Consider the following 72,089-nt stretch of genomic DNA (forward strand, 5'->3'; position numbering starts at 1 on the left):
TGGGAAAATAAAAAAATGGGGGCAAAAAGATCATTTTTGTGAAAAAATATGATTTTTTATTTTTACAGCTCTGCATTATAAACTTCTGTGAAGCACTTGTTGGGTCAAAGTGCTCACCACACATCTACATAAGTTCCTTAAGGGGTCTACTTTCCAAAATGGTGTCAGTTGTGGGGGGTTTCAATGTTTAGGCACATCAGGGGCTCTCCAAACGCAACATGGCGTCCCATGTCAATTCCAGTCAATTTTGCATTGAAAAGTCAAATGGCGCTCCTTTCCTTCCGAGCTCTGCCATGCGCCCAAACAGTGGTTTACCCCCACATATGGGGTATTACCGTACTCAGGACAAATTGTACAATAACTTTTGGGGTCCATTTTTTCCTGTTACCCTTGGTAAAATAAAACAAATTGGAGCTGAAATAAATTTTGTGTAAATAAAAATGAACATTTAACTTTTTTTCAAACATTCCAAAAATTCCTGTGAAACACCTGAAGGGTTAATACATTTCTTGAATGTGGTTTTGAGCACCTTGAGGGGTGCAGTTTTTAGAATGGTGTCACACTTGGGTATTTTCTGTCATATAGACCCCTCAAAATGACTTCAAATGAGATGTGGTCCCTGAAAAAAAATGGTGTTGTAAAAATGAGAAATTGCTGGTCAATTTTTAACCCTTATAACTCAATAACAAAAAAAAAATGTGGTTCCAAAATTGTGCTGATGTAAAGTAGACATGTGGGAAATGTTACTTATTAAGTATTTTGCGTGACATATGTCTGTGATTTAAGGGCATAAAAATTCAAAGTTGGAAAATTGCGAAATTTTCAAAATTTTCGCCAAATATCTGTTTTTTTAACAAATAAACGCAAGTTATATCGAAGAAATTTTACCACTATCATGAAGTACATTATGTCACGAGAAAACAATGTCAGAATCGCCAAGATCCGTTGAAGCGTTCCAGAGTTATAACCTCATAAAGGGACAGTGGTCAGAATTGTAAAAATTGGCCTGGTCATTAACGTGCAAACCACCCTTGGGGGTGAAGGGGTTAAAGTCCGGGAAAAAAAATCTCTCTCTCTCTCCCCGGAATACCAAGTCCCATATCTACACCGGAAAAGCTCGGCCGACGCATACGTCATAACACTGGATGTGTTGCCTCCGTTGTATCACTATTTTCTCGACATCCGTCGCCACATCTTCCCGACGAATTAGGACGGGACACTGCCAATGGAAGTGTGAAAGAGGCCTAATAGTTGCAAGTCTCCACAGTGCAAGACTTCTTAGGAGGAGCCTGTGGTCAGAACATTTTAAAAGCAAACTCATTTTTATTTTTTTAATAGAGATCAGCTTTATGGTAATTTCTTCATGGTTCCCCTTCAAGTCACATAAAGCTGAGCAAGCCCAGGTTGGCAAAGTATAAAGATTAAAGATGTTGAAAGGGCACAGGGTGCCCCTGGCATTGGCACCGAGTCATTCATAAGGTAAAGTCAGTTAATCAGTCTCTTGGCTCTCACTGTCACTGAGCAGGAACTCCCGGGTACATAGAAGTGTTTAGTGCAATATACAACTGTTACATCCTATGACAGCGGTCTCGCTTTACAAATGACTACAAGTTGTGTGCTGCTCCAAGCTTCCTGTGGACAATCTGTGTTATCTGGGGTGATGAGATGCGGAATCATGATGATCTCCATCTTTATGAAATGTAATAACTCTACACTCTCTTATCACTAGAAACAAGAACAGATGCAGTCTTACTATCCGAAAAAACACTCTTTATTACCGGTAATAACAAATTTGACAATAAAAACAAAGAACCAAACCAACAGTGTGCAGTAGGGCTAGCAGATGTTATAAAATGCCAAAAGCAACATGAGACATGGCATTTTATAACATCTGCTAGCCCTACTGCACACTGTTGGTTTGGTTCTTTGTTTTTATTGTCAAATTTGTTATTAATAAAGAGTGTTTTTTCGGATAGTAAGACTGCATCTGTTCTTGTTTCTAGTTGTACTATATGTTGGCAGTTTTCCGTATTGTCCATGCAGGGGTGGTGCATGTAATTTGATAAATGTTATTAGTTACTGAGTGACTTGCCTGCACCACCAATAATGCTCATTGGAATTTTACTCTCTATCACGGCCATCACTTCCAGATCTGTTTGTCCTGAGCTGCCTTAAACAATGATGCATGAGATTGCCATGTAGATGTAAATGCTGTTCAGGGTTCATAGAAAGTTGGGAGAAAATGGCCTCAATTCATCAAATATTGCATTTTGAACGTCATTCTTGATGAAGAGTGAACTGGAGTAAAATGCAACATAAACGCTTCTTAAATAATTTTTTGGAAACCTATAGAGAACTGGAGTATTATGCCCCTAAATAATGAAAGATTACAACAACTAATATTATCAAAGAATTACTTTATTAAATCTAAAATACATACAAAAAAGACATATAACTGGTATAAAATGACCGGAGATGGTGATGACACAAAGAGACGGAGCCAGTGACACCCCAAAATTGCCAAATGGCAGCACTACATAACACCTAAGGGATACCTGGTGTGTATGAACCCCCTAAAAATATATACTGCAGACAACTGTATGTTATCTATGTAACCAAAATCTCAAAAGAGTAAGAGGTGCAGCAGCGCCTATTCAGAGCCCAAAGTCCTAATGTTCAAAGGGCATAATAAAGTGCAAGAAAAGTACATGACATAGATGCTGCTACAAGTGCTTACCCATGTGGGTGCGGTGTCAGCTGGATCCGTGTAGCCCCGACGTACGTTTCGCTGTATCTAGCTTCCTCGGGAGGCCTGTGTCACACAGGCCTCCCGAGGAAGCTAGATACAGCGAAACGTACGTCGGGGCTACACGGATCCAGCTGACACCGCACCCACATGGGTAAGCACTTGTAGCAGCATCTATGTCATGTACTTTTCTTGCACTTTATTATGCCCTTTGAACATTAGGACTTTGGGCTCTGAATAGGCGCTGCTGCACCTCTTACTCTTTTGAGATTTTGGTTACATAGATAACATACAGTTGTCTGCAGTATATATTTTTAGGGGGTTCATACACACCAGGTATCCCTTAGGTGTTATGTAGTGCTGCCATTTGGCAATTTTGGGGTGTCACTGGCTCCGTCTCTTTGTGTCATCACCATCTCCGGTCATTTTATACCAGTTATATGTATTTTTTGTATGTATTTTAGATTTAATAAAGTAATTCTTTGATAATATTAGTTGTTGTAATCTTTCATTATTTAGGGGCATAATACTCCAGTTCTCTATAGGTTTCCAGTTAGTATGGGAGTTGCTCTATTGTCCACATTTATATTCGGCACCTCCACCCTGGGTGGGTGGCAGTAGGTGTTACCAAGTATGTCGGTATCTGTTCAATTAAATAATTTTTTGCATCTTTCAGCTGCAACACCGCCAAAAATGTTTCTCCAATGCATTTTTGTGGTGTCGAAAACGATGAATTTGCTCTGCTGTGTCTCCTCGCGGAAAAGTTCTTCCCAATTTTCAAAAAGTTGCCTATACTGGCCAAGACTGGAGTAAAAACTCCAAAAGTTCATATAATTTTAATTTAGAATTTCGGTGAAAACTGTTTGATGAATCAGGCTAATGTCTAATGGTACTGTATTGATGATTATTGACAGTTAAATAACCAAAGGTCTAGGCTGAAATTAAAGAGCCGACCAAACGAAGAGAACCAATATAAGGATTAAAATATCAAATTTATTAATAAATATTAAAATTGATAAAAGACATAATTCATTCTTATACGGAAAATACCCAGTAAGGGGACCAAAAGTGACCAACTCTAAAATAGATATCAATAAGTGAATAAATGATACTCCCAGCAAAATGGAATCTGTAAAAACTTAGTGCACAATTAATATTAACATCATGGCTAGGCGTGATTAGAGTTATAAATAGGCAACCAGGGCACTAATGGTTAATGTAGTAAATTAGTGCCTATGGCATCTTTAAATGATTATCAAAAACCCTACATGGTAGGTCACAGATTATGGCAGTATTGCACACATAGTAAAATTATATTACCTCAGCTCAGGAGCCACAGTTACACCAAATGGTAAAGAACAAAGATATGGGTGGTCAGGCGGTCCCCCTGCCTGCCCCGACGCGCGTTTCGCCCTTAGCTTCTTCCGGGGGCGCCCCAGACAGGACAAGTGTCTTTTATACTGATAAGAAGTTCAAACAGGTGCCATTACTACAGGTAATGAGTGGAGGACAGAGGAGCCTTTTAAAGAAGAAGTTACAGGTCTGTGAGAGCCAGAAATCTTGCATGTTTTTAGGTGACCAAATACTTATTTTCCACCCTAATTCGCAAAATAAATCTTGCCAAATCAGACAAGGTGATTTTCTGGATTTGTTTTCTCATTATGACTCTCATAGTTGTGTTCTACCTATGATGTCAATTACAGGCCTCTCTCATCTTTTTAAGTGGGAGAACTTGCAGAATTGGTGACTGACTAAATACTTTTTTCCCCACTGTATATGTGGCCGCTGCAGGAGCTGCAAACATCTGATCCACGGTGACGCCGGGTGTCAGAACCCCAACCATCTGATAGACCTGGACAACCCATTTAAAAGAATTATATGTACTTATTGAGGGGGGGGGTTATAATTACTGGGAGAAATCCTCTAATACTATACAGGAATTCACAACTAAGAGCCGAGGAAACTGGTAATCTCCCTAGTTGGCACAGGGCAACTAAGGGCAGCCATTGTTCCTTTGTGTTTCCTCTGAGTTATTTGCAATCCTGTTCACTAAACAATGAAATAAAATATGGAGATTGTACAGGACAGTGAGCACAATGCCGAGCTCACACTTCTGTACAATTCACTTTCTGACCTCCCATGAAGGAAGCCCGTACTGAGCCAATTAATGATTAATGGCGATTCTTTTCATCCTCAGAGGCCTGTTTATATATCTCACCAGATTTTGGACAGATAATATAGGGCTGCTGATGATTGCACAATTCTTTCTGGGTACTAGGAGCAGAGAGTGAGAATTATGAAATAATTGCTTAGGTAGCAAATCCCTCATGTGCATACAGGTATCGCTCTCTTTAGCTGCAAGAACCATCATGCAACATGCAAACCTAGATTTATAACTAACACAAAAAAACATTTTATGGGGTCAGGGGGATACTCTTTGTACTGGCGCTCTGGTTAACTGAGGAGGACCCCATTTAGGTTGCCACCTCTGTCACCTCCAGGAATTGCAACCCACATGGTAACCATCAACTGACACCCCCACTATTCATATATATTTAGACTAGATGGCAGCCCGATTCTAAAGAATCGGGAGTCTAGAATCCATATATACTTTATTTATTCAAATGTAAGAATAATACAATTAATAAATAATAGTAAGAAAGAACAAAAAAATGGCTGCACTCACCAGCTCTTGACAATTCTTGACAGTACGGCACATTTCTGATTGGTCGCTCGCGGCAGGCGGCAAGCCTGTAGGACGCTGGTGACGTCACTTATCTCCGGACATTATCTCCGGACAAAGCCACGGAAGTTGGCACAAATTGCCGGAAGTAGTATTCTAGGCAATTATATATTAGATTTTAATGTTATCAGTGTTTACCTTTGAACGTTTATATTGTATTGTCCTGTCACCAGCCATGTGTACGATTATCGGCCGAAAGCCTCTCTGGAACCAATAATCACCCCATGTAAAGGTATCTTTATAAGTTAAAGATTCAGAATACTATGACTTTTATCATATCCTGAACAGTCAAGTTTTTTATGAACCGTTAAGGTTTTCTGGTTGAAGTAAAAAAAAACTCTTGAGTGTTTACAGTTTGAAACCATAAAATGTTGAAAAATTATGTCATTCTTGAGTATATCACTCAATGGTGCTCATAAACGTGTCAAATTTGATCTATAATATACTTTAATATACGTTACTTTAATCTTTAATATACTTAAGAACAGGGCCCCAGACATCACACAGGGGGTCTGAAACACCGCATAGTGGTCCAAAATATCGCTGTGCTCTGCCTGGGGCCCCATATGCTGCCTGGGGCCCCTGTGCTCTGCCTGGGGCCCCATATGCTGCCTGGGGCCCCTGTGCTCTGCCTGGGGCCCCTGTGCTCTGCCTGGGGCCCCATGTTCTGCCTGGGGCCCCTGTGCTCTGCCTGGGGCCACTGTGCTCTGCCTGGGGCCCCATATGCTGCCTGGGGCCCCTGGGCTCTGCCTGGGGCCCCATATGCTGCCTGGGGCCCCTGTGCTCTGCCTGGGGCCCCATAGGCTGCCTGGGGCCCCTGTGCTCTACCTGGGACCACTGTGCTCTGCCTGGGGCCCCATATGCTGCCTGGGGCCCCTGTGCTCTGCCTGGGGCCCCTGTGCTCTGCCTGGGGCCCCATGTTCTGCCTGGGGCCACTGTGCTCTGCCTGGGGCCCCATAGGTTGCCTGGGGCCCCTGTGCTCTGCCTGGGACCACTGTGCTCTGCCTGGGGCCCCATATGCTGCCTGGGGCCCCTGTGCTCTGCCTGGGGCCACTGTGCTCTGCCTGGGGCCCCATATGCTGCCTGGGGCCCCTGTGCTCTGCCTGGGTGTAGGACACTGGTGACATCACTTATCTCCGGACATTAGCTCTGGACATTAGCTCCGGACATTATCTCCGGACATTAGCTCCGGACAAAGCCACGGAAGTTGGCACAAATTGCAGGAAGTAGTATTCTAGGCAATTATATATTAGATTATAAAGCTCAAACTGCTCTCACCCCTGCCTCGGCCGCCATGTACAAGGAAGCAACACATTCTCGTTTTCTGTGCAGCTGTGCCAAGACAAATACGGGGCAGATAGGGAGCACAGATCCCACTGGACAGGAGGTCACTTGGCACCTGGAAAGGAGAAAAAACACCAGGAAAAGACCTGCTCTCTTATCTTCCTGTTCAGGAAGATTAAACAGTGAACTCCCCATTTTATTTTATTTTTGCAACTAGTTTCCTGTATCCAGGTCAATATTTCTGTATTTTTTTTAATCATTTCTGTGTGCAAATATGACATCTGCAATTTGCAAACCCACGCAAAATTGCAGAAGTGGTATAGCATGCTGATGATAGCCATGGACATTCATGACTGCCAGAGTATAGCCATTGAAAAACTACAACTCCTAGTACTGACAGCCTGCAAGTGTTGGAGAATACTTGGTGCTGTATTTTTGCCACAGTTTGGAGACTGCTGGTGTAGACTAACGTGCCAGCAGGTCTGTTGGTGCTGTCATGGCAAGAATAGAAATGGGACTTTTGCACCAAAATCAAAAACAACTTGATGTGTTAAGAAGTTGCAGAAGAATATCAGCAAATGTCAGCAGCAATAGGTGTATATAATGTTTCAGATTACCCATCATGGCATATACAGTATTTGCAGGGTAGGAGAAGAATCCCAGCAGCAAAATGAAGAACACAGGTTCGAAGGTAGACTTGTATGGTCGGCTTCAGTCCTGATCCTCCTCCTGTGTCCTATCCCTGTGCTGGTAAATTAATCGCTTTTGTTCTTAGTCCTCTGTGACCTTTTGCATAGCTTGTAAATGTATGAAATTAAAACACTTAGGTCCTGCTGCCTCCGTCACTGAGGATTAGGCTTTATTGCAGTTAGTGGGTTCATAATGACAGTGTTAATAAATAAGTAAATAATAAAGTTAATTCAGCTTTAAATTGTGGGAAAATATACATTATTTTTGTACAAAACCTCAAAATAACACACTGAGAAAAATAAAGTGGTATTGTGCGACTGTTCATAGCCAGCAAACAGATCAACTGCAATGTAGAGAGACGATCACTGCAGATGATCTCATGAGAAGTTGTACTCAGCATTGTCAATGTGATGGGTACTGTGTGATGTATATACAGAATAAGGCCAGTGTCACACTTGCGAGTGCAATGTGAGATACTCACACGAGTCTCTCGCATCAATACCCGGCACTGCCGCCTTCACTTGGGACCGGAGTGTGTAGCTGCATGTATTTCTATGCATGAGTATCTCGCAAGTGTGACACCGGCCTAATACAGATACTGAGAATTACACCCAGAAGACAGGACAGTGGTACTGTGCATTGTATATCTACAGGACAGGAGGAGTGGTACTGTGCAGTGTATATATACAGGACAGGAGAAGTGGTACTGTGCAGTGTATATACACAGGACAGGAGAAGTGTTAATGTGCAGTGTATATCTACAGGACAGGAGGAGTGGTACTGTGCAGTGTATATATACAGGACAGGAGGAGTGGTACTGTGCAGTGTATATATACAGGACAGGAGGAGTGGTACTGTGCAGTGTATATATACAGGACAGGAGGAGCGGTACTGTGCAGTGTATATATACAGGACAGGAGGAGCGGTACTGTGCAGTGTATATCTACAGGACAGGAGGAGCGGTACTGTGCAGTGTATATATACAGGACAGGAGGAGTGGTACTGTGCAGTGTATGTACACAGGACAGGAATGGTACTGTGCAGTGTATACAGGACAGGAGAAGTGGTACTGTGCAGTGTATATATACAGGACAGGAGGAGTGGTACTGTGCAGTGTATATACACAGGACAGGAGAAGTGGTACTGTGCAGTGTATATATACAGGACAAGAGGAGTGGTACTGTGCAGTGTATGTACACAGGACAGGAATGGTACTGTGCAGTGTATACAGGACAGGAGAAGTGGTACTGTGCAGTGTATATATACAGGACAGGAGGAGTGGTACTGTGCAGTGTATATATACAGGACATGAGAAGTGGTACTGTGCAGTGTATATACACAGGACAGGAGAAGTGGTGCTGTGCAGTGTATATATACAGGACAGGAGGAGTGGTACTGTGCAGTGTATGTACATAGGACAGGAATGGTACTGTGCAGTGTATATATATACAGGACAGGAGAAGTGATACTGTGCAGTGTATTTATACAGGACAGGAGGAGTGGTATTGTGCAGTGTATATATACAGCACAGGAGAAGTAGTACTGTGCAGTGTATATATACAGGACAGGAGGAGTGGTACTGTGCAGTGTATATATACAGTACAGGAGGAGCGGTACTGTGCAGTGTATATATACAGGACAGGAGGAGTGGTGCTGTGCAGTGTATATATACAGGACAGGAGGAGTGGTACTGTGCAGTGTATGTACATAGGACAGGAATGGTACTGTGCAGTGTATATATATATATACAGGACAGGAGAAGTGATACTGTGCAGTGTATTTATACAGGACAGGAGGAGTGGTATTGTGCAGTGTATATATACAGGACAGGAGAAGTGATACTGTGCAGTGTATTTATACAGGACAGGAGGAGTGGTATTGTGCAGTGTATATATACAGGACAGGAGAAGTGATACTGTGCAGTGTATTTATACAGGACAGGAGGAGTGGTATTGTGCAGTGTATATATACAGGACAGGAGAAGTGATACTGTGCAGTGTATTTATACAGGACAGGAGGAGTGGTACTGTGCAGTGTATATATACAGGACAGGAGGAGTGGTACTGTACAGTGTATATATACAGCACAGGAGAAGTAGTACTGTGCAGTGTATATATACAGGACAGGAGGAGTGGTACTGTGCAGTGTATATATACAGTACAGGAGGAGCGGTACTGTGCAGTGTATATATACAGGACAGGAGGAGTGGTGCTGTGCAGTGTATATATACAGGACAGGAGGAGTGGTACTGTGCAGTGTATGTACATAGGACAGGAATGGTACTGTGCAGTGTATATATATATATACAGGACAGGAGAAGTGATACTGTGCAGTGTATTTATACAGGACAGGAGGAGTGGTATTGTGCAGTGTATATATACAGGACAGGAGAAGTGATACTGTGCAGTGTATTTATACAGGACAGGAGGAGTGGTATTGTGCAGTGTATATATACAGGACAGGAGAAGTGATACTGTGCAGTGTATTTATACAGGACAGGAGGAGTGGTATTGTGCAGTGTATATATACAGGACAGGAGAAGTGATACTGTGCAGTGTATTTATACAGGACAGGAGGAGTGGTACTGTGCAGTGTATATATACAGGACAGGAGGAGTGGTACTGTACAGTGTATATATACAGGACAGGAGGAGTGGTACTGTGCAGTGCATATATACAGGACAGGAGGAGCGGTACTGTGCAATGTATATATACAGGACAGGAGGAGTGGTACTGTGCAGTGTATATATACAGGACAGGAGAAGTGGTACTGTGCAACGTATATATACAGGACAGGAGAAGTGGTACTGTGCAGTGTATATATACAGGACAGGAGGAGTGGTGCTGTGCAGTGTATATATACAGGACAGGAGGAGTGGTACTGTGCAGTGTATATATACAGGACAGGAGGAGTGGTACTGTGCAGTGTATATATACAGGACAGGAGGAGTGGTACTGTGCGGTGTATATACAGGACAGGAGGAGTGGTGCTGTGCAGTGTATATATACAGGACAGGAGGAGTGGTACTGTGCAGTGTATATATACAGGACAGGAGGAGTGGTACTGTGCAGTGTATATATACAGGACAGGAGAAGTGATACTGTGCAGTGTATATATACAGGACAGGAGAAGTGGTACTGTGCAACGTATATATACAGGACAGGAGAAGTGGTACTGTGCAGTGTATATATACAGGACAGGAGGAGTGGTGCTGTGCAGTGTATATATACAGGACAGGAGGAGTGGTGCTGTGCAGTGTATATATACAGGACAGGAGGAGTGGTACTGTGCAGTGTATATATACAGGACAGGAGGAGTGGTACTGTGCAGTGTATGTACACAGGACAGGAGGAGTGGTACTGTGCAGTGTATATATACAGGACGGGAGGAGTGGTACTGTGCAGTGTATATATACAGGAGAGGAGGAGTGGCACTGTGCAGTGTATATACACAGGAGGAGTGGTACTGTGCAGTATATATACAGGACAGGAGGAGTGGTACTGTGCAGTGTATATATACAGGACAGGAGGAGTGGTACTGTGCAGTGTGTATATACAGGACAGGAGGAGTGGTACTGTGCAGTGTATATATACAGGACAGGAGGAGTGGTACTGTGCAGTGTATATCTACAGGACAGGAGGAGTGGTACTGTGAAGTGTATGTACACAGGACAGGAGGAGTGGTACTGTGCAGTGTATATATACAGGACAGGAGAAGTGGTACTGTGCAGTGTATATATACAGGACAGGAGAAGTACTGTGCAGTGTATATATACAGGACAGGAGGAGTGGTACTGTGCAGTGTATATATACAGGACAAGAGAAGTGGTACTGTGCAGTGTATATATACAGGACAGGAGGAGTGGTACTGTGCAGTGTGTATATACAGGACAGGAGGAGTGGTACTGTGCAGTGTATATACACAGGAGGAGTGGTACTGTGCAGTATATATACAGGACAGGAGGAGTGGTACTGTGCAGTGTATACAGGACAGGAGAAGTGGTACTGTGCAGTGTATATATACAGGACAGGAGGAGTGGTACTGTGCAGTGTGTATATACAGGACAGGAGGAGTGGTACTGTGCAGTGTATATATACAGGACAGGAGGAGTGGTACTGTGCAGTGTATATCTACAGGACAGGAGGAGTGGTACTGTGAAGTGTATGTACACAGGACAGGAGGAGTGGTACTGTGCAGTGTATATATACAGGACGGGAGGAGTGGTACTGTGCAGTGTATATATACAGGAGAGGAGGAGTGGCACTGTGCAGTGTATATACACAGGAGGAGTGGTACTGTGCAGTATATATACAGGACAGGAGGAGTGGTACTGTGCAGTGTATATATACAGGACAGGAGGAGTGGTACTGTGCAGTGTGTATATACAGGACAGGAGGAGTGGTACTGTGCAGTGTATATATACAGGACAGGAGGAGTGGTACTGTGCAGTGTATATCTACAGGACAGGAGGAGTGGTACTGTGAAGTGTATGTACACAGGACAGGAGGAGTGGTACTGTGCAGTGTATATATACAGGACAGGAGAAGTACTGTGCAGTGTATATATACAGGACAGGAGAAGTGGTACTGTGCAGTGTATATATACAGGACAGGAGGAGTGGTACTGTGCAGTGTATATATACAGGACAGGAGGAGTGGTACTGTGCAGTGTATATATACAGGACAGGAGAAGTAGTACTGTGCAGTGTATATATACAGGACAGGAGGAGTGGTACTGTGCAGTGTATATATATACAGGACAGGAGGAGAGGTACTGTGCAGTGTATATATACAGGACAGGAGGAGTGGTACTGTGCAGTGTATATATACAGGACAGGAGGAGTGGTACTGTGCAGTGTATATATACAGGACAGGAGGAGTGGTACTGTGCAGTCTATATATACAGGACAGGAGGAGTGGTACTGTGCAGTGTATATATACAGGACAGGAGGAGTGGTACTGTGCAGTGTATATATACAGGACAGGAGGAGTGGTACTGTGCAGTGTATATATACAGGACAGGAGGAGTGGTACTGTGCAGTGTATATATACAGGACAGGAGGAGTGGTACTGTGCAGTGTATATATACAGGACAGGAGGAGTGGTACTGTGCAGTGTATATATACAGGACAGGAGGAGTGGTACTGTGCAGTGTATATATACAGGACAGGAGGAGTGGTGCTGTACAGTGTATATATACAGGACAGGAGGAGTGGTACTGTGCAGTGTATATATACAGGACAGGAGGAGTGGTACTGTGCAGTGTATATATACAGGACAGGAGGAGTGGTACTGTGCAGTGTATATATACAGGACAGGAGGAGTGGTACTGTGAAGTGTATGTACACAGGACAGGAGAAGTGGCACTGTGCAGTGTATATATACAGGACAGGAGGAGTGGTACTGTGCAGTGTATATATACAGGACAGGAGGAGTGGTACTGTGAAGTGTATGTACACAGGACAGGAATGGTACTGCGCAGCATACACATAGTTGTTGAGAATTACATCTATTTAATCGAGGGCAGTTCTGCTTTCCTGCATCCATCATACATGAGGACAGATTGAAGCACTAAAGATGAATGGAGCTCCTGTAGTTTGGAAGAACGTTGTCTCCCATTATCCTACTGTGAATGTATTATTAATTACAGGATATTCATATTATTTGCTTTAAACATATAAAACTCTTACTTTTGCACTCATGACGCAGTTTCTATCTAGCTCTGACACATCTATTAATATTTCCATTACATATTCTTTAATAGAATTTTTCCAAAAATTACTGCTGATAACATTACAGTTTTGCCATTCAGGACTTAATAAGAAAGCCGTCATGGTGGCCCTCATGGATATTATCCAGCTGAAGGACAAAGCTGCTTAAGATACTACTGGTTTCTGCCCCTGCGTGTAACATGGCAGATCTGACATTTACAGGCAGTGACGGCCATATTAGTTACGCAGCTTTAATTTAAATAGATATTTGATATTCAGCTAAATAATCAATATAAAGTCATAATTTATGGGATTTTAATAAAGAAGGCATGAACCACAATAGCGATAATTACTGTAATTTTGCAGCATGGTTTGTGCAAAATGAGGTATCTGCTGCTGAGCCTTGCTCCTCGCCACAATGTCTTTCCTGTCTTTATATCTTCCTGGTTCCAGGTAAAATCCTTTGATATAAGCAGGTGGGCACGACTCAGTCCATTGTGTCGTCTCTATGTACAAATAACCCCTGGCATTTCCCAGTCCATAGGGGTTCATTAACTCAGGTGGTTCAGTTTATGCCACTTTGTCACCACTTTTTCTGGGTGGCCGATTGTGTCCGTCCATTGATCTGCGGCCTCGCTGCTGTTACTGTCACTGCTGATCCATACCTGAGAACGAGATGGGGTCAGAGGTGATGTTGTCATGTGACCGCTCAGGAGTACAAGTATAGAAATGCCAAATTATGGGAGAACTGCGCAACTGAATATTAGGCACTATAGTCATCTACTCCACAGCTGGAAATGGCTGATAACAGGGACCAAAAGACTGAAATTGGTCATGTTCCCTGCATATTTTTTGTGTTGCAGGTGTCTGCACCAAAATATGCAATAGCATTTTGCTATGATTTTTAAGTTTTTGCGGCATTTCTCTCAACTCCTCAGGGAAAAAATGAAGCATTTACACTACATGGAAACATGAAACTAAAATGCAGGTGGAATTTCCGTTTAATGGCTTAGGCTGCGGTCACACTAGCAGTATTTGGTCAGTATTTTACATCAGTATCTGTAAGCCAGAACCAGGAGTGGGTGATAAATACAGAAGTGGTGCATATGTTTCTATTATACTTTTCCTCTGATTGTTCCACTCCTGGTTTTGGCTTACAAATACTGATGTAAAATACTGACCAAATACTGCTAGTGTGACGGCAGCCTTACAGTCATTCCTCCAGGTAAAGAAAGCACAATAAAACCTTTGTTGCGTCCTGGCCTGATCTGACTAGAATATGTAGTAATCCAATATTTTGTTATCCCCATGTCAGGCATGCTATATGACTAATACACGGATACGTGACGTCTGTATCTCATGGCTGGTCTCCGCAGATGTTCCCAGGCGCACCTGCAGCTGGCTCCTGCTATCCTGTATCCTGGGGATAAAACAAGAAGCTGGCCGCCTCTCAATAGGGAGGAGAGCAGACCGGACCCCGCTCTGTCTGTGGGATTGGATTTATAACAGAGGACTCAGTGTGTTTCATGAAAAGCCGCACTGTTACCTGCTTAATTCCCCCTTATTGTGAATTCTCTGCTTTTTCCCATAATCCAAATTACAAACTGTCCTCAGAGGAGTTTGGTTTCAGAAACTAATTGGAGACATATGGATGCAGCCCAGGATAGATGGCTATCGGGGTATGGTCATTTCAGGGGGGTTTGTAGAGATGCATATAATGCACACGGGACACATGATAGTGACCGGAGAAGTTTCACATTTGGGAAATGCAGCGCTGCATTTCCCAGCACCATGCTGTGTCTTTTCTTTGTACAACTGAAATTGCGTAACACGAATCCTGTGTAACACTTCCAACAATAGCGAGGAGTTGCACAATAATTGGATGATGCTGTTTATTCAGTTAGTTTTATTAGATATAACAATTGCACAAGATGCAACTTTCATTACTACTGATTTGTCTAAGGGCAAACAGAGATCACAAAAAGGTCAGGAATTGAAACACAGAGCCAGTTACAAAGTATTGTGGTTAGTAGAGTTTGTACGAAACGATTCACACGTCCCGAATTACATCGGTGATCTGTAGCCATTGGATGGGAGCCCTGACAACCACCTCCTAACTCACATCATCAGCTGCTTGTCTTTTGATTTCCCGGCGTGCCGTGCATGACGCACATGTGACATCGCACCAGGCCGACTAATCATAGAAGCAACTGGAGATGCAGTCTGATTGGAGATGGTTCTCGGTTCCTATCCAGCCACCATGGATTACTGACCTGGCCAATGGACCAAGTCATGCGAATGTATTCACACCAACTTTAGGGACTAGTCTCAGGCCAGCACAATGCGCCATGTTCTTTCTTGGTTGTCATTAGTCACATCTATCTGCTAAGGTCCGTAGTCCAGGAAGAAATCGGTTAAAAGCTTATAGAGACCCTAAAAATGCTCATACACCTTCTCTAGCTGTTGATCAAACTTTTATTTGCTCAGCCCAATTCCTCTATCCCTTAAGGTACCTTCACACGAAACGACATCGCTAGCGATCCGTGACGTTGCAGCGTCCTCGCTAGCGATATCGTTTCGTTTGACACGCAGCAGCGATCAGGATCCTGCTGTGATGTCGCTGGTCGCTGAATAAAGTCCAGAACTTTATTTGGTCGTCCGATCGCTGTGTATCGTTGTGTTTGAAAGCAAAAGCAACGATACCAGCGATATTTTACACTGGTAACCAGGGTAAACATCGGGTTACTAAGCGCAGGGCCGCGCTTAGTTACCCGATGTTTACCCTGGTTACTAGCGTAAAATGTAAAAAAAACAAACAGCACATACTCACATTGCGTCCCCTGCAGTCTGCTTCCTCCTCTGACTCAGCGCCGCAAAGTGAAAGTGAAAGCAGCACAGCGGTGACGTCACCGCTCTGCTCTCACTGTACGGCGCTCAGTCAGTCAGGAAGTGGACGCAGGGGGACGTGAATGTAAGTATGTGCTGTTTGTTTTTTTTAGATTTTACGCTGGTAACCAGGGTAAACATCGGGTTACTAAGCGCGGCCCTGCGCTTAGTTACCCGATGTTTACCCTGGTTACCAGGGGACCTCGGCATAGTTGATCGCTGGAGAGCGGTCTGTGTGACAGCTCTCCAGCGACCAAACAGCGACGCTGCAGCGATCGACATCGTTGTCGCTATCGCTGCAGCGTCGCTTCGTGTGAAGGTACCTTTACCCTCTTCTTCCTCCTACGTCATAGCCCACTGTCTGGACTTTGTTTTAAGGATGTACGTAATCCATTTATACAGAGGGGCAAAAGTCTCTAGGAGTATTTCCATAAAGTGTTATTATCTCCTACCACCCTATAGATCAATAATAAATGTATGATTTCTGGCCCAGCGACGGGGAAGATTCAATGTAGCAATAGTCGATAGGTGATAAATGTACTTTGTAACGATTTAAAGGGCTTTGCCCCAAACTTCCCCGTAACCTTTATCCATGCTTGGCTTCCTGATGTAACTCAATTGCTTACAGTTTCTTTAGGGACATATCATGTTCTTCCTCATTGTAACCAGTGTAAGGTTATCTGTATAGCTCTGATTTACCTAGAGCATCTTCAAGAGGGACGCACAATGGATGAATAGCATATATATGAGCGTGAAAGGCGTAATTTATACAGCTGACATTTCCTTCTCTTAGAAAAGAAATCTTTTAGGGAATGGTAAGCTGATATTCCTGCTCCTGTTTCCCAGTGCACCATGTCCTTGTGCTCATGAAAGGGACGTTTGTGCCTTAGTCCAGAAGGCAGAGGGACAAATTCATGAAGTGTCCTGTTATTGTTACCTACAGCAACTGCTTACAAATGTCATCTGCATCACACAGGGCTTAAATACCTGCATTAAGAACTTTTCCTTGCCTTATTACACAGGTTAGGGTAAAGTTACAAGGAGAGAGGTGTAAGGGCAAGTGTAGGAACTTCTGAGTTCAGCTTTATTCTCACTGTGCATATCCATGCAATGTCCCCTAAAATCCAGAATATTCCAGGACACATTATTTTATAAATCGTCCTTAAATAGTCGCTACTGTTAACAAACTTTGCATAAATCATTTGTACAGATAGAGATAATAAACTTTGTAATCTAGAGATCAGCTTATACAGTAGAGATATCAGATTACATCTGCCTATTGTAGTGTATGGAGAAGGGACGTATGAGCTGAGTGAAAGACAGGCAGAGATACGCTGACAGACTGATACTGCTGCTGTATAGCAAGTGTTTTATATCACCCTGAGCTGGATTCACTTTTACACTGCTCAGTACTGCTTGTGATACAGTGACCCCTGTAACAGGTAGGGGGCGCTGCATGGTCTCCCCGGTATGTGCACGGAGTCGTATTGAGGCCGTGAGAATCGACCTGCAGTGATGTCAGGATCACGTGACCAGCCCAGGTGATCCATTACTGTGGGTGTGCTTACGGGTACATAATGTGGCCAGGGTGTGGGTCACATGGTTCCTGTGTGGTTCCAGTGTTTGGATCTGAATGGTCCAAGTGCAAGGTCCTGGAAGCCTGTGTTGGAAGACCTGGGAGGAGGCTTCCTGGAAAGCACATGGTTTGGACCTGGTGGCCTGTAGTGTTGGACTAAGTCCTGAATAGCACCCAGACAGGCCACATGCCTCTGTGTTGGACGGTCCCAGGTGGGATGGACGTTCTGAAGACCACAGTGTGATCATGGTCCTGGACAGTCTGTGTTAGAAGCTCCTGTGAGTGGAGTCTTCTTGGAGCACCTGAGAGACTGGGGACCTGGATGATCGGTGATCGGTGTTGGGGACGCTAACGGCCTTCGGTGGCTCTGGACTGACTGATGTGTGCCGGCCAGGCAAGTTGGTGAACCCCGTAAGGCAGTTTCCCCAGGAAAGAGGTCTGACAAGGAGTCAGCAGATGGAGCAGGAGCTCCCATAAGGTACCTCCATAAACTGTCGGTGCTTGTAACATGAACTGTGTGGTAACCCTCGGCAACTGGTCAGTGAGGACCAGTGTGTTTAGTTGCCACAGAGTAAGGGCCTGAAACTTAAAGTGAGGTCCTGGTTCAGTATGTAAATGGACTGCTCACGGTATGGTTTATGAGGCATAATAAACCGTTTTGTTTTTTTTTGTTTTAAAAACCCGTGCCCGTGTGCTGAATATCGCGGCCAAGCGAGTGTCCCCCAACACACTCAGTAGGAATAGTCTTACATGCTGTATAATCTTAATGCTTTTGTCTAGTGAGCATTTTCTCACCTCAGAACTAGATTCATATCTACAATGTCATCCATGTTGCTGCTGACTAGTAAAGGTACCTTCACACGAAACGACATTATAACGATATCGCTAGCAATCCGTGACGTTGCAGCGTCCTCGCTAGCGATATCGTTTCGTTTGACACGCAGCAGCGATCAGGATCCTGCTGTGATGTCGCTGGTCGCTGAATAAAGTCCAGAACTTTATTTGGTCGTCCGATCGCTGTGTATCGTTGTGTTTGAAAGCAAAAGCAACGATACCAGCGATATTTTACACTGGTAACCAGGGTAAACATCGGGTTACTAAGCGCAGGGCCGCGCTTAGTTACCCGATGTTTACCCTGGTTACTAGCGTAAAATGTAAAAAAAACAAACAGCACATACTCACATTGCGTCCCCTGCAGTCTGCTTCCTCCTCTGACTCAGCGCCGCAAAGTGAAAGTGAAAGCAGCACAGCGGTGACGTCACCGCTCTGCTCTCACTGTACGGCGCTCAGTCAGTCAGGAAGTGGACGCAGGGGGACGTGAATGTAAGTATGTGCTGTTTGTTTTTTTTAGATTTTACGCTGGTAACCAGGGTAAACATCGGGTTACTAAGCGCGGCCCTGCGCTTAGTTACCCGATGTTTACCCTGGTTACCAGGGGACCTCGGCATAGTTGATCGCTGGAGAGCGGTCTGTGTGACAGCTCTCCAGCGACCAAACAGCGACGCTGCAGCGATCGACATCGTTGTCGCTATCGCTGCAGCGTCGCTTCGTGTGAAGGTACCTTTAGTGTTTGCTCTCACTCCAAAGTTAGATTCATATCTACAATGCTCAGTATTGTCGTATAAAGCCCCAATGTTGCTGCTACTTTATAGTAAATGTTTTATCTCATACAAGTATTGGATTCCCAGCTACATTGCCTGACTCTTCTGAATAATGTCATCTATGCTTCTGCTTCTTTCTAGTAATTGTGTATTTCATCTTGGGGCTGTAATCACAGCTACTTTGCCTAACTCTGCTCATTAATGTCCTCTATGTTGCTGCTTTCTAGTTAGTATATCATCTCAAGGCTTGATTCACAGCTACACTGCCTGACTCTTATTCATCAGAGTTCTCTATCCTGCTGCTTTCTAGTAAGTGTGCATCTCCTCCCAAGGCTGAATTCACAGCAATACTGCTCAGTACTGCTGTATAATGTTCCTAATGCTGCTTCTGCAGGAATCCCTCGTGTCTCTGCTCTGTATGGAGTCATACTCGCTAGTCTCCACACCCAAGCTGAGAGACAGCTGTATAGAGAGGGCAATCCTCCATAAATATTTGGACGGCATGCTAACTGTAGTAATGTATTATATAGATGGACTCTTATGATTTTGCAAAATATTCGAACAATTCTAGCAAATAGGTCAGAAGTTTATTTGTTCTTGGCTGCAAATCTGGTTGAGGAATTCAGCAGTTACACTTCAGGATGTGACCATCAGTCAACTGCACTCGTTGGATTCGTTATCCTACTGTTTATTAGCCAAACATAGCACTTGGGCATACTGGGCATAAAATGTTATTGTTTTTTTCCAGGAGCCCCAGCAATATATGGTTGATTATCGCATGTTTAATTCTAAAAAAAAACACATATTTGTCGCCTTTTTTTCTGCGGATAGCCCCCCCTCATCTGTGTGAGTAGGACCTGTCATTCTGAGTAGCCTGATATATAATAGCATTTACCTTTCAACATCTTTTCTGTATGATTAATTTATTGATCATGGCCTTCTTTAAGAATATCCCAGCAGGTTTGCACTTTGTGAATTAACAAATATTACAGGGGCAAAAAATCGTCCTTACCTGCCCGATGAAGTGTTTCCGTCGGACTGAGCTGCGACTGTACAGCTTTATCAGGAAGTTGATTCCCTCCTCTTTCTGCGTCACTGGGAAAATCATGGTCTCCCCCCAGTTTACTTGAGAATTTGATAATTTTAGCGGTCGCGTTTTCTTTTTGTAGAGCAGTCCCTCCGTGCTGAACATCTCGGCCTTGACGTAGAAATCTGCAAAGATGATGGAGAAAGCTGTGAGAGTCTGTGACTAAACCTGTCTGGACATGTTGGTTAGCTGTCAGCTGTTTGGCTGACAGCTATTTCCCTAAACCCAATCCCCAATCTACATGAACACACGGCTATAGCTGAGCATGCATATTCTCTGGGCGTCGAGATCTTCTATATCCAGGCCCGTCTATGCACCCTTCTGTTCCCCACTCCAGGCTTTCCATTGCACCCCTCTCCAAATTACCAGGGTAGCCATCCTCCAAGCCCCCTGGTTCACCCTTCTTTAGATGCCCTGGTTCCCCCCCCCCCATGCCCTCTGTATCCCCCCCCCCCGCTCCAGACACCTTGGGTCACTCCTTCGAGACCACTTGGTTGCATTCTCCAGGTGCACTTAGTTACCCTTTTAGCATTTGTACACCCAAGCCTCCAAAATACCCTCCACGATAGTATGTTTTCCCCTTCTGTGTTAGCTATCCTGCACACTGTAAGGTGTAGGTCCGAGGATGGACCGCTATGGTTCCCACTATAGACTGTTCTCCAGTCTCTGTGCCATGAATTATTGAGAACAATGACTCCCACTAAACAATTCGGGTCAGTGGACGAGGAAGTGGCTACAACCAGGTGCTTTGTTCTTGCACCAATATAACATGTAGTATCAGGACAGGACACAGACTGAGCCGTACTTATGGACAGCGGCGTGGACGAGCTTGGCAGGTTTTGAGCCTTGAGGATTTGTAACTGAATCCTGCTATTTATTGCCTGGAAACACGTCCCGATCAGGAGCTCCGCTTGACAGGCCTGGATAAACGGGCAAACAGAACAGGATAGATGTCAGGCGGGCGAACAATAGACCCTTGTACCACAAATAACATTCTGTACTTTATACTGTCTGGCACCGTGCTGGTCCTGCGATTATAATATTATTACATTACTGGCTAAGATGTAACACCATTAACAGGGGTGAGATTACATTACGGGTGATCATCCCGTACCTGTACCTAACCTATACTAGTACCTGGTGTAAAAGTTATGGTTGAATTAATATTCCCAAAATGCAATGCCATCCATGATCTGTCCTATATATATATATATATATATATATATATATATATATATATATATATATATATATATTATAATCCAGAGCAAACTCCCCACTGTTGTGCCAGGTTATACATACGGGTCCTTCTCAAAAAATTAGCATATAGTGTTAATTTTCATTATTTACCATAATGTAATGATTACAATTAAACTTTCATATATTATAGATTCATTATCCACCAACTGAAATTTGTCAGGTCTTTTATTGTTTTAATACTGATGATTTTGGCATACAACTCCTGATAACCCAAAAAACCTGTCTCAATAAATTAGCATATTTCACCCGTCCAATCAAATAAAAGTGTTTTTTAATAACAAACAAAAAAACAATCAAATAATAATGTTCAGTTATGCACTCAATACTTGGTCGGGAATCCTTTGGCAGAAATGACTGCTTCAATGCGGCGTGGCATGGAGGCAATCAGCCTGTGACACTGCTGAGATGTTATGGAGGCCCAGGATGCTTCAATAGCGGCCTTAAGCTCATCCAGAGTGTTGGGTCTTGCGTCTCTCAACTTTCTCTTCACAATATCCCACAGATTCTCTATGGGGTTCAGGTCAGGAGAGTTGGCAGGCCAATTGAGCACAGTAATACCATGGTCAGTAAACCATTTACCAGTGGTTTTGGCACTGTGAGCAGGTGCCAGGTCGTGCTGAAAAATGAAATCTTCATCTCCATAAAGCATTTCAGCCGATGGAAGCATGAAGTGCTCCAAAATCTCCTGATAGCTAGCTGCATTGACCCTGCCCTTGATGAAACACAGTGGACCAACACCAGCAGCTGACATGGCACCCCACACCATCACTGACTGTGGGTACTTGACACTGGACTTCAGGCATTTTGGCATTTCCTTCTCCCCAGTCTTCCTCCAGACTCTGGCACCTTGATTTCCGAATGACATGCAAAATTTGCTTTCATCAGAAAAAAGTACTTGGGACCACTTAGCAACAGTCCAGTGCTGCTTCTCTGTAGCCCAGGTCAGGCGCTTCTGCCGCTGTTTATGGTTCAAAAGTGGCTTTACCTGGGGAATGCACGGTGGCTCTGGATGTTTCCACACCAGACTCAGTCCACTGCTTCCTCAGGTTCCCCAAGGTCTGGAATCGGTCCTTCTCCACAATCTTCCTCAGGGTCCGGTCACCTCTTCTCGTTGTACAGCGTTTTCTGCCACATTGTTTCCTTCCAACAGACTTACCATTGAGGTGCCTTGATACAGCACTCTGGGAACAGCCTATTTGTTGAGAAATTTCTTTTTGGGTCTTACCCTCTTGCTTGAGGGTGTCAATGATGGCCTTCTTGACATCTGTCAGGTCGCGAGTCTTACCCATGATGGGGGTTTTGAGTAATGAACCAGGCAGGGAGTTTTTAAAAGCCTCAGGTATCTTTTGCATGTGTTTAGAGTTAATTAGTTGATTCAGAAGATTAGGGTAATAGGTCGTTTAGAGGACCTTTTCTTGATATGCTAATTTATTGAGACAGGTTTTTTGGGTTATCAGGAGTTGTATGCCAAAATCATCAGTATTAAAACAATAAAAGACCTGACAAATTTCAGTTGGTGGATAATGAATCTATAATATATGAAAGTTTAATTGTAATCATTACATTATGGTAAATAATGAAATTTAACACTATATGCTAATTTTTTGAGAAGGACCTGTACAATTTAGTAGATAGTAGGAAGTCCTGTAGCCTAAAAGGGTTGCTCCAGCGCCGTTCGCCAGTACAATGGGAGATGAGCGGCAATGATGGTTTTGACAGGCACCCAGGATAAATGTACAGTACAGGCTGCCATGCACGTAGTTAGCAAGTACCTGTCAATGTGACAGCATCAATGATATTTACCTCCTGATGAAGAGGCTAGTCTTGGCGGAGCAAGTCCCTGCTACATAGGCTGACAAGCAGCTAATCGGGCGGGGTAAATATGAGGATGATCTAGCAAAATGCTAGATCGCCTGAGGGCTGGACCATTTGTGTGGGCCCTAAAATCATCATTGTCAGAAGTAGAGATAAGCGAATTTGCTCAGGTTCCCTCCTATTCTGCAAGCTATAGCGCTTGCCGAACAAGCTGCAGAGGAAACCCAGCTTCCTGGATCATTCAGCTGTATGTGTTGCGGCTGTGTTAGGCTACTTTCACACTAGCGTTTTTTTTTGCATACATCGCAATGCGTCGTTTTGACGAAAAAAACGCGTCCTGCAAAGTCATCTGCAGGATGCGTTTTTTCCCCATAGACTAACATTAGTGACGCATTGCGACATATTGACACACATCGCAACCGTCGTGTGACGGTTGCGTCGTGTTGTGGCGGACCGCAAAAAACTTTACATGTAAGGTTTTTTGTGCCGACGGTCCGCCATTTCCGACCGCGCATGCGCGGCCGGAACTCCGCCCCCACCTCCCCGCATCTCACAATGGGGCAGCGGATGCGTGGAAAAACAGCATCCGCTGCCCCCGTTGTGCGGCGCTTGCACAGTATGCGTCGGTACGTCGCGCCGACGCAGTGCAACGGCCCCGTACCGACGCTAGTGTGAAAGTAGCCTTACAGTCACGACACATGCATGGAGAGCCCAACAAACAGGATCTCCATGCATGTGTCATGACTGTGACACAGCCGCGCCACATGCAGTTGCGGAGTCGATCAGCCGGCGCGATCCAGGAAGCAAGGTTTCCTCTGCAGCGTATTTGGCAAGCGCTATAGCTTGCTAAATAAGAGGGAGCCTGAGCAAATTCGCTCCTATCTAGTCAGAAGCACAGACTGTGCGATTTACATAGCTCTTGTAAAAAGGCTGACTGAGAATTATTGATGGGTCCAGGAGAGGTGGAAAAAAATTAAAAGATTTCTCCAGTACTGGTACCGCTGCACTTAGCACTGCATCCACCTCCGATCCTGTGACATAAACATTCAGCAAGGATGTGAGCGCTGCAGCCAGTCATTGGACACAACACTGAGTACAAAGGAACAGTGCCATTCCTGGAGGCGAGTGGGTTTTTTTTAAATTGTTTTCAGTTTCCTGGGGCCATTAATGAGGGGATGCCCATTTGTGGACAATCCCTTTAATTGAGCAGCGGTATTAATATTGGGCAGAAAACTTCCCTTTAATGCCCAGTGAACGGGTGGATTTTTTTACTCCAACCACCCATGTTATTTTTCACCCCTAGTCCCTAGTATAAAATGGCGGAGTGCATCTTGCGCAGCAGGGGTTACAGTTTACTTATTACAGATAAGGAGTTGCATAATCAGAAAAGGTCAGACACATATATCAGCAGGACAATACTGAGAGCAAACTATTACATATCCATTAGACCCAGCCGACCAACATTCCAACACACAACTTTCCATCCCATAAAACATGGAAAAAAAAAAGTATATTCGTGTCAACAATCGTCACATCCTCTATAATACTGCACTCTCCCTGGGAATAAAAGTGTTTACTCACGCACCCACCACTTCAAAGACCGGCGCACGATAATATAGTGCCCCTTACTGACAACAGATGAAAAGACAAATACTGGACCCGGATCACATCACAATCGTCCGTGCTGGGGCTTGTTTGGCTTTTGAGATATTTCTTGAAAAAGTTTAATGGAAAATCAACAGTATCTTGAGAACTGGCAAAGTGCGGGTCATTCTCACAACTTTCCTGGTTTCCATTTTTTTATTGCAAATTTCCTTGTGATGCATCTAGAGATGTGATTTCTATTGTAAGGTAGGATATAGGGAGTCAAAAAAGCCCAAGGGTCGAATCTATTCTATTTGGGACCTCTGCCAGTTTTCTGCTTACCGTGATCTGCTGCAAGACTATAATATTTGCCAATAAAATATTATTATTGTAATGTCATGATAAAATAATGTACAGCATAGTCATTAAAGTGGTTATCCTCTTTCCAGTTGTCACGCGGTGACTATCACGGTGTGACTCGACCCAAAGGATGGTCGGTCAGCTAATGGCACAATACACATACAACGGGGATGGTATAGGTGAGAGGAAGGCCCTACCCGTAGGGAATGGGGAATGGTCACCACCTGAGCTCAAACCTGAGCCTGCGCTCCCCTAATGCCCTATGCGGGTCCTTCCCCCCCACCACCGTCAGGATACCTCATCCCTAACTGTCACCTAACTCTGCCCTGGCTAGTGCACTGGCCGGTGACGGGCACTAGGAGCATCACTGCAGATATTAAACACATGGGGAAGTGACAGACACCAAAGGGACAAGGTAAAAAAAAAATGTCACACTTAGCTTTCTCTGCTGCAAAGCACAGCAGAAGAATGGCACCAGATCAGCGAACTCAGCAGAAGCACCACTGCTCCCAGAGAGCTCCTTACTCCAGCTTGGTCACTGCAGATTGCTCTAACACTGACAGTCAGCTGTTGCACCTGGTGACCTTTTAAAGGATGGTGGGAGTGGTCACCGCCCACATCAGCTGACCCAGCAGCAATGCAATTACACCAGTTTGCCAGAGGGGAAAAAATGACATTAACCTCCGATAGTCCAAAAGGAAAAAAGGTTTAACTCCATGGAACCAGATCTGCCACAAATCCAAAAATGGATCATGACACCAGTGCTTGGCTATCTCCGGCAGAACATAGAAAACAATGTGAGTGGAGATGGCCATGGTTAACCTGCTCAACCCCCACTTCTTTCTGATAGACATCTGTGCAGATTGGCTGAGGATCCCAGCAATCATATAGTACTTACATCAATTGGTACTTTTTTTAAGGGCTTGATATACGAGTGAAGACTAATACATTTTTACTTTAGGGATCTTTTGAATGTTAGCACAGAAGTTACGCTGTTACAGTTTGGAGGACCCAATTTCTTACACCCTTTTAGGAACTAACAAGTTTATATGCAGGTCTCCTCATATATTGGTCATAGTAGAAAGTAAATAAAGAGAGCATTTGTTGCTCTGGAGAACCTGTACTATCCTACATTACATGGACATCCCAAATGTTGTAAATAAACACTGCGTAAGTCCTCATTTTCCCTGTGGGGGCATTACAGAGAAAATAAACACCTTCTGCCTGGTTTCCCTGCAGATTACAGATGATCACTGTTAGATCACTGGATGATCTGTGATCAAATTATAAAGGACACTGCTAAGTTGGGATTATCCAAAGTGGAGAATTAACATTTTTTGCAATTGGGTCTCATTAAAATTTTGCACCTTTTAGAAAATATGTTTCTCTGCACATTGCTGTCTGCAGCATGAGTTAACATAGATGAGTTACAAACTCCCAATCAGAAGCTCACTGACAGATTCTATCTTTTTCTCAGCTCCTCTCAGCCGATTTAGTGACAACAGACCACATCAAAGACAAGTTGAACCTTGTTGTGGCCATATCAGGAGAGGAGCTCAGAAAGCTTGCTGATAGACTTTCACCTCTGTGTGCTGCAGCCAAATAACCAACAATACTGCAGGAAAGAAAAGCGCAATAGAGTCTTATCTGATGGAGATTTTGAAATATACAATGAGATTGCACTCACCTAGTGTTTCCAAGAGAATAGCATAAAAAAATCCTCAGAGTTTAACAGCTGCGCAGATCCACTGGTCAAACTGGTGACCGACTCAGGATATTCAGTTTAGAAATGTTGTGGATATCATCCGTGCTGCTGTGAAAAATTAATGTCCAGGCGTATTGGAGAAGAAGGACTATATAGCATCTCCTGAGGAAGAAGTCCTAGTGACTTTGAAATGTGTTGAGAATAAACCATCGTCCTTCATCTCCAATACGCCTGGACATTAATTTTTCACAGCAGCATGGTTGATATCCACAACATTTCTAAACTGAATATGTTGCAGCTAAATGTGATTTGATCAGTGAAGGAAATATACAAAAGCCTCACAAAAAGGGTGGTTGCTCACCGATACTTTTGAAGACGGCACCACTTCCAGACAGTGCTCCATCTCCACCTCGCTTAGGTCCCGCAGTGATATCGAGCACTTGCTGATGGTCCTCTTACGTGGGGTCAAACTCAGGACCTTAAACACCAGCCGCACGTTCTGTAAAGTTTGTAGTTTGATGGCAAATACAAACGTTTCCATGAATTCCACATCCTGTAGAGGAAGAAGATAAAATGAATATGGTGCATTAAGGGCTGGATATATTAGGGGAAAATTGGGCAACTGCTCAACCTGCCCAACTATTTTAACTCCCACATTAAAACTGGCATCTTGGCTAAAACGTCACTGACCATTTGGAGACTAATTATGATTTGTGGGAACCCGAATGTTGAGACCATTATTGCCTGAGAACCCGAGGGCCCATAGTCCCCTAAATAAATGAATGGATGATAGTGAGAATGTACAACTATCTGCCTATTGGGAAGGTAGTTGTAAATGTGCAAATATCACTTCATTCACACAGGAAAGTTTTGACATCCAATTGTTGGGTTTAGTCGAGGTCACAGCAGCCGGATTCACAGTGATCATTCATACTCTTTTAATTTACCCCGTTGATAAATATTAAATGCTGTTAATGGGGGGTCTCCACTTAGATGGGACTGACATTTATAGACTGTGTCACACTATATAGTGGTATTACAGAGAGCACTGTATGGAGTTATTATGTATTTGGCCACAGTATAGCACTAGTATATGGGCACAATAAATCATTAGTCTCAGTTTTCTTTGGGCAAACCTGATTTTTCCCCTCTTGTTCCCTATGACATGTCCTTAAAACACAATCTGACTGCTCGATCTGACTTTCCAAATTGTTTTTTAAACTAGCAATAGATGGAGGGTTGTTCTGGCCAATAATCTGTATCTGTAGTAACAAGATAATAATCTATTCCATCTATTTGAAGAAGGGTTGCTGACTATTTTTTTATCTGCCAATGCCGACAGGTTTCCTAAAATCCACAAATCTATTCACACTTTGTAGCATATTTTCATATTTACAGAACAGTTGTGTTATAAATGGTAAAGATGGAGAAGAATTCCTCCTTCATTTAAGTGTATTTGTAGAAAAATAACCACTGCAATCTGTGATGGATATGTGATAAATGTTTGATTGTCTCTTCATGATCACATTAAAAGGGGTCCTGAGTTCCTTGTTTCTCTTCCTACTACTTAACCACGAAGAAGAGGTGATTTAACAGAGTCCCGGTCTAGCACACACCATGCAGACTCTATGGGAGTAATGGAAAGAGCCAAGTGCTGCTTAAAGGGGTGTTTTCACAAAATATACTTAGAAGCTAGGTAATGATCACTGGGAGTCCAACTGCTGGACCCACATCCCAAGAACAATCCCCTGTGTGAACGATGAGGCATTGCTTCTGAGTGATCACAGCTTCATTCACTTCTCAACCATTCGGTCAGTCTTATAAGAGTGAATGTAACCGTGCTCATACATGCACACTACTGCTCTGCTAACACAGGGAACTTTGAGATCTCTATTCTTAAAGTCATGGGGTTCCCAGCAGTCAGACCCCCAGTAATCGTATATTTATCCTATGAATAGATTGTAAATGTATTGTTTCGGAGGATCCTTTATAATTTTTGGATAACCACCTAGTGGCAGTGTAGGTCACTTTTTTGGGTGGCTTGACAGCTTCAATTACAAGATTTGCAGCTCTGCGGACAATGGGACTCTACAGATCCTCATGGCAGTCTTTTGGGTTAAAGAGAAGAGGAAAGATTGAATGTCTTGGTACCTCAGGGGGCCATGACCCTTTTTTAACTTACCAAGGGGTCATTCTTACTCCCTAAGGATCAGTGATCCCATGAAGCAATGTATATCTGTCACCACCATACCCCAATACACTGGAGGAAACTTGAAGGCAGCTATAATGATGTCTTGAGGACTTCACTTACCAGACAGGCTTCTTTAGCAGAGGATTTGAACTGGATGGGTTTGGGTAGGGTAATAATTCCTTTAATGTAGATATTTGGGGAGTGCCCGCAGCTCGCTGGCCAGTACAGATCCTTCAGCTGAGGAGGAACCGAGACCGTTCTTGTTAACACCAAGGTAATTATAGTCTTAAATTAATTATCCTGCTATCTCTGCATCTGTAGCAAACGAAATTGATCTTCAACCAGCCTGGAAGTCACTCTATAATAAATGTCAAGAACACCCCAGGAATAGTTAAACGGAGTCCAGATTTGCTTAACAAACCTGTTTAGTCTTGAAATTACATTGAGGCCTTATTTACACGTCAGTATTTGGATGCCAAAACCAGGAGTGTTTCCTAAACACAGAACAGGTGTCAATCTTTCAATTCTTGTTTTTCTATACAAGTTCCACGCCTGATTTTAGGACAACTGATTTATGAAAGTTTCTGAGGCTATAAATCAGCTAAGAGGAGATCAGAAGGAAGAAGATAAGATTTATAAAGTCTCCTGTCAGTCAATATCCTGGTTTTGTTAAGTAATGTCTTGCACATATTTATGTTTCACTTCCTAATCAGCTTTGAGATCTGCTTGGTGTCTCAATGAATTGTAAACCACCTTAGAGGCTGAAACCTGTCCTAACATAGTCCTGTTCACACTGCTGAAGTTTGTTACATTTTTTCGGGAGTTTAGGATGGACACTGATCTGTCCTCCTAGGTATAGACTAGGTATAGATCACACAGCTTTGCCTGGAATTATAAAATTGTTACTGAACTGTGACAAAATATTCCATCAGGACAAATTATCAGTCTCTGAATGTAAATTTCATTATCAGCAAGCAGAGATCTTTAATAAGGAACTGAAACACATTGGGCAATATTGACATTAAACTGGGCAAACTCCCCTCATATCTGTCAGAGAGGTTCTTATATTGAGCAATGCACAAATATGGGATTCTCCTGATGTCTGATATAAAGGAAATTACCTTCCTATGGGAAATTGTCCTAATAATAATAATTGGCAATAAAATGTGTGTTGTGTACATTCATATAGTGAAACGTCCATCTGTGCGGGCGAGGGAACGTCTCCCTTGTAAAGGCCTGGGTGGACATCCCATTTTGGTGCAACCTGTGCAGACGTACAGGGGACCAAGAGGTGAGAGGGCCACTACCACCTACAAAGCTACAAGCAGCTCCTGCCACAGAAACATAAGGGGGAGCATTATTGGACCCTGATCTTGCACAAAGGCCTTTTCTGTCTGTTTCGCTTACTTGTAGCACTGTAATCCAGATTTGCTCCACAGCTGTCACATATCGCAGCCTAAAATGTAACCGCCCAAACTCGCGCTCGTCCCCCGACAAGGTTATTGTGTCTGCAACAAAGGGAAAGTCAGTACAGAGAGAGTCAAGAATTCGGCGCTGGCTCAGGTTTCTATTATCCTGTAGTTTCTTTAACTTTTCTGTGTACATGATGTGAGTCAAAAGGAAATGTAATCGCTATGAAATGTTGCAAAATAGTCTTAAAAAAACATTCAATATCCTGCCCTCCAGCTAAAAAGGGTTAAGAAGTTTCCTAGTTCCAAAAGGCAATATTTATTGGCACTATGTGACTGTTGCCAGGCTGCATTGCATTCAGCTGTTAGATGGCATATGGGGTTGTCAGAAGTGGTGTCTTAGGAACCAGTCTGCCCATTCTAACTATTAGGCCAGAGTCACACTAAACATATGAAAAATCGGTCCGAGTCTCCCTTCCGAGAGTCGCACGAGTGTAATGTGAGTGTCATGTGAGTGCAATCCGATTTTTCACACCTAGCATCCGATTTCCATCTGAATGCAGTGCGATTGCTATCCAATTGCAATACGATTTTAACATGAGCTTTTACATAGAGCAATCCTCTATGTCAATTACACATCAAAATATTCATCAAAACACACATATATATATATATATATATATATATATATATATATATATATATATATATATATATATATATATATACTGCTCAAAGAAAATTAAGGGAACACTTAAACAACAGAATATAACTCCATGTAAATCAAACTTCTGTTAAATTAAACTGTCCACTTAGGAAGCAACACTGTTTGACAATCAATTTCACATGCTGTTGTGCAAATGGAATAGACAACAGATGGAAATTATTGGCAACTATCAAGACACAATAAAGGAGTGGTTCTGCAGATGGGGACCACAGACCACATCTCAGTACCAATGCTTTCTGGCTGATGTTTTGGTCACTTTTGAATGTTGGTTGTGCTTTCACACTCGTGGTAGCATGAGACGGACTCTACAACCCACACAAGTGGCTCAGGTAGTGCAGCTCATCCAGGATGGCACATCAATGCGAGCTGTGGCAAGAAGGTTTGTTGTGTCTGTCAGCGTAGTGTCCAGGGGCTGGAGGCGCTACCAGGAGACAGGCCAGTACACCAGGAGATATGGAGGGGACTATAGGAGGGCAACAACCCAGCAGCAGGACCGCTACCTCAGCCTTTGTGCAAGGAGGAACAGGAGGAGCACTGCCAGAGCCCTGCAAAATGACCTCCAGCATGCCACAAATGTGCATGTGTCTGGACAGTTAGAACCCGACTCCATGAGGATGGTCTGAGTGCCCGATGTCCACAGATGGGGGTTGTGCTCACAGTCCAACACCGTGCAAGACACTTGGCATTTGCCACAGAACACCAGGATTGGCAAATTTGCCACGGGCGCCCTGTGCTCTTCACAGATGTAAGCAGGTTCACACTGAGCACATGTGACAGACGTGACAGAGTCTGGAGACGCTGTGGAGAGTGATCAGCTGCCTGCAACATCCTTCAGCATGACCAGTTTGGCAGTGGGTCACTAATAGTGTGAGGTAGCATTTCTTTGGAGGGCCGCACAGCCCTCCATTTGCTCTCCAGAGGACTGCCAGACTGCCATTAGGTACCGAGAGGAGATCCTCAGACCCTTTGTGAGACCATATGCTGGTGCGGTTGGCCCTGGGTTCCTCCTAATGCAGGACAATGCCAGACCTCATGTGGCTGGAGTGTCTCAGCAGTTCCTGCAAGATGAAGGCATTGAAGCTATGGACTGGCCCGCCCATTCCCCAGACCTGAACACATCTGGGACATCATGTCTCGCACCATCCACCACCGTCATGTTGCACCACGGACTGTTCAGGAGTTGGCGGATGCTTTAGTCCAGGTCTGGGAGGAGATCCCTCAGGAGACCATCTACCGCCTCATCAGGAGCATGCCCAGGTGTTGTAGGGAGGTCATACAGGCATGTGGAGGCCGCACACACTACTGAGCATCATTTCCTTGTCTTGAGGCATTTCCACTGAAGTTGAATCAGCTTGTAACATCATTTTCCACTTTGATTTTGAGCATCATTCCAACTCCAGACCTCCGTGGGATATTAGTTGTAATTTATGTTGATCATTTTTAGGTTTTATTTTTCTCAACACACTCCACTATGTAATGAATAAAGATCTACAACTGGAATATTTCATTCAGTGATATCTAGGATGTGGGATTTTAGTGTTCCCTTTTTTTATTTTTTTGAGCAGTATATATACAGTATAATAGATAGAATAAAAGCCGACAATTCATGTGCCGTGCATAGTGAAATCACACAGTGACAGGTTAGAATAGAATAGATAGAATATATACTGTATATATGCACATAGAATACATAGAAATATAGATGTCAGTGACATATATATATATATATATATATATATATATATATATATGTATATATATGTATATATATATATATATATATATTGCATGCATAGATAAATAAAAGAAAAGCCGTCAATTCATCTGCCGTGTACCGTAAAATCACTGCAGGAGCCGACAGGGTAGAAGGGATGGATAACATACAGTAAATACAAATAGAATAGATATATAGATGTCAGTGACAAATACAATTAGTACAGTGTGTGTGCAAATTACTGTACATGTGTTTAATTAATAAAAGATTATTTTTCAGAAAAAAATGTTGTGGGCTCCCGTGCAATTTTTGTAACCAGCAGAGGGAAAGCCAACAGCTGGGGACCGATGTTTATAGCTTGTTAAGGGAGTAATACCCATGGAGATTCCCAGGCTATTAATATCAGCTCACAACTGTATACATAGCCTTTACTGACTATTAAAATGGGGGTCACTAAAAAAAATAATTTAGGAAGTAGGGTCCCCCTATAATTAATAACCAGCAAAGGCTATGCAGACATCTGTGGGCTGATATTTATGGACTAGGACAGACAGCCCAGGAATTTACAGGAACTGGAGGCTTTTGTCAAGAAGAGTGGGCAGCTTTACCATCTAAGAAAATAAGGAACCTCATCCACAACTACCACAAAAGACTACAAGCTGTCACATTGATGTTAGATCTCGGTATTAAGAAATGGGTTATATGAACTTTTGATCAGGGTCATTTGGATGTTTTGAGTTGTCATTATGATTTAAAAAGAGAAAACACAGTAGTTTGACAATAAATGGCTTCACCCAACCACTAACCATGAGTGGAGAAAAAGTTTTATTGTTATCATTCAGGTTCTCTGAAAAAAGTAGCAAGAAAGAAAAATTCTGTCGGGGTATGTAAACTTTTGAGCACAACTGTATACAGCTCTGGCAAAAATTAAGAGACCACTGCTAAATGTTCAGTTTGCTTATTTTTCTCTTCATAGGTATATTTTTGGGTAAAATGTAAATTGTTCTTTTAGTCTATAAACTTCTGACAACATGTCTCCAAATTTCCAAGCAATACATTTTGTATTTTTTTTCTGAAAAGGAGAAATGGTCAAAATGTAAAAAAAACAGTGCTTTCGGAGCTCAAATAATGCAAAGAAAACAAGTTCATAATCATTTAGAAACAACAATGCTAATGTTTTAACTGAGGAAGAGTTCAGAAATTAATATTTAGATTTTTAATCACAGCTTTCATGCATCTTGGCATGCTTTCCACCAGTCTTTCACACTGCTTCTGGCACAAAAATGTAAGCAGTTCCTCTTTGTTTGATGGCTTGTGACTATCCATCTTCCTCTTGATTATATTCCAGAGGTTTTCAATGGGGTTCAGGTCTGGAGATTGAGCTGCCCATGACAGGGATTTGATGTGGTGGTCTCTTAATTTTTGCCAGAGCTGTATATCTATTCTATTGATTCTCTTCTAATCTGTCAGTGTGATTTTACTGTAAGCGCATATGAATTTTAAAAGGACACCGGTGGGTAAAAAAAAACGGACAGCACTCGCATGGTCCGAGTGCTGTGCAATTTTTTTCTCACATCCATAGGCTTGCATTGGCGAGTCTCAGACGATATACAATTGCAGCATGCTGCGATATTACATGCACGTCGAATATGCCTAAGAAAATAAACGCTGATGTGAGCTGCCCCATAGATTAACACTGGGCCGAGTGCTATGCGATGCTTTCTTGCATAGCACTCGCCCATATTCTACGGTAGTGTGACGCCGGCCTTAGAGATATTTTCCTGTGTGTCCAGGGCAGAGATTGTGCTTGGACATGACACATACCTAGGCTGCGGTTACTGCCCTGTGAGTCCTTCCTGGAGGAGTTGCTGCTTCGAATACTGGAGACAGAGTCGTATCTCTGTAAAATGAGATTAAATCAGTTTAATATGATCCTGAAGTGGTCCTGTGCTTTGTTAACCAGTACAAAGAGTGGATTCCCACACTGAGGGGATACCTTTATAGCTAAGACCAGCATCCAGCTTAGCTGCCATTGGGGTTCATGAAAATATGGCCAACAGGAACGTGATGACTTTAGTGAACACTTTGTCATTTCCTCTCATGCATCAAGAACCTGATCTGCTTAAACCTCCTGCAACTGTTGTCATGAGCATGAATATGTAAGAAAGTAATCTCCTGTCCAGCTATCACCAGCTGTATAGTTGACATTGATCCATTAGGCCGGAGTCACACTACAGCGAGATACGTCTGAGTCTCGCAGGTTAAAACCAAGCTGTGACACCAGCACTCCGGAGCGGAGTGTGCAGCTCCATGTATTGCTATACGGCCGCACGCGCTGCTCTGGAGTGCCGGTGCCAGAGCTTGGTTTTAACCTGCGAGACTTGGCCGTACCTCGCTGTGTGTGATCCCGGCCTGATGGAGAATTTTCCTTCTAATATGTATTTCTCAGCAGTTTTCTTTTTGGCTTTCTTCACCAATGTTATAGATTAGTCTACGCAGTTTGAGATTGAAGAATTAGACAGAGGCATTTTTTGGCCACCACAGAAGTAGATTGTTTTTACACAAAAAAAATCTAATAATAAAATTTCATAAAATGTCACCACCACACAAAAATAAAATTTGTGTAGAAGCTGCAAATGATAGTAAGCTGGTACAAATGAATAAAAAAATGGGGCATGTGTGAAAATAGACACAAAATCAATTGCAAAAGTTTGGTTTTGTTTTTATTTAATTTTTGTCACTGGTCACATGCAATTTGTCTGTGTTTTTTTTTTCGTGTCTTTTTCTACAGCAATATCTCAATATCTAAGTATTCCAACACCCCTTCTCTCCACCCACCTGCCAGGACACGCACAAGTTAATAGACACAGGTTATTCCACCTGTCACCTTCTCATACCTGGATGTAGTTGCTGAGGTCATAGAGGGAGCTGCTCCCTGGAGATTCGCTCATTTTGATGTTTCTCAGGTCACAAACTAGAAGACACCCCGAAATGATAGGATTTAGTTTCAGCTTTGGGTCAGCACCAACAGAGGAAAAGTTTTATCTCAGTACATGAGATTATTATTATTATTTATATAGCACCATTAATTCCATGGTGCTGTACATGAGAAGGGGTTACATACAGAGTTATAGATATCACTTACAGTAAACAAATTTACAATTACAAACTGGTACAGAGGGGAGAGGACCCTGTCCTTGCGGCTTACATTCTACAGGTTCATTCTTACATTCTGAGATGGCCGAGGTTGGCGACCACCATGGTGCAGAGCACCGAAGGCAGAGCAGGGCTCTGCTCAACATCCAGCAAGGTGCAGCCCTGAACTCCTTTCTGATCAAACACTGTGATTAATGCTCAGATCATCTTTATTTACTTATTATTATTATTTATTTACTCTGATTTCATCAGTCCATTGCTGTACGGTGAGTGTAGATGAGGCAGATGGAACTTGTACATAAGAAGTACTGCTGCTCCTATCATGTACATGGGACAATTACGTCCACAGATGTGTAGCTCCTTGTAGCTCATCCTGCGATTTCTTTCCATGCTGACTGTCGGTCTATGTGGAAATTCGGCAATATGCACTAGCACTTTGGCTATGATGGGTGCATATACTCTGTGTGCGGTCCCTTGGGGCTCTTTCAGACAAGCATATGATTCGGACTTGTGCTGTCAGAATAAAAATCGCACAGCACTAGGACTAATGTAATTTAGCAGGGACGTTCAAGTGACCGTTTTTCCACACGGACACTCGTCGTAGCATGCACTAGTTTCTACGACATCTCAGGTGAGATGCTCCTATACAAGTCTATCAGTGTGCAAAAACAATCGGATCCCATATGGGTCATCCAAATAGATCTGATTTTTACCGATATGTTGCCATTATTAACATTATTATTATTTACATGTGAGGAGGGATATACTGTACATAATAAAAGACAAGTACAATAATCTTAATCAATACAAGTCATGACTGGTACATAAGGAGAGAGGACCCTGCCCGCAAGGGCTCACAATCTACAAGGTTTGGGTGATTAAACAATAGGCGAGGGTAGAGCTGGTCGTGCAGCGGTTTGGTCTATCGGTGGTTACTGCAGGTTGTAGGCTTGTCAGAAGAGGTAGGTCTTCAGGTTCTTTTTGACGGTTTCGATGGTAGGCGAGAGTCTGATATGTTGTGGATGAGAGTTCCAGAGTAGAGGGGATGCGCAGGAGAAATCTTGTATGCGATTGTGGGAAGAGGAGATAAGAGGAGAGTAGAGATAGAGATCTTCTGAGGATCGGAGGTTGCGTGCAGGAAAGTACCAGGAGACGAGGTCACAGATGTATGGAGGAGACAGGTTGTGGATGGCTTTATATGTCATGGTTAGGGTTTTGAACTGGAGTGGTTAGGTAATGGGGAGCCAGTGCAGGGATTGACAGAGGGGAGAGGCCAGGTAATAGCGGGGGGACAGGTGGATTAGTCGGGCAGCAGAGTTTACAATAGATTGGAGGCGTGCGAGAGTGTTAGAGGGGAGGCCACAGAGCAGGAAGTTGCAGTAGTCAAGGTGGGAGATGATGAGGGCATGGACTAGGGTTTTTGCAGATTCTTGGTTGAGGAATGTATGGATCCGGGAAATATTTTTGAGTTGGAGTCGGCAGGAAGTGCAAAGGGCTTGGATATGTGATTTGACGGAGAGATCAGTGTCAAGTATTAACATATACATTTTAAAGTATTCATGACTAATGACAGATTTAACACGGATGTAAAATGCTGATGAAAATAAGGGTGAGAATTGTCTGAGTTTTGTGGATGGAGATCAGGCTATTTTTAATCCGCTAGTCTGAACCCCACCTCAGCGACTGAATTACCCTACAATACTTGAAGCAACGTCATGAAACATCCAGTACCCGAGCAGGAAGTGTTACACACAAAACAGTGCCCCTCCTATGCGGATTACTTTACCAAGCATGATCCCACCCCTGCAGAATATCTCACAGATCACCTCCAACCTTTGTAAAATACATCGGAGATGCTACACTACATGCACAATGTATTCTGTGATGCACTGCATTGCACTCTACCTGTAGACAGTCTCATAGTGACTCCACCTGCACTATGTTAGGCTTGCATCGTCTATGATCATGAGATAGCAGATTTGACGTACTCACCTGAACCATACAGCCTGGCATTATTTGGGTTCAATGTTGCCCGCCGGTTTAGGTCAGGTGAAATATGCTGCAGGGCGTACCCCGGGTTATAAACCACATCGTAATTAGGTCCTTGTTGATACATAGTGGACAGTTCAGTCTTCCTGTCAGTGAAAGTGGCTCTCGCAGATCCTGTGTGACAGGAAGATTAGCCGTGTTACGCAGCAATGGATGACACAAGAGCGATATGACTGTGACACAATGGCCACTAAAGGTCAAGGATACAGATCAGCGTCACCCTGCGACTACCTGCCACATCTCCTGTGACAGTGACTGATGCATCACATCTCCATTCTCCTAACACAACATTGTAATAATGTGTCCTCCTCACATGGGAAGGTGAAGACTAGTAATCAATTACAAATGTGGCCGACCCTGGGCGATATATTTACTGGAGACATGTACTTTGGGGCAGTGATAGATTATAGGGCTATGAGTTACCTTTCAGACCATCCATGTGTGTTGGACTGGTCACTGTTCTTGGCTGAATGTAGGATGGTGTAAATGTTGGGACAACAAATGGCACATCTCGACCGTCCACCGGCAGTTTGGATAATAAATAATCCTCAGTGCACCCCACCTGCCGCTTAATGGACACGGATGACATTGGGGGAAGTTCCACAATGTGGGAGCCTTTCCTGGATGCATCAGTGCTTCCCACATCAGGCAAGGCTGAAAAAGGCAGAAATTCCCATTAATTACAGAGATGAGTATTGTGCAGATCACAAAATCATTATATAGATAGTGTGGAAAAAAGGGTCAGGATTGTAAGATATTAGAGCCAGAGGTTTTGAGTACAAAAGCGCCGCCATATCTCCATCTCCACATCATTGTCAATCTACACACTTAGTTGATATGAAAATTTATTTATACAAGGAGGTCGTCGCTGCCAGAACAATTGCATTCATAGCTGTGTATATTCCGAGACCTACTATACAATAGCATGTACAGCATCGGGTGCAAAGTTGGAGTATCTAAGCTTATTATGTGTGATGTTTTCTTCTGAGCTGCTGTATCTAATCTTATAATGCATACTATTATCTACTGAGCTATGTATCTAATCCCTTATTGTTAGATACTGTTTACTGAGCTGTGTATCTAATCCTATCCTATGTAATACTGTCTGCTGAGTCATGTATCCAATCCTATCATGTGTGATACTGTCTGCTGAGTAATGTATCTAATCCTATCATGTGTATATTGTCTCAAGAGTTATGTATCTAATCCTATTATGCATGCTTTTTGGGTGCTACTGTATCTAATCTTGCTATGTGATACTGTCTGCTGAATGGATTAGATATATAGCTCCACAGATCGGCTTAGACATAATCAAGTGATACTATAGTGATGCACTTTAGGTAATCCGCTTATGTGTGATATTGTTGAAGTATCCACTGTATCTAAGCTTAAAGGGTAATTGCCATCTTTGTAAATGTATATTATTAGATAGTGGTTGTAAAAATCAAGCACTTTTCCAATTTACTGCTTAATAAAATTTGCAGCCGTTCTTGAGCTATAAACAATTTACTTTTGGTTCCAACTCATTGCCTAGGAGACCGACCACTGCTGCTGTCTCCCTACTAAATTCTGCCCTGAAGCTGTCCGAGATTAAGAGATGACAGCGCGCTCCATAGATCCTGGCAGCTTCTGATCAGAACTTACAATAAGAATTTGTTGCTGTACACTACACGCCTGTCCCTAGGCTGAAATGGCTGAAAACAATAGATTGTACAACCCCTGGCAAAAATTATGGAATCACTGGCCTTGGAGGATGTTCATTCAGTTGTTTAATTTTGTAGAAAAAAGCAGATCACAGACATGATACAAAACTAAAGTCATTTCAAATGGCAACTTTCTGAGCCAAATTTTTAAAATCTGACCAGTGTCACTTTATGTGGTAATAACTCTGGAACGCTTCAACAAATTCCAGTGATTTTCGTTACACATTATACTTTATGATAATGGTAAATTTAGGTCAATATGTTTTGTGTTTATTTATAAAAAATATCAGAAATTTGAGAAAAATGTTAAAAAATTAGCAATTTTCAAACTTTAAATGATTATCCCTTTAATCCAGAGAGTCATACCACAGAAAAACATTAACAAATAACATTTCCCTCATGTCTGCTTTACATCAGCACCATCTGTAAAATGTTATTTATTTTGTTAGCATTTTAGGAGGTATAAAATGTAGCAGTAATTTTTCATTTTTTCAAGGAAATTTACAATATTTTTTTTTTTAGGGTCCTACCCATGTTTGAAGTGCCTTTAGGGGTCCCATATATTGGGAAGCTCCCAAAAGTGATACCATTTTAAAAACAGCACCCCCTGACATATTGAAAACTGCTGTCAGGTAGTTTATTAACCCTTCAGGTGATATTCAGGATTTAATGCAAAGTGGCATGACAGAAATGAACATTTTTATTTTTGCCACCTAAATGTCGCTAACTTCTGAACAGGTTACAACAGCCCGTCAGACTCTAAGGGTACCGTTACACTAAACGATTTACCAACGATCACGACCAGCGATACGACCTGGCCGTGATCATTGGTAAGTCGTTGTGTGGTCGCTGGAGAGCTGTCACACAGACAGCTCTCCAGCGACCAACGATGCCGAAGTCCCCGGGTAACCAGGGTAAACATCGGGTTACTAAGCGCAGGGCCGCGCTTAGTAATCCGATGTTTACCCTGGTTACCAGTGTAAATGTAAAAAAAAAACAAACACTACATACTTACATTCCGGTGTCTGTCGCGTTTCCCGGCGTCCGCTTCCCTGCACTGTGTAAGCACCGGCCGTAAAGCAGAGCGGTGACGTCAACGCTGTGCTCTGCTTTACGGCCGGCGCTGACACAGTGCAGGGAAGCAGACGCCGGGGAACACGACAGACACCAGAATGTAAGTATGTAGTGTTTGGGGTTTTTTACATTTACAATGGTAACCAGGGTAAATATCGGGTTACTAAGCGCGGCCCTGCGCTTAGTAACCCGATGTTTACCCTGGTTACCAGTGAAGACATCGCTGAATCAGCGTCACACACGCCGACTCAGCGATGTCAGCGGGTGATCCAGCGACGAAATAAGGTGCTGGCCTTCTAGCTCCGAGCAACGATGTCACAGCAGGATCCTGATCGCTGCTGCGTGTCAAACACAATGATATCGCTATCCAGGACACTGCAACGTCACGGATCGCTAGTGATATCGTTGTTAAGTTGTTCAGTGTGAAGGTACCTTAAGGCCGCTATTTGGTCATGAATTGACATGGTAAACATCAGGACCACACAATCATGATCTGAGGGCACCAGCTGGGATAAAGAGGAAGCCCCCACACTCTGATAACCATTTATATGATGTAGTCACTATTGACAGCAGCATCTAAGGGGTTAAACAGATTTGGACGGTGCAAACACTGATCATGGCTGATGCAGCAAGTTGTCAGCTATAGTGTACAGCTGACAGCGGCTGGATTGTCACCTGTATGGGGAGGCTATTCTCTTATATCTCAGGTCAGTTAAAAGAAGTATTGGCGGTCATTAAGGGGTTAAGAACCACTAAAAGAAATAAAAAAAATGTGGTAGTCACTAATGGTTACTTTTTTATCCAAGCATAGGGGGAAAATTATGGAATCACTCAATTCTGAGGAGAAAAATAAGGAATCACCATGTGAATTTTAATTCCCAAAACTAACACCTGAATCAAATTAGATCTGCTCGTTAGTCTGCATCTAAAAAGGAGTGATCACACCTTGGAGAGCTGTTGCACCAAGTGGACTGACATGAATTATGGCTCCAACACGAGAGATGTCAATTGAAACAAAGGAGAGGATTATCAAACTCTTAAAAGAGGGTAAATCATCACACAATGTTGCAAAAGATGTTGGATGTTCACAGTCAGCTGTGTCTAAAATCTGGACCAAATGCAAATTACATGGGAAGGTTGTTAAAGGCAAACATACTGGTAGACCAAGGAAGATATCAAAGCGTCAAGACCGAAAACTTAAAGCAATAGGTCTCCAAAACAGGAAATGCACAACAAAACAAATGAGGAATGAATGGGTGGAAACTGGAGTCAACGTCTGAGACCGAACTGTAAGAAATTGCCTAAAGGAAATGGGATTTACATACAGAAAAGCTAAACGAAAGCCATCATTACCACCTAAACAGAAAAAAACAAGGTTACAATGGACTAAGGAAAAGCAATAGTGGACTGTGGATGAAAGTCATATTCACTGATGAATCGCGAATTTGATTGGGCAAGGTGATGATGCTGGAACTTTTGTTTGGTGCCGTTCCAATGAGATTTATAAAGATGACTGCCTGAAGAGAACATGAAAATTTCCACAGTCATTGATGATATGGAACTGCATGTCGGGTAAAGGCACTGAGGAGATGGCTGTCATTACATCTTCAATAAATGCACAAGTTTATGTTGATATTTTGGACACTTTTCTTATCCCATCAATTGAAAGGATGTTTGGGGATGATGAAATCATTTTTCAAGCTGATAATGCTTCCTGCCATAGAGCAAAAACTGTGAAAACATTCCTTGAAAAAGGACACATAAGGTCAATGTCATGGCCTGCAAATAGTCCAGATCTCAATCCAATTGAAAATCTTTGGTGGAAGTTGAAGAAAATGGTCGATGACAAGGCTCCAACCTGCAAAGCTGATCTGGCAAAAGCAATCAGAGAAAGTTGGAGCCAGATTGATGAAGAGTACTGTTTGACACTCATTACGTCCATGCCTCAGACTGCAAGATGTTATAAAAGCCAGAGGTGGTGCAACAACATACTAGTGATGCTTTGGAGTGTTTTTTTGTTTGTTTTTCATGATTCCATAATTTTTTCCCCAGAATTGAGTGATTCCATAATTTTTCACCTATGCTTGGTTAAAAAAAGTAACCATTACTGACTACCACATGTTTTGTTCTTGATTTCTTTTAGTGTTTCTTAAAGCCAGAAAGTTGCCATTTGAAATTACTTTAGTTTTGTGCCATGTCTGTGATCGGCTTTTTTTCTACAAAATTAAACAACTGAATGAACATCCTCCAAGGCCGGTGATTCCATAATTTTTGCCAGGGGTTGTAGTAAATAGCATCACAAATGGAGATAATATAGACTTTTGCTGTTTTACGTGTCAGAAATCGTGCTGCTGTGATAGATCCAAGCAGGAGTGGAGCTGTGATAGTATGTGTGCGCGTACAATAGACCTCCCTTAGTAAATACTTGCGCAAACCTGGAGACTCCCAACGGGCGGCATGAGCTCCACACTCCTATCTAACTTCACCTCTGTCACAGTCACATTATGACAATTGACAAGTTAATAAACCCTCAGCTGGCAGAGACATTGCTCGATTAACAGTTTGTTCTGGAAGAGCTTCATCTGTGGACATAACACCAGGGATCGTGTCTGCTGATGGGTTAGAGTTCAGTTCCTACCAGGACCAGCACCTGTGTGTGGGTTTCCTCTTCATATCCCTGTTTCCTTCCACAGAGAGGGACATTTCCTCTTATGTACAATAGAGAGAATAATAGAAATGATGTTTATACCTTCCCGATAATCCAGAGCATATAATCTACAATCGCACAAGTGCTCATGTAGTTTTATTGCCTCAAGTGCTGAACTCTGAGTTTTCTTATCATTACATGCTGCATTATAGGGTTAGTTTCTGCATTCATGTTAATATATATCCTAATTTTTGTATAATTAAAAAATCTGCAGTGTTCCAATAAACTTTGGGGCAATTTATCTGGACTGAAGCCAAATTTTGCTACATTCTGCTCTGTCCCTTTCTTAAGATCCCTTTTTTCTCTTTTTCTGTACAATTCTGTCCGCCTTCCTCCAGACCCCTCTGTCTGCCTTTATCCGGACCCCTCTGTTTGCTTTTCTCCAGACCCCTCTGTTTGCTTTTCTCCTTACCTCTCTGTTTGCCTTCCTCTGGATCCCTTTGTTTGCCTTTCTCTGAACCCCTCTGTTTGCCTTCCTCTGAACCCCTCTGTTTGCCTTCCTCTGAACCCCCCTGTTTGCCTTCTTCTGGACCCCTCTGTTTGATTTTCTCCAGACCCCTCTGTTTGCCTTCCTCTGATCCCCTCTGTATGCTTTCCTCCCAACCCCGTTTGCTTTTCTACTGACCCTTCTGTTTGCCTTCCTTCAGACCCCTCTGTTTGCTTTTCTCTGATTCCCTCTGTTTGCTTTCCTCTGATCCACTCTGTTTGCCTTCCTCTGGACCCCTCTATTTGCCTCCCTCCCATCCTCTCTGTTTGCTTTTCTACTGACCCTTCTGTTTGCCTTCCTTCAGACCCCTCTGTTTGCTATCCTCTGATCCCCTCTGTTTACTTTCCTCTGATACCCTCTGTTTGCCTTCCTCCGGACCCCTCTTTTTGCCTCCCTCCCATCCCCTCTGTTTGCCTTCCTCTGAATCCCTCTGTTTGCCTTCCTCCGATCCCCTCTTTTTGCTCTCCTCCGAACCCCTCTGGTTGCCTTCCTCCAATCCCCTCTGTTTGCTTTCCTCCGGACCCCTCTGTTCACCTTCCTCTGGACCCCTCTGTTTGCTATCCTCTGATCCCCTCTGTTTACGTTCCTCTGATCCCCTCTGTTTGCCTTCCTTCGGACCCCTCTTTTTGCCTCCTCACATCCCCTCTGTTTGCCTTCCTCTGAACCCCTCTGTTGGCCTTCCTCCGATCCCCTCTGTTTGCTTTCCTCTGAACCCCTCTGGTTGCCTTCCTCCAATCCCCTCTGTTTGCTCTCCTCCAGACCCCTCTGTCCACCTTCCTCCGGACCCCTCTGTCCACCTTCCTCCGGACCCCTCAGACCTGTTTTCCCTACCACATTCCTCTGACATTGGCTTAGCTCCAAGGAGGCCCCTTATGCACATTTAGATGGTCCCCCTGTCCCACCAGAATTGGAGGCTTTGGCTGACTTTCTCTGTATATGGAGCCTTTACTTGTGACTAGGACTGAGTACAATGGCATCTTCTATAAGCCATGAACAGCTTTACCTCTGATGCTCACAGCAAATATTTCATTTACTGACAGCGAGTGCAGATCTTAGGAATGCTGAAAGCTGAGACATGAAATTAATTAGAAATGTGTAGAATAGTTCTTTGAAGAAAACCGTGGTCAAGAGTTTGTCTACTTTGATTTGTCCCTGCACCTAATGATCCGGAGGGTCTGGCCTTTGTACCTGCCCGAGAACAGAAGCTTCAGGCAGCCCCAATTGTCATCAATGAAAAGCCATGAAATGCATGGATGCCCCCAATGGTCCAGAACAAGAGCTGCTGTTCTCTCTACAAAAAGGGATGATGGTTTCAGAAAACACTTTATCATGTGTCCTAATGTACAGGTGGATGTAATGGAGGGGTCCTTGTCATGCCTTTGTCCAAAGTGGAGGACCCCTTTAAGTTTATTTGGTTTCATAGGGTCTTGTGAGGAAAACCTCCCAAATAACGCAGGTGTAGATCACACATGTAGAGCCATGTGAGCGCATAGCTGATTATCAGTATCAGGTATTTACAGGGCTGCTGATATTTCTTCATTTGTTAAGGGAGGATATTAGGGAGTAGCATGGTGACAGGCGTATGTAGAGGACCACAGATCCCTAGAAATATTCACTAACAGTAAAGTTATGAAAGTTTAGTTTACTTACTGAGGGACAGGGGTCCTCTAGTGATTGGCAGGATGGTGCCAACAGCCTATTGTCTGACAATAATTGGAGAGGAACAAAGTTGTTGGATTGCTACAAAAAATCCTAACCCAAAATGGTAAAAAAAATTACCCTCTCCTGCAAAAGAGATGACAATAAGCCTCCAATTATCTAGTAATGTGTCATTTTTGGACTACATGTTAAGATGCGGGAGATGCTGATTAAACTTCACACAAAATGAACATTATAGTATAAAGATAAGATACGTGTAGGATGTGTGAAGATAAACCTTCCCTAGATTAGATCAGCTCAGCAGGGAATATCGCTCATTATAGGATTTGGTACATCAACTCTACCAACATATCACACATTATAGGATTAGATACTGGAGCTCAGCAGATAAGATCACATATTAGGATTATGGAAGGCAGCTCAGCAGACAGTATCACACAGGACAGGATTAGATACACAGCCCAGCAGGCAGTATCACACAGGATAGGATTCTAAAGATACACAGCTCAGCAGACAGTATCACACAGGACAGGATTAGATACAAGGCTCAGCAAACAGTATCACACAGGACAGGATTAGATACAAGGCTCAGCAGACAGTATCACACAGGATAGGATTAGATACACAGCTCAGCAGACAGTATCATACATAATAGGATTAGATACAAGGCTCAGCAGACAGTATCATACATAATAGGATTAGATACAAGGCTCAGCAGACAGTATAACACAGGATAGGATTAGATACACGGCTCAGCAGACAGGATCACACAGGATAGGATTAGATATACGGCTCAGCAGACAGTATCACACAGGACAGGATTAGATACAAGGCTCAGCAGACAGTATCACACAGGATAGGATTAGATACAAGGCTCAGCAGACAGTATCACACAGGACAGGATTAGATACACAGCTCAGCAGACAGTATCATACATAATAGGATTAGATACACGGCTCAGCAGACAGGATCACACAGGATAGGATTAGATACACAGCTCAGCAGACAGTATCACACAGGACAGGATTAGATACAAGGCTCAGCAGACAGTATCACACAGGACAGGATTAGATACATGGCTCAGCAGTCAGTATCACACAGGATAGGATTAGATACACAGCTCAGCAGACAGTATCACACAGGACAGGATTAGATACACAGCTCAGCAGACAGTATCATACATAATAGGATTAGATACATAGCCCAGAAGGCAATATCACACAGGACAGGATTAGATACACAGCCCAGCAGGCAGTATCACACATGATGATCGTACCGTTCTTGCCATCAGGTTGGAAACATCCTTTGCAGCAGCTCTTGATGAACTCTGCCGCCATCCTACATGTGTGAGGTTCGCTGTATCCCACCGAACAGAGGCGAGATGGATTATCAATCAATCAGTCCTAGAAACAGAGGAAGACCACATTACTGTACACCTACATCCTCGCTCTGCAGCTCATCCTGGCTACCTGGACAGGTGCACACCGGGGCGAGGCCATGCAGATCTGCTGCTTGAGTCACTTTTGGCTTAACACTTAAAGATAAGGAAGAAAAAATTGGGGGAAATTTACAGACGAGACCCTGCAGATTGGAATATTTCCACTGCTTTGTCCTATCAGCATCCAGCGCTCTCTGGGAGAAAATCTAGCAAGGGTGGACATATCATTGGTGTGGCCGTACAGGGGCCCAAAAAGTCAGGGGGCCACATCCACCTCCAAAACAGGTGGAATGGTATATTATGATGAGTTATTGGACTGCAAAGTGCCCACATCCTGTTCTTGCATAGGGGCCCTCTGCTGAACTGAACCCTAGTCTTTGACTGTAGCTTAGCTGTCCTTCACCATGCTTTACACTGCAGCTCTACTTCCTTAGGGCTGTCCCACACGTCCAGATAATTCCGGTACCGGAATAAATCGGTACCGGAGTTATCCGTGTCCGTGTGCCTGGGAACTCACGGAGGCCATACGTGCGGCACACGTGTGCCGCCCATATGGCGAGTGGGTACCACACGGAGCGTGTGGTACCCACTCTGCATGGTGCTGAAGCTGCGATTCATATCTTCCCTGCAGCAACGTTTGCTGTAGAGAAAATATGAAGAATAGTGTTTAAAATAAAGATCTATGTGTCCGCCGCCCCCCCACCCCCTGTGCGCCCCCCCACCCCCTGTGCGCCCCCCCGCTGGTCAGAAAATACTTACCCGCTCCCTCGCTGCTTCCTGGTCTGGCCGCGGCTTCTCCTGCATGCGGTCACGTGGGGCCGATCATTTACAGTCATGAATATGTGGCTCCACCTCCCATAGGGGCGGAGCCGACTATTCATGATTGTAAATGATCGGCCCCACGTGACCGCATACAGTAGGAGGTGCGGCCAGACCAGGAAGGAGCGAGGGAGCGGGTAAGTATTTTCTGACCAGCGGGGGGGGGGGGGGGGGGCGCACAGGGGGTGGGGGGGCGGCAGACACATGGATCTTTATTTTTCACACTATTCTTCATATTTTCTCTATAGCAAACGCTGCTACAGGGAAGATATGAATACCGGCTTCAGCACCATGTGGGGGGGACAGCGCTTACTGTAGCGCTGTCTCCGGCACGCCACACGGACCCCAGACGGAGAATGTCCGTGTGAGGTCCGTGTTTTACGCGGACCCATTGACTCTATTGGGTCCGTGTAAAACGTGCGCTCCCACGAACACTGACATGTCTCCGTGTTTGGCACACGGAGACACGGTCCACAAAAAATCAATGACATCTGCACAGATGCATTGATTTTTATGGGTCTACGTGTGTCAGTGTCTCCGGTACGTGAGGAAACTGTCACCTCACGTACCGGAGCCACTGACGTGTGAAACCGGCCTTAGGACAACAGCTATTATTGATCTAGCCTAATTTCATTATTTCATTTAGTTTTTCAAAGACTTTTATTATTGCCTATCATGGCACAAGTGAGGAACACATGACTATACCAGCTGTTAAAGTGAAAAGTGACGACAGATGTAGCAGTTGTTTTGATGGTGCCATACTGTTAAGAGGAGACAGTCAGCAAGTAGTATAATAGTCAGTGTCAGTTTTTACCATCAGTGTTTGGTCAGTGTAGGAAAAAAATTATTCACAAAGCTTTTTCCAATGTTCATCCCGGGCAGCACACAAACTACGTACTGATGTAATCCGCTTTCTGTCGGTGTTTTTCACGATCTTGTATGGGTAATTTTCACCCATGACCATGATTTTTTTTCAGATTTTTTTTACACATCTCTCAGTCCACATAAAAGGATTGACATGTAAAGGGCATCCTAGGCCATGATGGGTATGTGTCGTAGAAGTGACTCTTGGACGTCTGCATGGGGCCTAATGGTAATTTGTGGAATATATCTCTGATGGCCACATACAGGAGATTGATGAGAAGCTCAGTACAATACAGAGAAAAGAATAACAACACCCATCATCACAATTAGCTCACCATATCCTGTCACAAGCATTTGTTTTTGTTCTTCTCATTATTATGAGAGCAATACAAGACCGTGTACTTTACAAACTGCAAAAAGGCTAAAACTTAAAAAGTATAAAAAAATTTAATTTGTAAGACATTATCTTCAGGATAGCTCCATGCACAGCATTCTTTGGAAAAACACTAAGGCCGGGGTCACACTAAACATATGGAAAATTGGTCCGAGTCTCCCTGCCGAGAGTCGCACGAGTGTTCTCCGTATGGTCACCTGTATGTAATGCGTTTGTAAAGCGATGATGCGATTTCCTCGCACCTATGTATCTGTATGACATCCGTACGGCTTTACATTTCTCACTAATTTTCCTAATTGAATTTAATGGCTCAATGGGCTGAAATTAGGAAAATGTGTGCGTATTTCTCGCAAGTCACACTGATGGTCCGTGTGGTGTCTGATTTTTTCTTGCACAAATAGACTTGCATTGGTGAGACTCGGGCAATATACACGTACAATCGTAGCATGCTGCAATTTTACACACACGTTGAATAACCCTGAGAAAAAAAAGTTGCTGTGAGCTGCCCCATAGACTAACACTGGGCCGAGTGCTATGGGATGTTCTCTCGTATAGCACTCGTCCGTATTCTACGCTAGTGTGACCCCGGCCTAATTGCAGTTGTTTGAGCCTAACCTGGATCTACTTTGGCTCTACTTTTGCTAGCACAGCAGACAGTATCATACGGCTCAGCAGACAGTATCACACATGATAGGATTAGATACACAACTCAGCAGACAGTATCACACATGAAAGGATTAGATACACGGCTCAGCAGACAGTATCACACATGAAAGGATTAGATACACGGCTCAGCAGACAGTATCACACAGGATAGGATTAGATACACAGCTCAGCAGACAGTATCACACATGAAAGGATTAGATACACGGCTCAGCAGACAGTATCACACAGGATAGGATTAGATACACGGCTCAGCAGACAGTATCACACAGGATAGGATTAGATACACAGCTCAGCAGACAGTATCACACAGGATAGGATTAGATACACAGCTCAGCAGACAGTATCACACAGGATAGGTTTAGATACACGGCTCAGCAGACAGTATCACACAGGATAGGATTAGATACACGGCTCAGCAGACAATATCACACAGGATAGGATTAGATACACGGCTCAGCAGACAGTATCACACAGGATAGGATTAGATACACGGCTCAGCAGACAATATCACATAGGATAGGATACGATGATGACTGTACTGCATTATATATTGTTTTTCTGCCGTATGTCTTTTTTACATATTGGTCTTTTCTTCTGATGCAATAAGACCTTATCAGCCCGGGAACTTTTACAGACCTCGCACATGGTCACCTAATACTTCAATACAATCTCTGCCAAAATATACACCTTTATCTCAGTAAACTTCACCCCCCCATGGAAATTCTGTGCTGTGAAATCAGCAAAATTCCAAAACAAACCTGTGATAAGCGGCTCCTATAACCCCTCATTTCCCGAGAAATTCACCTTATAGAGCTAAAAATACCCAGAGTCAAAGTAATAACTGATCGCACGAGAGTGAAGCGTGACGCAAGAAAAACATGGACCCTACAGAAAATCAGAAGCAAAAACGTAATCTCAACTGACCAACAATTGTCATTTAGTGTCATAATAATGGCAGCAAAGCATGAAACGCTCAACAGTTTCTTAAACCTACTCAAGAAATAGGGTGAAAAAACAAAAGTAAAAAGACAAAAAAATAATATATATATATTTTTATTAATAATATTAAAATACGGATGTAAACATATGAAAGGGGAAGACCAAACAACAAAATATGCAAAACCCCAGTGCAATAATTGGAGTGGGTATATGGACACAGTCATGGACTAATATATTATCAGAGAAAAATATGTTATCAGAGAAAACCCATTACATATAGCCTACACATACATACATTTGCAAACATGCATTAGAAAATAAAGAAGGCATAGGTAATAAAGTGAAAAGGATATCCTATAACATTATAAAGTCCATACCCTGTAATTCCTGTTTCCTCCAATGCACGTTTCGCCTAGTAATGGCTTTTTCAAGGAGTCACTATGCATAAGGTGATATAACTATAGTCAGCACAGGGCCTTGATCTTAGGGGTCTCAAAAGAGCTCAAAGGCCCATAAGAGAAAACTAAAAGTATTAATACGCTGTGATGGTTGGGGGTCCATATTGTTGGTGCCCACAAGCTTCAAGTTACATGACTGTGTGTACTACCACTCTGCAAGCAGGGGACTTTGGGACCTCCGTTGTTATGATATGATCGCTGGGGGTCCCAGCTGACACACGTGGAGAGATTTCCTCATTTATCACCCATCCTGTGGGTCTTTTAACCTTTTCCCTACTCTTATGTTTAAAACCTAATCACTGCATATCGAGAACAGAAAAACTCTCATTTGTCAGATCCATCTCCTGCAAGAATTCAGCTTTTCTGTTCTGTCCTAAGAAGAGAAAAACTGATTTTAATGCAGGAGATGGTTTCCTTGAAATGCAGGACACAAATGGTGCCAGATGGATCCCACCAGAAAAAAAAAAAAAAGTACAGCATGCAATAGTTTGTAGTAGGATGATGGCAACCATGATGGAAAACCATCAGCCCCAAATATAGTCAATGGAGTGTATTGGGCGCCATTTATGTCTGAATTTATGAAGGAGATGAATCCAACACAAACGTTAGCCCACAGAACCCATTGACTATAGTGGGGTCTGTCAGTTTTCCGTCACGTTAGCCATTAACTTACTCAAAGATATCGCTTGCTGCACTAGAAGAATAAAAATGACAGATTCAGAATCAGCATCTTTTTGTCTGTAAACAAGAATTGGAGTCAATAGAAAATAATATTAAGGCCATGTGCACACGCTGCGGATTCCATTGCGGAATTTTCCGCAGCGTTTTTGATAAATCCACAGTGCAAAACCGCTGCGCTTTTTACTGCGGATTTATCGCGGTTTTTATTGTGGTTTCCGCTGCGGTTTTTCACCTGCAGTTTCCTATTGGAGCAAGTGAAAAACCGCTGCGGATTCCGCACAAAGAATTGACATGCTGCGGAATATAAACCGCTGCGTTTCCGCGCAGTTTTTTTCTGCAGCATGTGCACTGCGGATTTAATTTCCCATAGCTTTACATGGTACTGTAAACTCATGGGAAACCGCTGCGGACCTGCAGCTGCGGAAACGCTGCGGATCCGCAGCAAAATCCGCAGCGTGTGCACATACCCTTAGGGGCTGATTCATCTTTTCTTTTGTATCTTTTATTCTGGGGTAAAAATTATTCTAAAGGTGACTTTTTCTTATTTGCAGATTATTCATTATTTCATTTGCGCCTTTTCATAAGCCAACCTTACTTGGTTTGGATTTGGCATTATAGCACAGTTTCGGTTATACAGATAATTCATCACTGGCAACTTTTCAAAATGTTCAATTTTTTTATATATTTTTTTTTCTGTTAAGTTACTCCAGTCCCCTAGTGGAGAACAGAATCTTTTTTTTCTTCTTTGCACAGTTGAAGACTAACACGCAACACTTTAATGCTTATAAAAAGGTTTGCTTGACTTTTTTATACTGGAAGAATGAAAAAAACTAGAGTTAAAAAAAATATATCGTGTTTGAATTTGGCCCAATTTACCAAACAATAGTGGACCTATTTTTGAGGATTCTGGTGCAAAATCCAACAGGACAAAAAGGAAAGAGAAAAAAATGGTTTAAAAAAATGCAAATGTTTAATTGAGATTAATTAAAAGTTTCTCCACCTTCTCTATTCTATCAGTTGGTGAAAATCCGACTGCACTTGGATGTCATCCGAGTGCAAACCAATGTTTTCCACAGACCCATAGACTTGAATAGCTGAGTGCGATCCGAATATCTGAGACAACTCCTGCATCGGACATGTGCACTGCCTCATTGAATAACATGGGGACAACCACGGATAGCACTTGTCCAATTTTTGTGATCTTGTGCACGAGCCCTTAGGTGAACTCATTAGATCCCTCTCCTTTCCTGATAGTTTGTTACAATGTATGCAGGCTACTTAGCTCTGAGGATTGTCTGGGCTGGAAACCTTGTAACAAACCCTCAGCTTGACCTATTTTCAACCTCTAGATATAAGGAAGAGATAGTAGTAGTCACTGGCAGCAAGCAGAGATTATACAAATGACAAACTAAAACATTGTATATAAGATGGTTCTGTGCTTTGATTGCTACCAGAATTATAGAATATCAAGGGGTAAATGGCCTTCAAGTGATTGAGTCCCTCACAATCCATTATATTAGTTATGAATCCACCTTCGAACCGGGTTCATACATCCCCACTAAATCGGGGCCCTAATTATCCAGCGTGGATTTACAGATAACACACGATTACATTTCTTTAAACAATATGTTCTGTTTTATTTAGAAATGCCAATTCTTCAATTTCATTGTAATTAAAACCTCCATGTACCCCAAGCTTAACTCCAAGTGCGAGAGTCGCCATTGTAGAACAAGTAGTCGCTAATGACACCATCAGTGCTGTATTTCTGTAGGGTAATGGTATAATCTATAGCCACTGATGAGGGGCGATATAAAAAAAATGGGTACCCCGTGTATTAGTGACAGAATTGAAAATTCGAGAAGTTTCTATATTGGTTTGGCATTCAGCCCTCCATACAATATAAGGTAAGAAAAAATTGTAATGTGTAGCGTACCGGTATTCCTGTCACATGAGTCCGTCACCAGCGCCAGTGTCCATCCCTGCAATAGGAGTGAGAACTGTGTTAATGTGGCACTGTTGTGCTGTCCTCACACGGGACATATCCTCCTCCTCCTCCTCTCCTCCTCCAGGCTTTGTACATCTCTCTGTGATGTAAGGTGACCTCCCTCCAGTCAGATCTCACCATTCCTCCTCCCAAACCTGGGAAATTACATTAGGGACTCCGATCCAACATGGCACAAGACAAACAATACCAACTGCCTAAAAGTCATTATTTCGCTATGGTAAAACGTATACTTCTGTAATGGACTTCTGCTATCAGAAAAGCTTTTTTTTTTCCTATGTAGCAGGTGCAAAAATACTAGGGCAGGAGAGCAGTACAGAATTCGCCATCAACTTGGCTTCCCTGTAAGGACTCGTTCACATTCAGATACCAATGCACAGGGGCCTCAATGATTATTATGGGGGTCTGTTTGGTGTCAGTTTTTAGAATGGAAGAAAATGTTCTAATCACTGACTGACACAAAGCAGAACACAAACAAATCCCATAATAAGCAATGGAGCCCCTCTGCTTCCTTTCGCTTCAGAGATGGAATGCCTAGGATCAGTTTGCACATGACATATGTTTCTCTTTCTCTAAAGGGAATAGATTAGAAGGAGTCCTGGATGCAGAACTTTCTCTTCCTTAGGCCGGCGTCACACTAGCTTATTGCATCCAGTGCTAGAGCATCGGATGCGATATGCTAATGACCTTCGGCTCCTGCTCTGCAGCAGAGCAGGAGCCGAGTGTCATGCGTCTGTGCTCCGAGTCTCTTGCACAGAGCGGATCGGAGCACAGCTGCGGAGGAGGCGGAAAAATGAATTCTCCATCTCCTCCATTGCCAGGGTCAGCGTATATCGCACATCACTTGGATGATATCTGTGTGATGTGCGCTGTCTCACTCGCACCCATAGGCTTATATGGGTGCGAGTGAGCCTAGAGTTGGCCGAGTGTCCGTGACAATCATAGCATGCTGCGATTGTCTCGGGCCGAGGAAAACGGCCGACAAAAAATCGGCTGCCGGGAGCTGCCCCATAGTTTAACATTGGTCCAAGTGCAATGCGATTTTTTCCCAAAACAAAGAGAGACAGCCAATGCATAGAAATGTGCACACCTGCAGGTGTGCACATTTCTATGCATTGGCTGTCTCTCTTTGTTTTGGTATATATTATTTCCATGCATTTTGTAGCACCCTGATTCATTGTGTCATCCATATTTATGACTCTATTGATAGTTGTGCGCCTGATAACTCTATCAATGCGATTTTTTATCGCATTGCACTTGCCCGTTTTAGTCGCCAGTGTGACCCTGGCCGTATAAAAATAAACAAACGGAAGCCAGATGGACCACATATACAGTGGGGCAAAAAAGTATTTAGTCATTCAGCAATAGTGCAAGTTCCACCACTTAAAAAGATGAGAGGCGTCTGTAATTTACATCATAGGTAGACCTCAACTATGGGAGACAAACTGAGAAATAAAAATCCAGAAAATCACATTGTCTGTTTTTTTATAATTTTATTTGCATATTATGGTGGAAAATAAGTATTTGGTCAGAAACAAACAATCAAGATTTCTGGCTCTCACAGACCTGTAACTTCTTCTTTAAGAGTCTCCTCTTTCCTCCACTCATTACCTGTAGTAATGGCACCTGTTTAAACTTGTTATCAGTATAAAAAGACACCTGTGCACACCCTCAAACAGTCTGACTCCAAACTCCACTATGGTGAAGACCAAAGAGCTGTCAAAGGACACCAGAAACAAAATTGTAGCCCTGCACCAGGCTGGGAAGACTGAATCTGCAATAGCCAACCAGCTTGGAGTGAAGAAATCAACAGTGGGAGCAATAATTAGAAAATGGAAGACATTCAAGACCACTGATAATCTCCCTCGATCTGGGGCTCCACGCAAAATCCCACCCCGTGGGGTCAGAATGATCACAAGAACGGTGAGCAAAAATCCCAGAACCACGCGGGGGGACCTAGTGAATGAACTGCAGAGAGCTGGGACCAATGAAACAAGGCCTACCATAAGTAACACACTACGCCACCATGGACTCAGATCCTGCAGTGCCAGACGTGTCCCACTGCTTAAGCCAGTACATGTCCGGGCCCGTCTGAAGTTTGCTAGAGAGCATTTGGATGATCCAGAGGAGTTTTGGGAGAATGTCCTATGGTCTGATGAAACCAAACTGGAACTGTTTGGTAGAAACACAACTTGTCGTGTTTGGAGGAAAAAGAATACTGAGTTGCATCCATCAAACACCATACCTACTGTAAAGCATGGTGGTGGAAACATCATGCTTTGGGGCTGTTTCTCTGCAAAGGGGCCAGGACGACTGATCCGGGTACATGAAAGAATGAATGGGGCCATGTATCGTGAGATTTTGAGTGCAAACCTCCTTCCATCAGCAAGGGCATTGAAGATGAAACGTGGCTGGGTCTTTCAACATGACAATGATCCAAAGCACACCGCCAGGGCAACGAAGGAGTGGCTTCGTAAGAAGCATTTCAAGGTCCTGGAGTGGCCTAGCCAGTCTCCAGATCTCAACCCTATAGAAAACGTTTGGAGGGAGTTGAAAGTCCGTGTTGCCAAGCAAAAAGCCAAAAACATCACTGCTCTAGAGGAGATCTGCATGGAGGAATGGGCCAACATACCAACAACAGTGTGTGGCAACCTTGTGAAGACTTACAGAAAACGTTTGACCTCTGTCATTGCCAACAAAGGATATATTACAAAGTATTGAGATGAAATTTTGTTTCTGACCAAATACTTATTTTCCACCATAATATGCAAATACAATGATAAAAAAACAGACAATGTGATTTTCTGGATTTTTATTTCTCAGTTTGTCTCCCATAGTTGAGGTCTACCTATGATGTAAATTACAGACGCCTCTCATCTTTTTAAGTGGTGGAACTTGCACTATTGCTGAATGACTAAATACTTTTTTGCCCCACTGTACATCAATGGTAACTCGCCCTATTCAAGATGCATACATGATCAGAGGAACTGAACGTGCATATACATTTCGGGCAGCACGGTGGCTCAGTGGTTAGCACTGCAGCGCTGGAAACCTGGGTTCAAATCCCACCAAGGACAACGTCTGCAAGGATTTTGTATGTTCTCTCCGTGTTTGCGTGGGTTTCCTCCGGGCACTCCGGTTTCCTCCCACATTCCAAAGACATACTGATAGGGAATTTAAATTGTGAGCTTCATCGGGGACAACGACGATAATGTGTACAAACTGTAAAACGCTGCGGAATATGTTGGTGCTGTATAAATAAAGAGATTATTATTATTATTTTGGCAGGGTAAAGAGAGAGAACATTTGTCCCAACAATTATTCTGCCAGTGCCTGATACAGTTTGAGACAATCACTAAAAAAGCCTCCTGACAATTACGGAATCCATCCTGCTTATAGAGAATGCTATTCTAATATACTTTAGGAGCTTTTGCAAGATTCAGTATTCTTGATAAATAGTAAAATGCTGACTTGTGGGGCGTGGCTATGTAGTCCAGGAGAGAGGACGCACCTCAGGAGAGCTCCGGTCATCCTGAACAGAATCCTGCCACAAATTCCCCTGTTTTACCGGCTGCACCGGCTGGAGAGGTGCCCTTAAGATCCCAGGAGACCGGCGACCCCTGAAAGCGGCGGTTTTGGAGCCCGGAGACACCGGGAAGTGAAGTGGCCTGGACGGGCGGTACAATCCCTGGGCTGCGGCGGCCATCTTGGACGCGTGTTCCAGCACACAGGGACGCGGCGCCGGCGGTTGCTGGAGCTGGACACATTTCCCCTGGAGGGAGCAGACGCCTGCGCTGAAGCGGGAGCGCTGTGGAACGCTAAGGTACAGGTGCTGGATCTGGGGCGGCGGGTGGCACCCGAGAGGCGGCAGCCATCACTGCAGCGTGCTCTCCAGCAGCAAGGAGAGCGGCGCTTTACAACAAGACAGCGGTACAATCCGGGAGGTGAGCGCATCAAAGTAATAACAAACGGGTAGTGCGGTGTGTGCCCTGGAAGATTGGGCCCTGCACCCCCCTTATCTGACAAACCCCTGTTTGTGCCATAAACTTTGGAGGGATTAACCCCTCCCTCTCTGCTGTGCTGCCTGTGGAGGCTGTGGGCTGCTCTGGGACATAGTGCCTGTTGAATCCTGTGCTGCTGCTTTTGTGAATATCTGACAGTTCCCTTGTCTGGCTGGTGATCTTCCTGGGATCCATTTCAGTATTTAATTTTGACAGATCAGTTATTGGAGAATAGACCAGCTATAACTATATGTGTGATCCTTCTGTGGGGTCCTTCTGCTAACCGCCATGCAACACTCTAAAGGAGCGGGGGCTGCTGAGAAATTAAAGAAATATTCCAGAGAAGACACCTCTGATAATGTGCGCACTCTCAGAAATAATCCCACGCAGCACCAACGCAAAAGTCGTCCCTCTGATAGTAATGAGGAGGGAGAGCAGGACGAACTGACTCTTAAACAAGCGTCTGAGCAACTGATGCAGGCTATATCCCTCACTAGATCCTCTCTTACTGAGAAAATAGAGGACGTACATACTGAAGTGGGTCGCTTGCGACATGATATGCAGGCTATGAGAGGGCGCATCTCGGAGGTTGAAACAAGAGTGTCTCAGATAGAGGACACCATTACCCCTATGGAAGCTAAGTTGTCAAAAGCCACCGGGTCCGTGAATGCCTGGAAACAAAAAGCAGATGACTTGGAAAATAGACTGCGCCGTAATAACATTCGAATAATTAGCTTGCCGGAGCGCTCAGAGGGTCAGCAACCTGAGCAATTCCTAGAGGACTGGCTGAAAACCTCTCTGGGAGATGGATTCTCCTCAACATTTTCTGTGGAGAGGGCCAATAGAGTACCAACGAGGCCTCTCCCCCCTGGAGCTCCGCCCCGGCCCTTCTTGGCGCGTCTTCTTAACTGCAAGGACAGAGATGCGATACTCCGCCTGGCGAGGCAGAAGGGCCCTATTACATTCAATAACGCCACTATATCAATTTTCCCGGATTTCTCTATGGAGCTGCAAAAGCAGCGAGTTCGATTTGTGGAAGTTAAGAAGCGGCTCAGGGATAAAAACATAATTTATTCCATGCTCTACCCAGCTCGGCTCCGCGTTGTCCATGAAGGCTCTTCCCTGTTTTTTACAGATCCGGCGGAGTTAACCGAATGGTTACGAACATACAAGGTGTCTAATGTGCCGGACTCCTGAGCAATCTTCCTTATCCAATGGCAATACAAAATGGAGCTCTCCGTACAAGGTGTTGAGCTTACCAATACTGAACGCTGATTCCAGTGAGGGTATCCCCTTTTCTAATTGACTGTAGGAGTGTAGGATTATACTCCTCTACTGTTCAAGTTCTATTTTATTTGGGTTCTTACACCAGTTTTGACTGTTTGATATGTTTGATAGTCGCCATTGATAATTCTGTGCTCTACGTGGTGTTCCTGATCTCTACACGAGCTATGATGTATAATATTCCTTTTCTCAAGTGTAGCTATGGGGTCTGAGATTATATGTATGACTTGGAATGTACGGGGTATTAAGACCCCCGTAAAAAAATCAAGGTATTTTCACAGATTAAGCGGTATCATCCCCATGTTGTAGCACTTGTAGAGACACATCTGACCAGGGACACAGCTAAGTGTACACAAAAGCCGTGGGTGCAGTGGTCCCTTCATGCATTTCATACCAGCTATTCAAGAGGGGTCTCTCTGCTAATCCATAGAAGTGTTAGATGGGAGGCCAGGGAGGCAAGACGAGATCCCGAAGGTCGTTTTGTTTTTGTACACGCTTTTATTAACACGCGGGAATACGTGATACTGTGTGTCTATAACCCACCCCCAGCTAATATATCGGTTCTCCGCATGGCAATGGGATTCTCCCTAAATTATCCTGATGATAGTATTATTTATATGGGAGATTTTAACTTAGTCATGGATAGTTCCTTGGATAAATTGAGACTGGATGACGGGATGTCTGGAGGCACTTCTATTCAATCCTCTTCTCAATTGGCACTGTTTATGGGTGGTAGCGGATGGCTGGACCTATGGAGAATACGTCACCCTGGGATAAGGGATTACACTTGTCATTCGTCAACTAGACGGTCTCTATCTCGTATAGACTATATATTTGGGTCTAGTGACCTGGCATTATGGGTGGATAGTATTGAGCATGGCAATAGGGGGATATCGGACCACAGTCCAGTTATTCTTAAACTTAAATATGGTCAGTCAAATAATACTATACCCTGGAAATTGAATCCCTTCTGGCTGAAATTAATAGATTCTAGCGATAGAACAGTGGATCAGCTGAACTGTTTTATCCTTACCCACCCAGACCCCTCAAATCTTAGTCTGTTTTGGGATACTTTAAAAGCATATCTAAGGGGATGTCTGTCTTCCACTATTTCCTATATTAAAAGAAAGACGGCAGGAGAGGATGACGAGATGGAGCGACGGTTGAAGGAATCCGAGACCGCCTATGTAACCAACCAAACTAGTGGCAACAGGGTAGCATGGCTCACTTCCCAAAGGTTATATACCCAACATATAGACACAAAATCAAAACGTAAATTGTTTTTTACCCGTCAATCCTATTTCGAATTGGGGAATCAGGCCAGTAAACTATTGGCTTTTTTAGTACGCCAACACAACACATCTAATACAGTATTACAGATCCGGGCACCTGATGGTTCATTGGTATCCTCTACTGAGGAGATCCTCCAGTGTTTTCATGATTACTATAAATCTTTATACAAGTCTGGTAGTGGTTTTGGTGTTCCTGAATGTGTAGACTATTTATCGGACATAGCATTCCCCTCATTGAGTCCAGTTCAGCAAGCCTTTATGGAGGCTGAGTTTACTTTGAAGGAGGCTGAGCAAGCTATAATGGATATTGCCACCGGGAAGGCCCCTGGACCTGATGGGTTTCCTATTGAGCTGTATAAGAAATATCGAGGTCAATTGGCACCACTTTTATTGAAGGTACTTAGGAGTATATGGGAGGGAGAGACGATGCCCGAAACATTTTATGATGCAAACATTATTGTACTTAAAAAAGAAGGGAAGGATCCCCTGGAGTGTGGATCGTATCGCCCCATATCACTAGTAAACGTAGATTACAAAATTTTCACTAAAATATTGGCCACTAGACTAAATACGCTCATATTAGACCTTATACACCCAAATCAAACTGGCTTTATGCCTGGGAAAAGTACTTCTATCAATATCAGGCGAGTCCAATCGGTGATTCAGTACAGCTCTCTAGAGCCGGACAATAGTTGGGCGCTGGCATCGCTAGATACGGCCAAGGCATTCGACTCTCTCGAGTGGCCTTTCCTCTCCGCGTGTCTGCAGAAATATGGTTTTGGAGAGAAATTTATCAGGGGGGTAGACACGCTGTATAAGAATCCCAAGGCATGTGTAATCGTAAATAATTCCACCTCTGATTCTTTTACATTACACAGGGGAACCCGTCAGGGATGCCCTCTGTCCCCTTGCGATAGAGGCTTTAGCAATACGCATAAGATCCTCCAAGGATATCAAGGGAATAAATATTGCAGATCGTGTGGATACCATTGGCCTTTATGCTGATGATATAATATTTATGGATAAAATAGAAGAAACTCTACCACAAGTGATAGCAACCATAGATAAATTTAGTAAATTTTCCGGCCTATATATAAATTGGGATAAATCTGCCCTGATGCCTCTATCTCATACTTCGGCTCCCTGTCTCGGGATTCTCACGTCGCTACCTGTGGTTTCCAACTTCAAATATCTGGGTATTCATATGTCTCAATACAGTCGGTTAGACCTACAACAAAATATTTACCCACTGTTGGATTTGGTCAAGTCTAAATTTATAACCTGGAGTAGACTCCCCCTCTCTGTCGCAGGCCGCATTAACCTAATTAAGATGATACTGCTTCCCAAACTCAATTATTGCTTTCAACATAGTGCTGTACCAATACCCAAGTCAATCACATCCTTTATATGGGGGAAGACCAGGCCCAAACTCAAACTATCTATTCTACAGAGACCAAAAAAGGGGGGTGGGGCGGCTTTACCAGACCTCTATCTGTACTACCTTGCCGGGCAGGCTAAGGCGATAAGTAAGTGGATGCCTAATAGCTCCCTACCTAATTCTGAGAGTCATTTAATTCATTCTGCCCAGATTGATTGCCCACTGGGATTTTTGGAGATGGAGAAAGTTGGTGCTTGTCGTCTGTTGCCTATGCTCCGACTAGCGAGATTGGTATGGAGACAAATAAAAAGAATTATTAAATTTATGGATGTCATAGCTGAAATGCCACTGTGGAACAATGGTTATATACCAGAATTACTAAATCACCCATCCACTGATTTCTGGGTCTCCCATGGTGTTCTCTCAGTGAGCGATATACATAACAAGGGGTTTTTTGTAACCTTTGAACAATTACAAAATAATTACAACATCCCTAGGTCTCAATTCTTCCGGTATTTACAACTAAGGTCAGCTTTCCAATCGCACATACGAAATGTAGGTACGGGTCGGGCGATCTCTTCTTTACCTTTGATAGGTATCCTCAAATCACAGGGTCCTCAAGGACTTATTTCCTCTCTATATACATATTTACTATCCATGGGAGATGGGTCGGTCATCAACTCTGTCAAGGGGAAATGGGGGGAACTCCTTCCCGATGTACTGGGAGAGGAATGGGAGGATATTCTTGAGTCTTCAACTAAAGTTTCCCCTTCAATTAATAACAGGATGACCCAGTTATATATCATATATCAGGCCTATTTGACCCCGACGCGACTCTTTAAAATGGGCCGCTTACATTCGTCAGATTGCTTACGGTGTCATGTGCCTGATGCAGATTTTGTTCATATGATTTGGAGGTGCCCTGTAGTTCTCCATTACTGGAGAGAGGTAACGACATTATTAACATCTTTATTGTCGATCCCTGTCCCGCTCGAACCATTAACCTGTTTGTTCGGGGTGTGGGATACGGAGACTTGGGATCATTACACTGGGATCTTTCTCCGAGAGACGCTCTTTTTGGCAAGGAAGGTATTGGCGTTAAGATGGATGGGTGGCTCCCCCCCGACCCTTAGAGTTTGGATTGATCTGGTGAATTCAATTATCCCATATGAAAAAACAATGTATCAAAATAGAGGTTGTCCAGGTAAATTCGAGAAGATATGGGGCAGATGGAATTCCTCTTGTCGTACTCTATAGTCTGCACTGACTAGACATCTACATAGGAAGATGGGCTTGTGGTTTCTGGGGGCATCGCTCATAGAGCAGGATTTAAATCTGTTTTTCTTTCGGCGACTTACTGTTAATGGTTAAAGTTGTTAAAATTGTATAATAGGTATTTTCTTATAAGGAACTAATGATTTACCATGCACATTCCATTACCTTTGTAACTTCTGATATGATGATGTTTTGCAACTATTTGTATTTCACGGTATAATTAATGACGATAATTGCAAATGTGTGCAATGTTTGTTTATCCTGAACCAATAAACGAATTTAACCCCTTAACGACCGCCGATACGCCTTTTAACGGCGGCCGCTAAGGGTACTTAAACCACAGCGCCGTTAATTAACGGCGCTGTGGAAAAAGTGAATAGCGCCCCCCAGAGTCGGATTTTCTCTGGGGTCTCGGTTGCCGAGGGTAGCCGAGACCCCAGAGAACATGATTCGGGGGGTTTTTACCGACCCCCGAGTTGCGATCGCCGGTAATTAACCGTTTACCGGCGGTCGCAACAAAAAAAAAAAAAACGCGATTTGCCGTTTAATTTCTCTGTCCTCCGATGTGATCGCACATCGGAGGACAGAGAAATGTGGTCCCCGATGGCCCCCAATAGCCCCCCAATACTTACCTACCTCCCCCGGTGCTCCTCGTGTCTCCCCATGGGCGCCGCCATCTTTTTTCCGGGAAAAAATGGCGGGCGCACGCGCAGTGCGCCCGCCGCCCGGCACCCGGATGTTCTTTGGGGTCTCGGCTGCCGGGGGTAGCCGAGACCCCAAAGAACATGATCGGGGTCGATTTGCACCGACCCCTGCTTTGCGATCGCCGGTAATTAACAGTTTACCGGCGACCGCAAAAAAAAAAAAAAAAAAAAAAAAAGCGGTTATTTCTCTGTCCTCTGATGTGATCGCACATCAGAGGACAGAGAAATAGGGGGATTCGGGGACCCTATCATACTCACCCGGTGTCCCTGGGTCCTCTTCTGTCTTCTCCTGCCAGCCGGCTTTTTCATCATGGCGGGCGCATGCGCAGTGCGCCCGCCATCTGCTGCCATCTGCCGGCCGGCAGGAGAAGACAAGTTGGGGCTAAAATTAGGGTTAGGGTTAGGGTTAGGGTTAGAGTTAGGGTTAGGGTTAGAGTTAGGGTTAGGGTTGGGGCTAAATTTAGGGTTAGGGTTAGGGCTAGGGTTAGGGTTAGGCTACTTTCACACTAGCGTTTTTTGGCTTCCGTCGCAATGCGTCGTTGGAGAAAAAACGCATCCTGCAAAAGTGCTTGCAGGATGCGTTTTTTCTCCATTGGCTTGCATTAGCGACGCATTGCGACGGATTGCCACATGTCGCATCCGTCGTGCGACGGATGCGTCGTGCTTCGGCGGACCGTCGACACAAAAAAAACTACATGTAACTTTTTTGTGCGACGTGTCCCACATATTTCAGTGCCACGTGCCACGTATTTAAGTGACACGTGCCACGTATCAAAGTGCCACGTGCCACATATTTCAGTGCCACGTATCAAAGTGCCACGTGCCACGTATCAAAGTGCCACGTGCCACGTATCAAAGTGCCACGTGCCACGTATCAAAGTGCCACGTGCCACATATTTCAGTGCCACGTATCAAAGTGCCACGTGCCACGTATCAAAGTGCCACGTGCCACGTATCAAAGTGCCACGTGCCACGTATCAAAGTGCCACGTGCCACATATTTCAGTGCCACGTGCCACGTATCAAAGTGCCACGTGCCACGTATCAAAGTGCCACGTGCCACGTATCAGAGTGCCACGTGCCACGTATCAAAGTGCCACGTGCCACATATTTCAGTGCCACGTATCAAAGTGCCACGTGCCACGTATCAAAGTGCCACGTGCCACATCTTTCAGTGCCACGTGCCACGTATTTAAGAGACACGTGCCACGTATCAAAGTGCCACGTGCCACATATTTCAGTGCCACGTGCCACGTATTTAAGTGACACGTGCCACGTATCAAAGTGCCACGTATCACGTATTTCAGTGCCACGTATTTAAGTGACACGTATCACGTATAAGTGCCACGTGTCACGTATTTAATTGCCACATATTTAAGTGCCACGTATCAAGATTTTCCATGGAGAACAGACACATCCAGAGATATGTCTGCTCTCCACGGCTGCAGCAACACACTGACAGGAGCCATAGTTCCTGTCGGTGTGTCACTGCGCATGCGCGAGCGAGTTTACCGGCGGTCATTGACCCCGGCACTCTCGCTTAACGGCAGTGCTGCGTGGGAAAGTTCAACGCAGCTGTACTGCTGTTAACCGAGACGCCGGAGTCATTGAACTCTGGAACAGTACGCGATACACTGCTAGGAGCTTCGCTCCTGGCAGTGTATCGCCGGAGAGCAGCCGATCGGCGTGGGACACTCGTTTTATGGATTCTGCGGACAGGGAGTATGAATTTGGTTTATTATTTTTGGATTTTTTCCTGGAGGATCGAGGGCTTCGCCTACAAGTGTGCTGTTGGTGAGTATATACTCTGTGTTATATGTTGTATGTACTGTGTGTCATGTATGTGTATTGTGTGTAGGTGTTTTGTGTAACTTTACAATTGTGCTAAGTCGCCGGACACAGGGACAACTCTCCCATCCTAATACCGGATGGGAGTAGTAGTCCCATACGGCGACTTAGCACAATGGTGGCACTAGCGTCGCATGGGGACACACACACGCACACACACGCACACACACGCACACACACACACACAGAAGGACTCCATGCTGCTTCACTGGGGGGCGGGGGCTTCCCTCTTCCTGTCCGACGTCACGTCCGGTCCTGGGTGTCAACCCCTCCGTACAAAGACGCCGACACCCAGGACAAAGGCGCTGTGTGTGGAATGGTACTCCCTCCCTTCTGAGCTCTGCCGTGCGCCCAAACAGTGGTTTACCCCCACATATGGGGCATCAGCGTACTCGGGATAAATTGGACAACAACTTTTGGGGTCCAATTTCTCCTGTTACCCTTGTGAAAATAAAAACTTGGGGGCTAAAAATCTTTTTTGTTGGAAAAAAATATATTTTTTTATTTTCACTACTCTGCATTATAAATTTCTGTGAAGCACTTGAGCTTTCAAAGTTCTCACCACATATCTAGATAAGTTCCTTAGGGGGTCTAGTTTCCAAAATTTGGTCACTTGTGGGGGTTTCTACTGTTTAGGTACATTAGGGGTCTGCAAACGCAACATAACGCCCGCAGACAATTCTATCAAAGTCTGCATTGCAAAATGGCGCTCCTTCCCTTCCGAGCTCTGCCGTGCGCCCAAACAGTGGTTTACCCCCACATATGGGGTACCAGCATACTCAGGACAAATTGGACAACAACTTTTGGGGTCCAATTTCTCTTGTTACCCTTGTGAAAATAAAAATTTGGGGGCTAAAAAAATCTTTTTTGTGGGAAAAAAAATATTTTTTTTTTTCACTACTCTGCATTATAAACTTCTGTGAAGCACTTGGGCATTCAAAGTTCTCACCACATATCTAGATAAGTTCCTTGGGGGGTCTATTTTCCAAAATGGGGTCACTTGTTGGGGGTTTCTACTGTTTAGGTACATTAGGGGTCTGCAAAGGCAACATAACGCCCGCAGACAATTCTATCAAAGTCTGCATTCCAAAATGGCACTCCTTCCCTTCCGAGCTCTGCCATGCGCCCAAACAGTGGTTTACCCCCACATATGGGGTACCAGCATACTCAGGACAAATTGGACAACAACTTTTGGGGTCCAATTTCTCTTGTTACCCTTGTGAAAATAAAAACTTGGGGGCTAAAAAATCTTTATTGTTAAAAAATATATATTTTTTATTTTCACGACTCTGCATTATAAACTTCTGTGATGCACTTGGGCATTCAAAGTTCTCACTACACATCTAGATAAGTTCCATGGGGGGTCTAGTTTCCAAAATGGGGTCACTTTTGGGGGGTTTCTGCTGTTTAGGCACATCAGGGGCTCTCCAAACGCGACATGGCGTCCGATCTCAATTCCAGTCAATTTTGCATTGAAAAGTCAAATGGCGCTCCTTTGCTTCCGAGCTCAGCCATGCGCCCAAACAGTGGTTTACCCCCACATATGGGGTGTCGGCGTACTCAAGACAAATTGTACAACAGCTTCTGGGGTCCATTTTCTCCTGTTACCCTTGGTAAAATAAAAATTTGGAGGCAAAAAGATCATTTTTGTAGAAAAAATGCGATTTTTTTATTTTCACGGCTCTACGTTATAAACTTCTGTGAAGCACCTGGGGGTTTAAAGTGCTCACCACACATCTAGATAAGTTCCTTAAGGGGTCTAGTTTCCAAAATGGTGTCATATGTGGGGGGTCTCTACTGTTTAGGCACATCAGCGGCTCTCCAAACGTGACATGGCGTCCGATCTCAATTCCAGCCAATTCTACATTGAAAAAGTAAAACGACACTCCTTCTCTTCCAAGCTCTGCGGTGCGCCCAAACAGTGGTTTACCCCCATATATGGGGTATCGACGTACTCAGGAGAAATTGCACAACAACTTTTGTGGTCTAATTTCTCCTGTTACCCTTGTGAAAATAAAAATTTGGGGGCAAAAAGATCATTTTTGTAGAAAAAATGAGATTTTTTATTTTCACGGCTCTACGTTATAAACTTCTGTGAAGCACTTGGGGGTTCAAAGTGCTCACCACACATCTAGATAAGTTCCTTGGGGGGTCTAGTTTCCAAAATGGTATCACTTGTGGGGGGTTTCCACTGTTTAGGCACATCAGGGACTCTCCAAACGCGACATGGCATCCGATCTCAATTCCAGCCAATTCTGCATTGAAAAAGTCAAACGGTGCTCCTTCACTTCCAAGCTCTGCGGTGCGCCCAAACAGTGGTTTACCTCCACATATGGGGTATCGACGTACTCAGGAGAAATTGCACAACAACTTTTGTGGTCTAATTTCTCCTGTTACCCTTGTGAAAATAAGAATTTGTGGGCGAAAAAATCATTTTTGTGAAAACAAATGCGATTTTTTATTTTCACGGCTCTACGTTATAAACTTCTGTGAAGCACTTGGGGGTTCAAAGTGCTCACCACACATCTAGATAAGTTCCTTGGGGGGTCTAGTTTCCAAAATGGTGTCACTTGTGGGGGGTTTCCACTGTTTAGGCACATTAGGGGCTCTCCAAACGCGACATGGCGTCCGATCTCAATTCCAGCCAATTCTGCATTGAAACAGTCAAACGGTGCTCCTTCACTTCCAAGCTCTGCGGTGCGCCCAAACAGTGGTTTACCTCCACATATGGGGTATCGGCGTACTCAGGAAAAATTGCACAACAAAATTTGTGGTTAAATTTCTGTTTTTACACTTGTGAAAATTAAAAAAAATGGTTCTGAAGTAAAATGTTTGCAAAAAAAAGTAAAATGTTAATTTTTTTCTTCCACATTGTTTTAGTTCCTGTGAAGTACGTAAAGGGTTAATAAACTTCTTGAATGTGGTTTTGAGCAGCTTGAGGGGTGCAGTTTTTAGAATGGTGTCACACTTGGTTATTTTCTATCATATAGACCCCTCAAAATCACTTCAAAGGTGATGTGGTCCCTAAAAAAAACATGGTGTTGTAAAAATGAGAAATTGCTGGTCAACTTTTAACCCTTATAACTCCCTAACAAAAAAAAAAATTGTTTCCAAAATTGTGCTGATGTAAAGTAGACATGTGAGAAATGTTATTTATTAACTATTTTTTGTGACATATCTCTCTGATTTAAGGGCATAAAAATACAAAGTTTGAAAATTGCAAAATTTTAAAAATTTTCGCCATATTTCCATTTTTTTCATAAATAATCGCAAGTAATATCGAAGAAATGTTACCACTAACTTGAAGTACAACATGTCACGAAAAAACAATCTCAGAATCAGCGGGATCCGATAAAGCGTTCCAGAGTTATAACCTCATAAAGTGACACTGGTCAGAATTGTAAAAATTGGCTCGGTCATTAAGTACCAAATTGGCTCTGTCACTAAGGGGTTAAAAAAAAAAAAATGCTGACTTGTCAGCTGCACATCATGTAAAGGGGAATGTGCTGCCTACTCTTTGCATCCTGTATGGTGACAGAACGGCTGTATTAACAATCATACATCCCATACAACATGCAGGGGCCAAGGTATAAGGTCTGTAAACAAACGACAATCATTTTATTACATTTTTGATCAGAGCCCATTATGGACCAAAATCTACCTGTGTAATCCCAGTTTTCGGAAATTGCTATTCATGCTGTGACCATCATTTTGTTGCTGAAGGAACTATATTAATTCTATCCTGAATCCATAAAGTGCAGACGCTGTGCAGCGTAATAGAAAAGGGTGCGGCCGCTGCTTCCAAGCCAGGTTCTTTGATATCCTAATGTCCTGGGTGTCTGTACTTTGGTTGATGAAAAGTTTTACGACTCTTTGTAAAGCATCACAGCACAGAATAGATGGGGCGGAGGTGGACATAGTGGTGTGTGGCCAGAAATGCAATTTTATTCCCCTAATTTTGTCAAATGCATCAGGAGCTGCCTGTTGAGACATCAGTGACGAGAAGAGGCACAAAGACGTAGAGGGGTCCTGGGTGTTACTAGTTTTGGTGGGGGGGATAGCTTTTCTGGTTAAGGTAGGCGGAATGGTATAATGGTGGTAGACGATGGTTTATTATCGTGGAGGTTGAGTGTCGTGCCTGACGGCTTTGTGTATGATGCATGAAAGTTGTTAACTAAAAAGCCACAACATATTTTGTCATAAAATTTTGTTTCTGTGGTTATTTAGTTATGGTGGTGGGGGTGTCAAAAATAAGACTAGCTGGGTGACCACCTTCATAACTTATTCATTATGCTGCTCCTCAGTTATTCCTCCTTGAAATCCTATGAATAAATTAAAAGTTGTGTGTTTGGGTGTGTACCTTAACACCAAGTTGTCACTAAATTCATGACTGAGCAATGCGGAGTTTAAGAAAATATCCTATTTCTCCAGATACATCCTCCGTCAGTTCTGCACATATGATCTCGTTAGCGACTTTGTAATTGCTCCATTTACATTGGACTCCCTACGTGTCACATCTCCGCCATCTGCTGCATCAACAGGCGACGTATAAAGACACCACAGATGTCCCAGCTCCAGTGGTAAACACACAAGTCCTACTGGAAACCAGTGATCTGCTGGTGAGCTGCCCAGGCACGTACATGTCAACACATTGTATAAACAGAACACGCAAGCAAATGTATCTCTCCAATGTACGGTATATCCGGAGCTCTTAGCACCACCTGCAGAAGTATGTACACCCCCTGTGATGATGGGGCAAATATCTTGTGTTGTTCTCTGGACCCTCAATGGTTGCCTGGGAGAGGACATCAGCAGCACCGATAATTGACCTGCAGGTCACCGCGGTTCACACCGCCGTGTAATCCTGGTATTTATATTGCACCATTATAGTGGCCACTTATCATTTCCGGCGTCATCTGGTGATTGCCGGCAGCTTCCATTTCCTTGTATCATAGGGATGTAGTGATCATATTACTTTCATATCTAAATCTCTGAACAAATATTATTGTTCTTTGTGTAAATATATGCTGGCATCCAACATGGCGGCAATCCCTGCCCAATGTCACTCAGACGGTCCAGTGGCATAACTTGAAACTCATGGGCCCCGATGCAAAAGCTCCAATGGGGCTACCAAATATTTTAAATCTTTAATAGCAATAGTCTTTTTAGGGCCCCCTAGGCTCCAAGGCCTGGGTGCGATTGCAACCCCTGCACCTGTTGTATTTACACCCCTGCTCAGACCAAACCCACAAGACTAGAGGAACATCAGAAAACCAACCCCTTACATGTGTGATTTCTCTGGACAGGATTTCAGAATAATGGTTGTCTTTCTGTGATATCTGCACATTCTGTGAGTTTCTTCGTACTGCCTTCTTGGATCGGACTTGATGGATTGCGATCTGGCAATTTGGAGATAAGTCATCACCTTGATCTCCTCATCACATGAGCATTTCTGAACAATAGGGGTCAACAAAATGATTCCTAGGGCCCTGGTCCAGCGACCACACGGGTAGTCTGTGAGTAATAGCCGAGAATTCTGTGAACCTCCTCCTATATGCCAGCCCATGTTCTGGTTAGTAGGTCTGGTGTAATGCACACAGATGGAAACTCACAAGGATCTGAGACTGGAGAATCCCAACATGGCTACTGGACCAGGGCTGTACAAACCTTTTAGCTCAACTTTATTGCCCAACCATTATTTTGCTAAAAGGGGCGCTGCCATGAAAGGGGCACACTGTACAAAGAGTCAGTAGGTGGCACATGTCACATTCAGATGATGACAGGACAACACATTTCAGTCCCCCATCACTTTTCCTCCACCAGCTTGTGTCTTCCCCTCCTGGTGCCATCTCTTGTCCAGATAAGTGATGTGCACAAACTGGCTGATGGTAAATGTGATTCATGAAGCAAGGCCACCTTCTTCCATTTTTGTGTGCGCTCTGTGCTCTGATGATAGCTATCTGTGGCAGACTGAGGTCAGCATGGACACTCTGTCTGATCTCTGGTCTTACACAGCACCATACTCTGTATATAGTGAACACCCCACAAAACTCACCATAACTTGGGGACACCCCACGAGACTTGCCATATACTGGGAACACCCCACATTACCCACTGTGTGCCT

General features: G+C 43.7%; 1 protein-coding gene across 1 annotated transcript; it reads right to left on the reverse strand.

Moving 5' to 3' along the window:
- Positions 1-13,472: 13,472 nt before the first annotated feature.
- On the reverse strand, positions 13,473-54,229 carry TC2N (tandem C2 domains, nuclear). Its single transcript, XM_077249277.1, has 12 exons — positions 54,116-54,229; positions 47,200-47,326; positions 38,717-38,947; positions 38,237-38,407; positions 35,986-36,062; positions 34,913-34,988; positions 30,646-30,746; positions 29,359-29,475; positions 27,409-27,600; positions 21,129-21,243; positions 20,249-20,448; positions 13,473-13,838 (listed from the first exon to the last, which is right to left on the reverse strand). Exons 2-12 carry the CDS (start codon positions 47,258-47,260, stop codon positions 13,725-13,727), a joined length of 1,455 nt encoding a protein of 484 aa, XP_077105392.1. The 5' UTR covers positions 47,261-47,326; positions 54,116-54,229; the 3' UTR covers positions 13,473-13,724.
- Between the last annotated feature and the right edge of the window lie 17,860 nt (positions 54,230-72,089).

This window comes from Ranitomeya variabilis, chromosome 1 (assembly GCF_051348905.1).
Source record: "Ranitomeya variabilis isolate aRanVar5 chromosome 1, aRanVar5.hap1, whole genome shotgun sequence".
Taxonomy (NCBI): domain Eukaryota; kingdom Metazoa; phylum Chordata; class Amphibia; order Anura; family Dendrobatidae; genus Ranitomeya; species Ranitomeya variabilis.

Excerpts from the sequence above, each read along its gene's own strand:
- TC2N (XM_077249277.1), bottom strand. The coding sequence starts at position 47,260 with ATGGCGGCAGAGTTCATCAAGAGCTGCTGCAAAGGATGTTTCCAACCT. Across the intron at positions 27,601-29,358 it reads CTGCTAAAGAAGCCTGTCTG|GATGTGGAATTCATGGAAAC; the intron begins GTAAGTGAAGTC and ends CTTCCTCTACAG. Across the intron at positions 21,244-27,408 it reads TGCCGTCTTCAAAAGTATCG|GCCTGTCAAGCGGAGCTCCT; the intron begins GTGAGCAACCAC and ends CCGTTTATCCAG.